At 36.9% G+C, this 72,089-nt stretch overlaps 5 protein-coding genes across 5 annotated transcripts; all 5 read right to left on the bottom strand.

The window, feature by feature from the left end:
- Positions 1-20,366: 20,366 nt before the first annotated feature.
- LOC125585361 (CLAVATA3/ESR (CLE)-related protein 5-like) lies at positions 20,367-21,652 on the bottom strand. The gene has a single exon (XM_048754285.1). The coding sequence runs from the start codon at positions 20,882-20,884 to the stop codon at positions 20,636-20,638; it is 249 nt and encodes an 82-aa protein (XP_048610242.1). The 5' UTR covers positions 20,885-21,652; the 3' UTR covers positions 20,367-20,635.
- A 3,833-nt stretch (positions 21,653-25,485) lies between these two features.
- Positions 25,486-27,527, bottom strand: LOC125585809. The gene is made up of 5 exons (XM_048755503.1): positions 26,716-27,527; positions 26,544-26,603; positions 26,293-26,461; positions 25,981-26,229; positions 25,486-25,836 (listed from the first exon to the last, which is right to left on the bottom strand). The coding sequence occupies exons 1-5, from the start codon at positions 27,525-27,527 to the stop codon at positions 25,486-25,488; spliced, it is 1,641 nt and encodes a 546-aa protein (XP_048611460.1).
- An 18-nt stretch (positions 27,528-27,545) lies between these two features.
- LOC125585810 lies at positions 27,546-29,239 on the bottom strand. The gene is made up of 4 exons (XM_048755504.1): positions 29,141-29,239; positions 28,553-29,026; positions 28,170-28,469; positions 27,546-28,046 (listed from the first exon to the last, which is right to left on the bottom strand). The coding sequence occupies exons 1-4, from the start codon at positions 29,237-29,239 to the stop codon at positions 27,546-27,548; spliced, it is 1,374 nt and encodes a 457-aa protein (XP_048611461.1).
- Positions 29,240-30,033: 794 nt separating this feature from the next.
- On the bottom strand, positions 30,034-30,690 carry LOC106453616 (uncharacterized protein At4g02000-like). The gene has a single exon (XM_013895845.2). It carries the CDS (start codon positions 30,688-30,690, stop codon positions 30,034-30,036), a length of 657 nt encoding a protein of 218 aa, XP_013751299.2.
- Positions 30,691-39,650: 8,960 nt separating this feature from the next.
- LOC106435845 lies at positions 39,651-40,241 on the bottom strand. Its single transcript, XM_013876771.1, has one exon. The coding sequence runs from the start codon at positions 40,239-40,241 to the stop codon at positions 39,651-39,653; it is 591 nt and encodes a 196-aa protein (XP_013732225.1).
- Positions 40,242-72,089: the final 31,848 nt, after the last annotated feature.

Raw genomic sequence — 72,089 nt, forward strand, 5'->3', positions numbered from 1 at the left:
TTAGAGGCTATATTTGTGACAAAAACTTTTTTAGTGCTATCATAGTCATTTTCTCTTTAAAATATTGGTTTGCTTAAGATTAGACATGTGAATCGGTATTAAAGGTTAGTTCGGGTTTCAATTAATTTGGTTTATAAAAATATTGCCGAATTAAACCAAATTTTATTCGGTTTGGTTTGGTATTTGGTTATGACATACAAATTGTAAGGATAGTAAATTCGTGGCCAAGATTAGGAATCATATATACACACATTACGCATATCAAGTTCTTTTCTGAGAATGCCTCGTTAAAAATCTGAATACAGTCTCTCTCTCTCTCTCTCTCTCCCTTAACCTTCGTTCTCCAATTCCTCAGATTCTTCTTTCTCCGTCGCTGAGAATAAAGGAGGACAAAGTTCTTCTCTTTTCTGAATCCCCTCTATTGTATCTAAACCCTAACCCACTCCCCTCAATTTCATTTTAAGAGTGAAAAACAACTTCCTTGCTCCTCCGGTCTAAAGAAAATGGCGACTGCAAACGCTCTCTCTTCCGCCTCCGTCCTCTGCTCTTCACGCCAGTGTATGCAGATCCAAGCGCTCCAATCACCAACTCAAGAGAATTTCGAGGCTGAGAGAGAACTCCACTTCCGCTGGTCCTTCCTTCGCACCATAGAAGAAAGCTACTTTAGGCAAAAATCGAGAATCAATTGGCTAAAAGAGGGGGATTTGAATACTGCTTACTTTCACCGTATGTGTCAGGTCCGAGCAAGCTTTAATGCCATTAGAGCCTTCATCACTCCGTCTGGATGCTTGATAACTGATCCTATGGAGATGAGCATACACGCTGTGTCGCACTTTGGATCTATGCTAGCGCCTGCAGTACTCTCTCCCTCCTTTGTCTACTCGGCTCCTTCCTGGTTTGCTGAACTCACGGGGTTTCAGCTATCTGAGTTTGAATCTCAACAGATGGTTCTTACGCCTTCTCGGGAAGAAATAAAGGCTCTGTTCTTCAAGCTCAACCCAAATAAAGTCCCTGGGCCGGATGGGTTAACCTCTGGCTTCTTTAAAGGTGCTTGGTCAGTGATTGGTGATGAGACTACAAACTCGATCCAGCAGTTCTTCTCTTCCTGTTTCCTTCCGGCTGCAGCAAACGCCACGATCCTCTCACTTGTACCTAAGTTTCCAGGAGCAAGCAAGATATCTGATTTCAGACCTATAAGTTGCCTCAATACGGTTTATAAGGTTATATCTAGATTGCTAGTCAAGAGATTAAAGCGGTTCCTGCCTAAACTAATTCTACCAAGCCAAACGGCGTTTGTCAAGGATCGGTTGCTAATGGAGAACACTACCCTTGCCGGTGAATTAATAAATGGCTACAAAGGCTCAAAGAAGATTACCATAAAGGTGGACATAGCAAAGGCGTTTGATACGCTATCCTGGGATTTCCTCTTCTCCTGCCTCTATGGTTTGGGTCTCCCTCCTCTCTTCCTCTCCTGGTTGCGAGCCTGTATATGTACTACAAGTTTCATGGTTGGGTACAATGGCATGGTGAACGGTTATTTCAAAGGGAGTAGAGGGTTACGGCAAGGGGATCCCTTATCTCCTTACCTGTTCGTAATTGCGATGAACTGTCTTTCTCATATGCTCAACAAGGCGGCCGCAGAGAATCGAGTTAAATTCCATGCTAAATGTGAGAAGGTTAAACTGACACATCTTTCCTTTGCAGATGATCTCCTGATCTTTATCAATGGTTCTATCAACTCTGTCCAGCAAGTACTTCAACTCCTTCGGGAATTTGAAAACAGATCAGGTCTTGCAGTGAGTCTTCAGAAGACATCGTTCTTTGCCTCTGGAATGGAACAAGCATAAATTGAAATGATCCAAGCTTCTACTGGCGTGTCGTGTGGGTCACTTCCATTCCGGTACCTCGGTGTCCCTTTAAACTCCAGAAAGCTTTCCATAGCTGGCTGTGATACCCTACTGCAACAAGTGAAAGCAAAATTCAATTCCTGGTCAGTAAAGACTTTATCTTTTTCAGGACGTTTGTTGCTAACAAAAACGGTGATATCGGGGATTACCACATTCTGGTGCTCTTCCTTCATACTTCCCAAAGCCTGCATAAAGAAAATAAACTCTTTATGTAGTACTTTCTTATGGAAAGGAGACACTGACTCTAGAAACTCTGCGAGGGTAGCCTGGGAAACAGTTACACTGACGAAGGAGCAAGGAGGCTTAGGAGTGAAAGACTTACTAACCTGGAACAAATCATGTTGTCTGCGGCTTATTTGGATGATATTTTTCAGACCAGACTCTGTCTGGGTGTCTTGGTTTAAAGAAGTCATTCTCAACGGATCAGTCCACAACTACTGGTCTACTAAACCAAGTAGCACCTACTCTTGGCTAGTGAACAAACTGTTGAAGTTGAAAAGTGTTGTATATCCTATGATTCGTCTCCAACTGCAGAATGGGAAAATGGCACGATTCTGGCATGATAACTGGAGTCCGTTTGGCTGCCTCTATGACTATCTAGGCGCTTCTGCAACAAGGCTTGGAATACCTATAAATGCGACAGTGGCCTCGCTATTAAGGGATGGCGCTTGGAGGCTACCACCTGCAAGATCAGAACATCAGTTGAACTTACACTCTTTCTTAACCACTATCCAATTAACTGATGTAAATGATGCATACTATTGGGAAATTGAAGGTACACCAATGTTGAGATATGAAACTGGAAGGATTTACCACTACCTGAGGGGCAATATCGAAGCCGTTCAGTGGGCATCAGCGGTTTGGTCTCCTAGAAGCATCCCGAGGCAATCATTTCATGCTTGGTTAGTAGTACTTGATCGCACTCCAACCCGTGATCGTCTCATCAGTTGGGGTCTCCAAGTAAGCCACCTATGTCTCCTCTGTAATGCTAACTCTGAATCAAGGGATCACTTATACATGGACTGCCCGTTTAGTTTCGATCTCTGGACTTTGATCGCCACTAAATGTCAACTCCTGCCCCTTCAAAACTGGTACGCTCTCATAAATCAAATGACTTCTTTGCCTCCTCCACGGTCAAAGAAGCTCCTCTGTCTCCTTGCGTGGAAAGCTGTGATGTATTGGTTATGGAGGGAACGAAACGAGAGGCTCCATGCAAATACTTTCAGAACCATCGACTCTCTTCTCAAAACCATTGATCGCCAAATCAGGAATCATATTCAAAGCTTCCGTGAATCAAATCCTGCTCTCTCCTCGAAGATGATTCAACTCTGGTTCTCGTAAATCTTCTCCGGTGAAATCAACTGCAACTCTCCTCCATCTGATCGCTTCGGAACCTTCCCGTATCTGATCGTTTCTGAACCTTCCCGTCTCTTCCTCTCCAGTTGGGCCTGCTACTCTCAAATGGGCTTCTATCTTCACTTTATGGGTTTCAATTATGGTTCTTCTTTTGTACTGGGCAAGGCCCTCATAACAATGGTCTCTGACCTGTAAACATTTTGTTTCCTTTTTTATTAATGAAAGCCTTTGTTTCAAAAAAAAAAAAAAATCTGAATACATACTGGTTTTGACATGCTGATAAGAAAGAGAATCCATGACAGTATAAATTGTTTTGATACAATTCTGTGTCAAACCTTATATTTAAATGATGTTATAAAAAGAGTTATAAGCTAACATATGTATACAAATAATGGTTAATGTGTTTCAAACTATTTTACCTACACACAAATTTGACGTAATGACTTCTTTTAACAAGTAAAGAAAAATAAATGTACATCCATTTTTCTATAAATAAATCAACTAATAATATCATTTGATGTAACAATCTTGTATTGTTAATACCTAAATGAATAGATACGTGACGAATTATGGAGTGACAATAGTTCTGTACAGAACAAAGTTTCTAGTAGGCGTTATCGAAGAAAAAGTAGGACAAGTGCTTGTATTTGACTCCATAAAAAAAAAAAAGCTGATGCTTGGCTTGGCTTGGCATGGACGTTCTGATCTCCAACTCCTGGTATTGGTGGACTCACACCGCGGGAATCCAGCCTTATGATCACATTAGTTAACGCTAAACCCTTTCTCTTTCTTTCTATTTTGCCATTTTTCTTCAAACGTTTTATATATGTGCTTGTTGTTAAATGTTCAATAATGGTTGGCAGGTGGGATTATACGAGGGAAGGAAACAAATTGTACAAAGACATGAACAGGCTTTCTAGCCTTTTACAAAGGACTATAAACATGGGCTGGGTTAACCGTAACGTTGACCCTTCACACACTCAAGTCTTCTTTCAAGGTGCTTCTCCTGTCCACTACTAGTAAGCTTTCTATATTCTCCATCTCCCTCCGTCCAAAAGTAACGGACTCTTACATCGAAAGCCGATAAATATTTGACATATACATTTTCGAAACATTAGTTGTATTGTAAATCAGTGGGAAGAGAGTGGAACGAGCCACTGAATTCATGCAAGGGCCAAGCCCAGTTGTTCATGGGACAAAGATATCCAGGAGGATTGCCCTTAGGTTGGGTTGTGGTGAACAAAGTGTTGAGGCGAATCAAGAAATCCGTCCGTATCTTCTTGATATCACAACATCTCGGAGTGTCGCAAGGACGCACACCCAAGTCTCTACAATGGTATGTATTCCCAAGGCCCAAGGGTCTCGATTGTAGCCATTGGTGTCTCCTGACACTTGGAACCTGCTTCTCTACTTCATAGTTTCTTTTTACATAGCTTCAACCGGTAACCATTAAAGAAATACGAAGATTAAAAAGAAAAAAAAATGAAAAACAATAAAATAAAAAGAACAAAGTATCTATTACTTACGTTTTTTCTCCAAATTTGATAAGAAATAAATGTAGTTTATTATTCTTTAAATGTAAATGAATGTTAAGGAATTAGAAATAACAAATATTCTTTGTAAATAGTGTAAATTGTTGGTAATGACAAGAAATTCACTATTTACACTCATTCACTCACCATTTAAAATTTGTTTTTTTCTACCATTCTATAATTTTGACATTCTTCCCTTTTTATTTTTAATGTAATTAAAATTTATATTAGTTACACTATATACGGGAATAATTTCTCCACATATTGTTGTATTATTTTCTTTTATTTTCTAACCCAGTATAACGTGCGTATATACACTTTAAAGCCTTCAACATAAGGCAAAACTTATGTGAATGTTGTGTATTCAAGACCAATACTTCACGCATTAATTATCCAAACATTTTTGAAAACTCCAACAAATTTTACAAGGCCACAAAGAGGAGCGGGGGAGGAAGATTGGATTCAGAAGAAAAGTGAAAATGGTGGAAGATATCGCTAAGAGATGGAAGGAATTGAGCGGCAATAGCAAATGGAAAGACCTGCTTGATCCTCTTGACTTGGATCTACGCCGTTACATCCTCCACTACGGCCACATGGTTGAAGTCGGGTACATCACCTTCAATTATGGCCGCCGGTCCAAATACGTAGGAGATAGCTGCTACACCAAGGAAGAGCTATTTGCTCGTACCGGTTACCTTAAAGACAACCCTTTCAGGTGAAAACTTATCTACTTGTATCATACGGCTTGAGGAATTTTGGTTAAATTTATATTCCTATACCTCTATATAAAAAATGTCCCAGGTACGAGGTGACTAAGTTCATATATGGAACATCGTCGATAAAGTTACCAGAATGTTTCATGATCAACTCATGGTCAAGGGAAGCATGGAACAAAGAGTCTAACTGGTTAGGTTATGTCGCGGTGGCTACAGACGAGTGCAAGGAGTTGTTAGGGAGAAGAGACATTGTTGTAGCATGGCGAGGGACTATTCAACTGTATGAGTGGGCTAACGATTTTGATTTCCCACTTGAATCAGCTATCTCGGTTTTCCCTCGAGCTGACCCGAGTGACCCACCTCGCATTGCCAGTGGTTGGCTGTCTCTTTATACAACCGCTGATCCACGCTCACGTTTTGACAAAACCAGTGCACGAGAACAGGTCTCTCAAAAAAAACATGTCTCTTATACTAACCTCACATAGGACTTTAGGAGCGTTTCATTAAACTTTGGTTCTGTTTTGGTTTTGATTTAAATACTAATTATCATCGCTGGTTTCATTATATAATCTTGAAAAATATAAATAAAATATGTATTTTTGGTTTATTACTTGTATTCCCATTGGTTTGATTTTCAGGTTCAAGGAGAGCTCAAAAGGTTACTCGAATTGTACAAACATGAAGAAGTTAGCATCACCTTAACAGGCCATAGCTTGGGAGCAGTTCTCTCAATTCTGTCAGCCACAGACTTTCTCCATAACGAATGGCCAAAGACCACACCAAGGCTTGAAGACAGGCTCTCTTGTGTCACGGTTTTCGCTTTCGGAAGCCCCCGCGTCGGTGACCGCAACTTCAAAACACTCGTGGAGTCTCTAAAAAAACTCAACATCTTGAGAGTAGCAAATGTCCCTGATCTCATCCCGCATTACCCGCTGTTCAGGTTCACAGATGTTGGGGAGGAGCTCCATATCAACACATTGAAAGCAGAGTACCTGAAACGGTCTCTAAGCCTAGCGCATTTCCATAACCTCAAGGCGTACTTGCAAGGCGTGGAGGGGACGCAACACAATCAATCGGAACTCAAGCTGGAGCAGCTGGTTAAAAATGGTTTAGATGCTCTTGAAGATAAGTACTTAGTCCCTGGGGATTCGTGGGTTCTTGAGAACAAAGGGATGGATAAAACTCATGACGGGACATGGATTCTCAATTGCGATATGGCAAAGGAGGACGAAAACGAAGAAGAAGACAAATGTGAATTACCATGGATATAATAACTATAAAAAAATGCTACTTATATTTCAAAACAAAAACATTAAAATCTGAGGTGCCAAATCTTGGAATTTTCAATACATTTAAGCAACAAAAAGATAGAATTTGTGACTAGGGAAGTGGATTATTAATGTACACGGAAGAAGAAGAAGATCAACAAGGTATCGGTTATGTGAAGTGAACCACTCCATAACATGAAATGTTCTTTTGATCAACGTCTCTAATGCGATCTCCACTTGTATAGTCACGCATAAGCAACAAGGACATATGCATGATAACAACAATCTGCGTAAACAGGATCACCAGAATTAGAAGCAAATTGATGAATCTATACACGCAAGAGATCGAATTTCAAATTTCAAATATAAAGAAATCGTGAAATCTATTAAACTTAGGTTTATCATGGACCATGACAAAATGAATTGATAATTAATAGGTTGGTTATAAATGTTTATATATTAATTCAATAGTTCTTCCTAGAGTTTTCATTCATCATCTTCTAAAGAATGACAAGTATCGGGCCCATTTTCTGAATGAGTAATAGCCTCCAATATTTTTTCTCATGAGTCAATCATATCTTCCAATTATTTTCTCATAAAAAAAAAATATATATATACATATATATATATATAAATATTTTCAAATGACCACATGTCCACATCACGTTTGTACTTTGTACAAAGAATATTTCACTAGTGCGAGTAGTTTTTGTTGTCGTCAATAGCATGCATTATACCTGTTATTTAAACTGAAAGTTTTTACGTCCAAAGTCGGTTTTATTGAATCCAGACATACCTTCTTTTGAGAATTTTTTTCCTGCAAATGTATCTACTTATATTCTTTTTTTTTGGGTGCAACATCAAAATAAATGTTCTATGGTTTCGTGTGTCTGCCGCTTCTTCCCAGTCAAAGTAGTTGGGTTTCGGAGTTCCGATTCACGGCCGCAGTGGTGCTAGCATCAGGGTGGGTGCTGTGGTTGCTGTGTGTTTGTGTGCTGTGCAGGTTCTGAGTCTAGGCGGGCCGTCTATGACCACGTCCCGATTCTCTTCCGGTGAACGCTCCAGCTATGCCCGCCTTGCCGTCGCCGCTCTTGTTCTCGTATGTCAGCTGCTTTGTTGCTGTTGGTGTTCCTTTCTCTCCGGCTTGCCAGGTTGCGTTCCGGTTCTCCCCCGTGGTGTATATTTGGTGAGGCTTCTTGGAGCTAGCTCCGGTTCTCGGCGTTGGCACGAGTCGGTGGTCTCATTGGAGTGATGGGCCACCGAGGGAGACTCGTGTGGAGTCTTTGTCATCCCAGCATCGATCTTGGACTCTTTGGTTCGGTTCGGTCGGCAAACCTTCGGTCCATTTTGTAGCTTTGGAAGGGCAGTTTCAGGATGTGGCTCTCTCCGCTCCCGTTTTCTGATGTCGCTCGCATTACTTCTGAAGTCGAGCTGAATAGGCGTAACTTCAAGTGCTCTTTGGCAAACCAGTGGGCGCGTTTGAATTTATGGGATTTGTGTGGTTCGAAGCTCTAGGATTTCAGTTTCTTGCTCTTCCGGTGGTCGTTGCGAGAGCTGAAGTCCAGCGACTAGGATCAAAGCTGCACGAGACAGAATCAATCATTTGGAGTAGCGCTGCGGGCAAGCCGATTTCTACCAAGGCGTGGTCTGATGTATCATCAAAGGTTCTTTCTCCTGCGGCAATGTTTGCTTGGTCTAGTTTCTGCTTCCATATTCTATTTTACCCTATTTTAATTCATTGTCTGAAGCTTTTGTAGTTGCTTGTTTCTTTTCCCTTGTTGCTACTTAGATTTCATTTTTATTCTGCTACTAGTTTCCTATGTATTTCTGTCACAAATTTAAAAATTTGGTATAAAATTTAACATTTACACAAAAAAGAGAAAAAAAAGAAGGGTGGCTAATATGAGGATGTCAAGTCTAGAATTAATGAGACACTTACATAAGGAGACACAATGTGTGTTTGTTTCTCGGTGAGAGACACAATGTGACTTTGGCACACTTTCCTTCCACTTTATCCTGCCAGCTGTCCTTTATTGGCCAGAACAGCCCCTGGTTGTTGTAACAAGATTGTTTCCTTTTTATTAGTCATGTTGCTTCCTTTGTAACTAAGTTACGGTTCAATTGTAATAAATGTAAAGGTATTATGGATACAGCTATTGGGTTTCTGGTGGGAGAATCAAACGGACAAGATTTAAAGTTTATAAATAAAAGAGATCCAAAGGTTGTGGATATTATAGTGTCTTAAGCTGGGGGTTGGTCTAATTAAGAAGGATACGACGTTGTTGCATTAAGTAGGGTAAAGCCATTAATTTCCTCCAAGAGTTGTTTCTCTCTTTCGATTTTCAGATCTGAGGGAGAGGACTAAGGTGAAAGAGGAAGTGAGACCTACTGTGTCTCTTTCTCCAAACAGTGTCGCGAATCAGACATATCAGCGGTTAGTTTCTCTGTATTTAACTTCGTCTTCGAAAGCGGTGTCCTGGGTTTATATGGTTATGATTTAATGGTTGCTTATGTTGAAATTGTGTTTTGTGTTATTTTTGGTGTGATAAGCAGATGGATGAGATGTGTTTGGTGATATGCGGTGGTTGGGTATGTGGTTCAGACGATAAATGGGAATTCGTGGTGGACAAGAAAATAATGGCTAGGATGGTAGCTGTTGAAGTGGGAATGTCCATCGAAGAGCTAGAACGTCTAGTGCTTGCTGAGTGCCGTGTTGTGGAATTGGAGTATGGTGTTTCGTTGTCTTACTGGCCACCGGATAGTTTGGAGCTTGCAACCGGGATTAAAACACCACCTGTAGTGCTGACGAGCGATGGAGTGTTGAAGTATTTTTTCACGCATATGAAGGTGAAAGGGTCAATGAATTTGTTTGCTACGTTTGAAAGCTTAGGAGGAGATGTTTTTGAAGCCTCCGAAAGTAAGAGCGTTGGTTTTGATACACCCGTAATGAATAAGAAGCATGGTGGTAGCCTTTTTGGTAGAAAGGGGGAAAACGTGTCGAGTGTAGGGTCTAAAACTTTTCCAAAAATTAACTTCATCAATGACGACGATGTTGAGCTGGTGGAGGAGGTGGAGATGTTTGAAGAAAGAATGAAGTCTGAGAGTATGGCCACAGGGGTAGATGATGTTGGTGGTTGCAGCGAAGGTATTGATGGTGATTATGTTGGTCCCGAAGAGATAGATGAGAGGGATGTTAGGCTAAGAGGATATGACTATCAATTCTGGGAACCACTAATTGCTGGTGATTTGGGTGGATCAAATGCTGTGGAGGTCATATTCAACGATAAAGATGACCCTTGTTTGGTTAAGATGGAAGCGGCTAGACGAGCCCACAGTTCTGACGGTAAAAATGGGGAGCATGGTCAGTCGTCCCGTGGATGGGGGAACGGTGATGATGAAGCAGAGGTACCCATGGATGATTTATCGTGGATGGGAAGAACTAGGGTTGGTGGTTGTGAATCACGTGAACATGATAATGGTGGACGCGACGGAGGTAAACGAAAGTTAAGCGACGTGGACGATGAAGAGTTTGACATTCCTCCTTTATATGATGACACAGAGTACGAAGCTGCTGAGATACCCGGGCTCGATATCGAAGAGGCAGATGGTGTGGTGCATGTTGGAAAAGTGTATGGTAGCAAGGTTGATTGTCAAATCGCTTTGGCTATTTATGCCATCAAGAATCAGATCAGATTCACACAGACGCGTACGAAAGTTGACTCGTTTGTTTGCGAGTGTCCCGAAGAGAAGTGCGATTGGCGAGTTACAGCACATGAGATACGCGGTACTGGGTACTATGAAATTCGAAAAGCCCAGCTTGTTCATTCTTGCCCAATAGAGAGTCGGAATGGTTACATGAAGAGAGGAACAGCCCGAGTAATTGCGGCTGTGTACAAGGCCAAATTTAAGGAGCCAAGTAAAGGCCCTAAAGTGGGAGAATTGCATAGGCTTGTTCTGGAAGATCTGAGGATATCAGCTTCTTACATGAAATGTTATAGAGCAAAGCAGCAAGCCATCTTTGATTTAAGGGGACCAGATGATGACTCTTATACGAAGCTGGCAGAGTATTTGTATATGCTGAAATTAGCAAATCCAGGTACAATAGCTGATATAGAGTCAGAGGTTGACAAGGGTGGAGCGGAGCGATTTGTGTACATGTTCTTGTCATTTGGTGCTTCTATAAGAGGTTTCAAGAAGCTGAGGCTGGTATTGGTGGTTGATGGCACACACCTCAGTGGTAAGTACAAAAGTGTTTTGTTAACAGCTAGTGGACAGGATGGAAATTTCCAAGTGTTTCCATTGGCATTTGCTGTTGTGGATGCCGAGGATGTGGATGCGTGGACCTGGTTTTTTCAGAAGCTTGAAAGGATTGTGGCTGATTCTCCAAATGTCACCATTATTTCAGATAGAGCAACTAGTATTGCATCGGCAGTGAGTCGTGTGTATCCACAGGCACATCACGGGTACTGCATTGTTCATTTAGCGAGGAATGTGAATGCTAGGTATTCATGCAAGGGGCTTGCAAGGATGGTGACAGCGGCAGCCTGTGCTCACAGGATGCGTGACTACAAAAACTACTGTGACAAGATTAAGGCGGCTAACACTGATTGCACTATCTACTTGGGTAAGATTGGGACAGCGCACTGGACGCGGACATACTTTAAAGGCGAGCGGTACAACATAATGACAAGTAACATCGCTGAGCAGCTGAACAATGCTTTGGTGGAAGGCAGATCATCCCCAATAGTTGAGTTGGTTATGTTTATACAAGAGATAATGACCCGGTGGTTTAGTGCTCGTAGGAAGAAGTCTGAGAGGCATAGGGGGTTGATGACTGTTGAGGTGGATAGGGTAATGACAAAAAGCATGGCACTAATCAGTGGCAGCAAAATAAATTCAGTTTCTAGTTGGAGCAGTCAGGTTGTAGGGAAGTATGGAGGTTATGACAGTGTAATTTTAAATCAGAAAAAATGTTCCTGTAAGTACTTTGACCACATGAAGATACCATGTGGTCATGCAATGCTGGCTGCTGACAACCTTGGGGTGCCTTACGCTACACTAGTTGGGCACTGGTACAAGACAGAGGCTTGGAGAGAAACGTACGCCGGGGTGATCAGTCCAATTGGCGATCCAAGGGATGAGGATGTTGCTGAAGAGGTGAGGAATATGGTTTTGATGCCACCGGTGACGAAGAGACCAGCAGGAAGGCGGAAGACAAAACGCTTCCTATCAACAGGAGAGATCCCTGTAAGTTGTTTCTTAAGCCGTATAATCATGTTTTGAGCCCCCCCCCCCTCTGTGAATATAAACTTAGGTGTGGACATTTGTGGCAGGGACCAAATAAGAAGGCGATACCGAACAGGTGTGGAAGATGCAGGGGGACAGGGCATAACAGGACAAACTGTACGGTTCCGCTGAAATGAGTGGGAAAGGAGGCCTTAGGACGCTTTCGGGGTGATGAAGCCTTTGGGTGAAGTGGTTTTTTTTTGGTTTGATGTAAGAGTGAGTGGAGTTTGAGAACAAACGATTGACAATTGTTTTTCTGTTGTTGGATGCTATTTATGATGTTTGATTGGCGAGGAATTGTATGTTTTTTTCTCACGGAATGTGATGTTCGGATTTGGATGATGTGTTTGCGGTGAGATTAGTTATTATTGTTGTTCAGCTTGTTGACATATTATGCTGAAATTGGAACATAGATTTTTGACCACCAGTTTGCTATATGGCTGAAGTTGATACTGTGGAGAAGCTAGCCAACGACTTGATAACCACGCAGCTATATAAGTGTATACGCCAACTGCGAGTGACTAGTACCAAGAAATATTGAATTTTTTATTTGTTTAGGGTTTAGGGAATGGAGTATAGGGTATAGAGTTTTGGAATAGTTTAGTTAAGCCGCAAATTTTAAGCTTGTGGAAGGCTGGTGTGTGGTTGGTTTGTGGGGATGCTAATACATAGTCATGTATAAATAAATATAAGAGACTCGGTATAATGAAAGGCAAAGGGTTTTGTGGTAGGCAGCAGTTCTGAATTTGGTGATGTCTGTGAGGATGGTGAAACCGTTTTTCGTGGCTGTGGATTCATTGTTGTGGATGGTAAAAACCGGATGTGCTGGATGACTTCTTATGTATGTGGTTGTGTGGGGGTGGATGATATGGTTGTGGTCTACGCACATAATTATTTTGTTTGGGAAATTTGCAATTTTTTTTTTTGCTAAAGAGAGGATGCTTTTGTTAAGAAAAGCAATAAAGATACATACTTGCATGGTGGAAGTGATACATTGTTCTCTACTAGATGATTGAAATAAGTGAAAACACAGGATCTACGCATTAGATCTAATACTCTCTAGGACATCAAGAATCTCACTGATATCTGTCTTGAGGTCGAGAACATCTTGTTTAAGTTGGGCCAAGTCTTGTTCGAGCATAGCTTGTCTATCTGCCAACAGTCCCAACTCTTCCGAGTTGGCTTCGTCAACCCACTTGAAAAGGTGTCCTGGACCGGATGTTGTCCCGTAGCGAAAGAACCTTCGCCCTGGGTTTTCTTGGGTTCTGGATGTGAGAACAATGGTCTGAGACCCACAATGGCACTGCCTGGGTATTCCTTATACATTTTCCATTCGTTGGAGATTAATGTGTTTGTAGATCTGAGAAGAGGTATTGTGAGTTAGAGATATTATGAGGAGAGATCTACTTTTGTTATTCTTTTTTTATCAATGTGCTGGTGGGTCCTGTATTAGATAACGCTAGACAGGGGGTTTGAGTTCGTGCACATATAGCAGTGGTTGGTAGTAAAAGTGTGTTGGTGTGTAGGGATCAGTGGACAGTCACGTGTGGTTAGAAGAGGAATGGTAAGAAATGAGAAATACGTAGACTTCATAAGTTGATTAGCTAGCATTAGAGTTTTAGTTGGTAGTTTACATAACAAGTCCTAGCCGAGGTGCAATAGAAAAGAGAAACACAAAACAAGTAGCAGCAGCCGATAGGGGCACAATAGTAGTACAAAAAAGGATAAGGTGCCTCCTGAACAAAAGAAACGTCCTAGTAGTGAGAAGACTACCCAGTTGTAGTAGACTGGTAAGCTGGTATGACGATGGTTTTGTACGCATCCATTGCGTAGATCCTGTGGAACTGGTCAACCATGGCATCTGTGATCCCTGACATGTGTGAATATGGATTCTCGTGGGGGTGCATTTCCATGAACTTCACACAAACGGGGCCGCAGTCACCAGACCTAATGTTTTTGTAGGTGCTGGGGATTCGCTCCCATGTAAAAGGTGAAAGGCCGCGAGCGTTGTTCTTTGCCACATAGCGAACAAGGTAGGGTAGCATCTGAAGAATGGGCTTCATGAAATTCAGTACCTCCCCATCGTCGTACATGGTGGGTTGTGAGTCCATCACTTCAACATGTCCAATGGCGAGGTTGATAGCTAGACCAACCCAATGCTTGTCTGCCCATATCATAGAAGTGTAGACCGTGTGGACTTCTTTCATCCAAGTTAGACGAGGGGCCATGATCAGTTTTGTTAGTCGAGTGTCCCAACGAAGCCTATCTTTTCTAACCGCGGCTTGGAATTGACGATCTTTGGACAGCATCAACGAAGTCAATTCAGGCGTTGTGAACGCAGAATTGTGCATAAGAAGTACGCTCTTGTGACGTTCTCCAAGGACGTGCATTAGTACGATCATGTGCTGGAGACAAAATGGGAGACATGGTTATATAGTGATAGAACAAATTGAAGAGGTACATACATAATATTAATCACAAAAGTAGGGGCTCACAAGTGTGTTTGTCCATTGTTGGGGGGTGGCTAGCTGGAGAAGGAAGTAGTTGTTGAAATCGAGCTTTGAAGGTGTAACGTGGAAGCTGGCAGGCGGGATCAATACAACATAAGGTGTATCAGTAAAGTAGGAGAAGGTATTTAGAGAGGACTGATGTGTGGGAGTACTTACACATTTCTGGCCGCTTTTAGTGTTTTTGAAAAGAGGTTCCAGAGGTCGACAGGCGGAGATGTGATGAGAAGATAATGTGGAAAATCAGGGCGGTTGAGTGCTTTGTGTAATGCAATTTCCTGTGCAGACAGTGAGTGTGCTCTCTTTTTTTTTGCCGGCGAGGAGTCACTAAGCTCGCAAACCTCTTTCTCCGCCGTTTGGACCTGCGAAAAATGAGGTCGAGTGATCATTTCTTTGTTTGAGTACAGATTTCGCTATCAAAACTTTTTAAATAAGCAGAGGATTATGGTAAAGAGTGGAGGCAATACATTAACTTCTGCAACAATCTTTCGTACTTTAGTGTCCGGGGAGCCGGAGTCGGTATCTTCTTTATCCACTTCCTATTTTTTGCCATCCTGCAACCATTATAGAAGTGAGTGAGCAAACCAATATAGAAGGTAGTGGGTTGAGGATGTGAAAACACAGTTACCTTGCCGGTTTGGTGGTTGGGAGTAGACAGGAACGTATTGGTGGACCCTTTTAGCGCTGCGAAAGCATTGGGTGACGAGGAGTGTGGAGAGAACGCTTGTGGGGACACAGCAGGCTTGGTAGGGGTTGAGTTGGGTGTCGTCGTGCCGGCAGGCTTGAAGGGGGCACTGATGGTAGCGGGATCAGATCCTGACATGACCTCTAGTGAGGTTGGTTTTTCAAGAGGGGTAGCGTCAAACTGGGGTAAAATTGCTATTTGAGCGTAGTGTTGTGAAGGGCTTCCTTGAATCAGGTTAAATGCGTCAGCGGGGGGCTTGTGGGTGGGAGGGCTGGATGGTGTAGAGACATGGATTGGTGGGGAGTGGGTGGGCGAGTTAGAATCAGATGATTTGTGTTCTAGTGTTTGGTGGTTGGGAGTTATGTGGTGAGGAGTTTTGTGTTCAGGAGTTTGGGGGGCGGGTGAGTGGTGGTCAGTAGAGTGGCGGTCAGAAGAGAGTAGAGTCGATTCAGAGGGGATGGCAGTTTGGTGGTTGACGTTTGGGTGATCGGCTGAAGAGGGGTGGAGAGGTGATTGTTGGTGCGGGGTTTGGTGAGATGAGAGTGTTGTGGGGATCTTGGAATGGTCGTCTGGTGACTGGTGGTCATGTGAGTGTTGGTCTGGTGAGCGGTGGTCAGGAGAATGGTGGTCAGGAGAGCGATGGTCATGAGAGTGGTGGTCAGAATAGTGGTGGTTAGGAGAATGGTGGTCAGGCGAGCGGTGGTCATGAGAGTGGTGGTCAGAAGAGTGGTGGTTAGGAGAGGGATGAGGTAAACCACAATGTGGGGGTGTTTGGGTGTTGGGGGTTTGGTGGTCGTCTGTGGTGGATGCTAAGCAAGTAAGTGATTTGTGGTTATGCGTGTCGTGGTCAGCAGGTGGTTGATGATCTTGTGATTGGTGGTCAGTTTGTTGGTGGGTGGGAGAGGGGTGATGAGGAGAACGTAGAGAGTCTTCATGTTGGTGGAGCTGGTATTGACTGAGAATGGGAGATTGGGACCCCACTAAGCAGTCATCCGTCTTCTTTTCCTGAAAAGAAAATTGTAACCAGAGGGTATGAATAAACTCACATTGTGTCTCTTTAGTGGCATTTTCTAAAAATATAGCAGTTTGAAAGTTGTTGTTCTGCCGAATAAATTGTTACCTGAATGTTCTGTGGGGTTTGAGATGTGCTCTTCCGCCGATGCTTGACAAGGCGCTGTGAAAGTGAAACACCAGTTGTGCTCCTTTTCCGCTTGCGATTTAGAAGGTGGTTCACACAAGTCTTGAGACGCTCGTTGGTGGCTCCCAGAGTTGCGACGGTGGCTTCCAAAGAGGAGACTTGATCTTCCAATACTGGAATTTTTGCTTCCAATGAAATTACTCTGGCTTCTAACAAGTCGTTGGTAGGAACGGGGGTTTAGGACGAGGCAGCAAACAAGCGGGTGATGCGCCTTTGGGATGTGGTAGATGCTCTTTTCTTAGAGCATTTCCTGGGTTTGAGTTTTGACTCTTTTCTTTTCCTGGGAACAGTATGCTTCTTGTGTGGAGGTTGTTGTGGTGGCGGAGTAACTATGAATACAGGTTCCGAGCAGTCTCCTCCAGGCCACATAGATTTAGTGAATAGATGGTTGTTGGCTATCAGCTGCTCCATGTATCCCACCTTCTCATCAGCCTCTACGTTAGGCCAAACACCCCACCCAGGTTGTGGACCGCGGACGGTTGGGATAATTGGTGTCACGAGGAGCTGCAGAATACACACAAACATAAGAACTCTGGACTAGTGAAACAGACAATTTATGTTCTTATGTCACAAATCAAGAGATATACTTACAGAGGGGTTAACTTCAACTTGTAAAACCGAGTCAAGTTCAATCGAAGGATGGCTAGGCAGATTAGGCTCGGTAAGCTCCATTATTGTCAGCTCGTTAGGAGGAGCAGGGATCTTCGACTGCAGCATTGGTATAGCTCTGAAAGCGAGTAGCTGCAGTGCTAATGGGAATCCGGTGAGACAGAATGATGATTGTTTGAGTTTTTGGACAAGCATACCAACGCGGTCTTCGACTAGCTTGCCTTTCTCGAACTTTGGTGGTTTCATACACCGTACAGTGTGGAGGAAAGAGTCACGGCCCCAGGGAAATTCGAGGAAAGCATCTACGTCCCCTAACATCTGGACGTACCTAAGCGTGGGGCGGTGTATCTGTTGGGAGGCAATCAACACTCCATCCACGATAATGATAAGGGCGAGCCGGAATCGCCTCTCGTCATCCATTTCTTCGTCATTCTCAAGCTCGTCTTCTAAGTCAACGATGGTGATGTTGTTGTACTTGCCAATTATCTCCTTCCACATCGGGTCTTTGTGTGCGCCCTTCTGCTTGTTTGAACCCTTCTGGTTGTGATCGGGTGCTTCGTACGCCTCTGGAAATGCTCCACAATTAAGACCAGTTATGGTCCCAAACTCTTCAAGACTGAATCTCAGGGGGTCTTTACCAAACACTGTCCACATCGTGTGTTCTTGGTTGCAGAGCAACTGACGAGAGAGGAGACCGTGTATAAGCTTGCACGAAACAGGGCACTGTCGAGCGGGGATATCAAAAAGCTTTCCAAACGGAGACTCTCTGATCCATGTAAACACCGGAGAACCCCGAAGAACATGGCGGAGGAAAGCTAGGATGTTCGGCCTTGAGTAGACATTCAGACGGCGACGTGGGAATCTATCAGTAGCGAAGAGTCTCACGGGGAGACGGTGGTCTACGGCGTCCTCTGCAGAATCTGAAAAAGCAAAAAATTTTAACAGTGGCTGTCGGTGGAAGATGAAGAAACAACGGCGGCGGTGACATAGTACAAAACGTAACTCACCTTCCATGGCGGGGGTTTCTCAATCGACGGTGGCGGGGTTTTCTCAATGGACGATGGCGGGGTTTTCTCAAGCGACGGTGGCGGGGACTTCTCAATCGACGATGGCGGGGTTTTTTCAATCGACGGTGGCGGGGGTTTCTAAATCGATGATGGCGGGGGTTTCTCAATCGCCGGAGAGTTTCTGATTTTTAGAAAGTTGATTAGGGTTTCTGAAGTTTCTAGATCTACAAGAAGTCGGGGGAAAGATAAACTTTGTCTCTTGGAATCTACAAAATGAAAGTGAAAAATCTATTATTTATTTTATTGTTACTAGTTAGGAAAACCAAGAACCAATTATTCTGGTTAGAGAATTCATAAAACTCATTTTCACTAAGAGTTGAGGGTTAAGCTAGACATTGCACAAAGGAAAAGTGTCTACAATGACTAAAGTGTCTTAAAGTGTAATTCATAAGATGAATTGTGTCCGTGGGCGTAAATCTTTCATAATTAATAAATAAATACATTCAAATGATGTCAACAGTACATATATACATAGACATATGCGTGCGCGGCGAGAATAATCTTTTTGTTGGTGAATATGTTTTTTTTGTGTGCTAAATTTGTTGGTGATCATATGTGAATTTGTCAAGTTGATAGTTTACAACTGAACAGTGCCGGTCCGGACTATACTGGAACCTAAAGTGGACCTCCAAAATTTTGCCCCTTAACTATAATTAAAAAATATACAATATTTTAAGCATGTAACCAAAGTAGTACCAAATATTATTAAAACTGTATTTTTGTTTAACAAAAAAAAACATTATTTGCTACTTATCTTATATATTTGGTGTATTGAAAGATAAGCAATGCTATTCTAAAGATCACTTGTTATTATTTATATTAGTTCACTTGATTAATTTTAAATTTTGTTTCTTGATAACTTTTTCTACTAATTCTGAAAATAGAAAATAATATTTATAAAATAGAGCAAAACATATTATAGAGTCACTTCAACGTCAATATTTCAATTTGTAAATTTGAGAAGCATAATAGAGTTTCATTGAATATTAAAATTCTATGATAATTTTATGTGTTTGAATTTCAAAAGTTTTCAAATTTACAAAAATAAGAAAGAAGAAATGATAAAAAGGCATAATAGAAGATGCATGCATATTGTTAATACGAATAATTTCTAATTCAAGTTAATTATTATAATATCTTTTGTTAATACATGTATTCTAGAAAATATTAGCCGAAAGAGATAGAAAAGAAAAACTAGAAAAATAAAATTGTCTTTAATAAAGTAAAAAGATTAGTTAGATTTGTTTTAATTAAATTTATTATCTAATAATATAGCATTTACTACAACATATAAGAAAAGAAACTAGAACTATTGGAAATGGTAATAAAATCGTCCATATCTTTGATGAATAGCAAAAAAAGAATAAAAATATTAATAAAGAAGAAGGCAATATCATTCGAAACGGCTACCTGTTGGTCGGGAGAAGAAGGTCTAGGACCAGTAGACTAAAGTGACGCCTCCGGATAATTGGCGCCCCTAATAAATATATATTTTGACGCCTAAAGCCCTTGCTTTATGGGCTTTAGCCCAGGGCCAGCCCTGCAACTGAACCTCTGAAAATGTCTACCACTACTGTAGTTTATGCCGGTGAAATGCAGTTTTGTTTTTCTCTTTTTGAACCCACCGGTGAATTACAGTTTGTTTTTTTAACACCGTTAGTCTTGTTTATTATCACTCACTTTACATATATAATTCGTAGTTGATGACAACATTTCTTAAGCAAACATGCGATCTTCTAACCTTAAAGTATGTATTCTCCAATTAAATTTCACAATAGCTAAATGAATAAATCCGCTACATATTCGCTCTGTAGCGGATTTTTTTTACAAGACCAGCTCGGGTTGGCTCTGTCTCGTTGAGAAAATGTTAGATAATAGGATCTAGCTAATAGCATACACAAACAGTTGGTTACAACATGCTCTTATTCTTTTCTAAAGTGATATAAATAAAATATAAATGATTTCTTGGAGTATATCTTGAATCTTGATATCACAAATATATCATTCATGTAAGTTTACAAAAATATTGGATTTCACCGGTTCTTACGATTTTTTTAATTAATTTATGAATTTAAGTGAACATGCCATCATACTTATCAAAAAAAAAAGAAGCGAACATGCCATAACATTACAAAAAATCATTTTGATCATATGTATTTCCAAGTGCTAATTTTACTCATTATACTTAACTAGCCTACCTTTATTTTTCCCCCATAGACGAAAAGTAAAACTCTCACAGAAAACACCGGGGTATATTATTTATAGCCAATTGCTGTTACATAAAAGGTAACCCATTGGAGACACACGAAAACATACATAGTAAAAGTTTGATGTATAGATAAAGAGGTACAAGGATACCAAAACCTTGATACAACAAAATTGTACGTAAGATTTATGAGGAAAAAAAAGAAAGCATAATAGCGATATTCAAATGACTTGCATGGATCAGTCACAATTATTTGTGCTTGGACTTCGGGTGAAGTGTACATATTCGTAAGGGCCATTCAGTGATGATGTTGCGGGTCAGGTCCTCCCGGTGAAACCCTGTCCGAATTCACTAGAAATCTCCTCTCGTTATGACCTTTGAACTTGGAGAGATCAAACCCGAGCTCCCGTAGCAGAGCATGACTATCCATAGTGCCCATGTTTGCAACTCGATCATCATGGAGGATTCGAGCGTGAGTACTAAAGATTGGTGATGCAAATATGATTAAGAGTATGATAAGAGTTTTCTTAAGAATTAAATTCGCCATAACAGGTGATTAAGGAGAAAAGGTAAATTGTGGAGTTTGCGAGAGATCGAGAAAGAGATATGCAAAATGAGATGAAGTTGAGAGAGTATGATGATTTATGTGCAATGAGACTTTTCTATTTATAGATAATTAGAGACAAAATATGACGAACATGTTAAGGATTGAATAGGTTGGGTCAGTGGAGAGAACATGATGGGATCCACAACAAAATGAAAGCCAAATCTGAGTCACATTTTTGTATTATAAAACTCATGCACGGACACACAAAAGCACTAATTACGATACAGGTTATTCAACTGACCCAACGATCGAACTTCTCAGGTGAACATCTATATTTCAGGGACCATTAGGAATTTACTTTACATGTATGGTTGATTAAGGATCTAAAAAGTTCGACATAAGTTTTTTTTTGCCAAATATGTGAATGTCATTTTATAATGATGCTAGTTGTAAAAGATTACGAAATGTTAGAACTAGTTAGAGTCAACCAAAGCAAAAAAGAATAAAAACAAGGTTGAGTCTAAGGGATTTTTTGACCAAAGTGCAATGTAGACTGAGCCTCATACGCATGCCCGAGCCACGCGCATTAGGTGATCAAAAGCTTTGTTTTCTTATGTCCAAGGATAGCATCACGGATGAATCGATCCAACTGCTTGAAAATTTCTTCTGGTGACAGAGCAGTGCCATTGTGTAGTCTTCTATTTCGCTCTGCCCACAAACTATTGAGGTTTACTATAGTATAATATAAAATGTCAACTAGCCCAGATTCTTATGCGAGACTACTCCATGTTATAGCCCTATATGCTTTAGACTATATATAGATATATATTTTCCAAACCATTAATTTGGTTTTGCTATTTATTGTTGATTTTCGTCAACGGTTTCCACAACCGTCAAATTTTCTAATGTTACACAAACAGCATCTTGTATGTAAAAGATGTTTTTAGTAGCAATTATAGTAATGTTAAAGTATTTATTAATACAGAATTCAGCTTAAATTAAAAGTAAAACATATATGCGATTATGCAAATAAGTTTATTTCTTACAACATTACACATTATAATTATACTTTCAATCTATGTGATATACGACTATTTCGAGATGGATTAAATATACTGGCAAAGAAAAAACAAACTATAAACATGTCAGAAGGTTATAATTTTAGAAAGTAAATTATTTTCACGAATATCTTCAATTTGTTAAGTTGCATATTTATAAGTTATTCCCGACTGCAACATTTGAATAGCACATCTTTTCAGTTTTGAGTTCTTAGGGTTTTGTCAATTTCAATAAACTAATGGCCATCTCCAACGGGGATATGAGATAGAGTTCCTAACAAATAAAAAAATTTCAAAAATGAAAAAGCTAGAAAGAAGTTAACAATCGATCCTTAAAACATATCCTGCAAGGACATTTTGGAAACTTTTATGTATATGTGTCACTATATGAATGGTTTATTTTCCTAAAAGTAATTAATTTTTTAATGTAAAATTAGACTTTATTAAAATAATAATAATTCAGTGGTAAGAACCTAAAAAGTAGAAACTAATCGTTAAGGCTGCTCTATCTATAATTTCTTTTTAACATAATATCTATAATTTTGTTACATAAAATATTGAAAATAAATTAAGTTATCATGACGTACGCCTTCTCCCAAAAGGTAGATAAAATGGGTATACAATTTGTGCGTAAGGTTGCACTTTAGTTTTTCTCCTACGTACTCATTAAGTTTTGAGTTTTGACTATAATTTGATCCCTCTCCATATATATTTGGTGGAATGAATATTTGTAAGCGCTGATAAGTTCTCATAATAGAGACTACAAGCCGAGAAAAGTAATGGAAAAGGGAGAGGAAGAAACATTTCTTCTGACGGACCACGTCGAAAAGAATACGAGTGAGACACTATGGGGCGGTCTTGTTTTTCTTTTAGTAAAAATCGCCGACAAGTTATCCATAACCCATTTGATCTTTCTGTTCCTGTCCAACGCATATATGTGGATGTCTTTCCTTGCACGTTACATCAATGTAATCTTGTACATATTGATATATTTCAGTGGGTAATTTGTTAATTAACTTATTTATTGAGTCTACTAACTTTTTGACAAAAATGAGTCTAATAACTTAGAAACGACAAATACTTTTCAACGTCATGATTTCGAGTCTCATCAATGGAGAAAAGTTACCAAGTAACACCACTTATTTGATCTCATTTTCATGTGCCGAAAATTTCTGGTCGTCGCTCAATATAATCTTCAAAAATAAATAAAACGCTGAAATTTTTGTTAGTGACAATTACGTTTACAACATTCAACGAAAAACTAATAGTCTTAGATAAGAACATTATCGTTCCCCGACTTGAATAAACAGAAACAATCAATCGCCATTCGAAAGTTATCGCCTAGTGGTAGTTGATGAAGAAAATCCAATACGCTTCCCGCAGGTTCGATTCGCGTTGGCCATCCGGACCTTTCCTGCTAATTCCTGGGAAGGAAATTACGTGGCTGTTGCGGACCTCGTGGGATTAGTCGGTTGATCTCGATCGCCGGATTTCCACGGTTAACCAAAAAAAAAAAAAAAAAAAGTTGTCAATGTTACATAGTATATAATAATTGAAGGTCATAAGGTCGACAAATAGGCAACCTTTCTCTCTCTTTAGTTCCCATCGTCTTCAACCTTCCTTCCTCTGCTTTTCTACTGTTGACCGGCGCGTGGCGGCTCTCTTAGCGCCGGCGTCGGTCCTAATCAGTTTCATTTCGTCTCTTTTCCATGTTTGGTTCTTCGGGTTGTGGCTGTGTCTTATTCTGTGAGGAGAGTTGCTTTTCCCAAATCGATTTCAAAGTCAGATCTAGAATGGGTTTTGAAGATAAAAATTCCTGATCTGCAGATTAACGGTGTGGCTTTGTCAATAAAGCTTTTGTCTTTGTTTTTCCAAACTAGTTCCTGGTAGATTGGTCGATTTTGCAGTTCTCCTTTGCTGTTGGTATGGTTTCTTTTGGTTCCCATGGTTGGGATTTGCTGCCTGTATGTTGGGCTTTAGTTTCCCGAGATATCCATGTTTCTGCCGGCTTAGGTAACTGGGGTTGTTCAGTTTGTATCAGATCGATCTTTATCTCTAATAATATCCGTTTGAGTTTTTTTGGGTTTGTGATGTCGGTGTTGTTCTGATGGAGGAGCTCTCGTCTGAAGACGATTGATGCTCTCCGGTGGTATTTGGAGATGTTTGTGTGAAGCCTTCTTCTTGGTGGTGGTGATCAATGGTAGCGGAGATGATCTCGTATTTGCGATCGATCTCTCCGATGATAGAATCTCTGTGTTGAAGGCGACTGTTGTGAAGTTGATATGGAGCTGTCGAGCTCGGGTTGTCTCGGTGGATCGATCGATGGATGTTTCACCGGGGGGTTTAGCTGGTTGCAGGGGTCTCGTTGTGGTTCGAGCCGGTGGCTCACGGGAACGACGGTGACCCTTTCGTTAGTGTATTCTAGTGTTTCCGACGTGGGCTTGAGGCCTTTGTTTGATGTTTCTGTTGCCTTTTGGATGGGCTTTGTAATCTGGACTTGGCCCTTTAATAAATAATATAACTCTTGATGGAAAAAAAAAAAAAGGTCGACAAATAGGCATTGCCCACATGGGATATTAGTCGGACCGACTTATATCCACATGCTCAGTAGGTCCAAGCAAAGGTTATCCATTTTCACTTTTATTCGGTTATAAACATTATATATCTGACAAAGATAAAGTAACCAACGGCGACAAAAGTATGGATTTTTGTAAGGGTTATGTGACAATAGAATAATCCGAGAAGAATTATGTCAATATTTAGTCACATAATTTAATTAAGATGGTGGCTGGAGAAAGGCCACCTATATAACTGCGTGACTAGATTACAAGTCAGTAAGTTTGATACTCATATTCGGTTTGACTATTCTCATAGGTACCACTAGAGGTAGAGATTAAAGGCTCTTAGATAATAATATCCTTGGACTATTTTCTCTTTTTGTATACTATATAGAGATGTTAAAACCCGGTTTACCCGGTGATAGGAAACCTATATAAAAATTAAGTTCTTTTAGCATCTATTGTTTTTATTCTATTCATATTTGGATTAGTTGCATATGAGATATCAGCCAATTCATAGCCTTAGTCAAAAGTCGGCGAATACAAAAACAAAAATATTAGTCACACAGCAAATAATATAAGCCAGCATCAGATTTTTTATTTTTTTTTCCTCTAAATTTTTCATTGAAATAACCAAAGCTCTGGATCAAACATACAAACATACCTCCCTAAAAAGAGTATAAACTTATAACAACAACACCTCAAAACATTAAGAACACCATCTAGGAAAGCCCTTGGCAATATAAGACTGAAACCAAACATCTTTTAAAACACTAATAGCTATAGTCCGGGTTCCCCTATTCGCATCAAACGACTCAGTCTCCACCCGCCATAACAAAAAATTCCTGAGAATATATCTAATTTCCACAACTTTAGACCTGAATGAAGACCAAACTTTGGGTCTGTTAATTGTATTAACAAAACACCCCCCTTCAAAAGAAAAGTGGACTCTCAGACACCTATGACTAACCATGCTTTCAACAGCCTAGACCAAACCTAGGTACTGAGCATGATCTTTTGAATCAATCTGAGCAAAAGATCGGCGACTATGAAGGAGAACATCTCCTCTTGCGTCCCTCAAAACACACGCAGCACCAGCAATTTTCTTTTTCTTCCCCCACACCACCCCAACATTACATTTTAACACATCTCTTGGGAGAGCTTTCCATTCAGCCGCTTCCATAAAAGTAGGCTCCCTATGAGCCCCGAAGCATCTTCCATCCATATCCTGTGCAACATACCATAAATCAGCTTCCTCAGAAGCTTTACTACAAATCTGATCACTAGGGAAAAGAGCACCTTCAAACAGCAGAGCATTTCTGTTTTTCCATAGATACTATAACATCCATGGAATTTTTTTTGTAGCTTGTAACAACTCTTTCCGTTTTTTCCAATTAATCAAGAGATAGCCGATGTTGGCAAAGACGGAACCATCATCAAAACCTCCTTTTGGAACAGGAAAACCAGAAAGCGCCCATACCTGTCTTGCAAAAGTACACTGAAACAAAACATGGTTCACTGATTCTCCATCTGCTCCACACGTTTGGCAAACAAGATCAGATTTCAAGCCTCTATCCTGCAGACGATCGAAAACAGCAATTGCTCCTGAAAGAGCTTTCCATATAAAACCTTTAATCTTAGATGGAGTAAGAAGTTTCCAAACATCTTCCTTGAGAGGATTAATTGATGGGCAAGCAGACTGCTCTCCAATCAATTCCTTGTGACGATTCTGAAAAGCCAATTCATACCCTGTTTAAACAGAATAAAGCCCACTTCTAGTATGACGCCACACCCAAGAATCTTTCTCCAAGGACACAGGTTGATTTCTTCTCAAGATCGCTATGTCACCAGGAACAAAGATCTCTTCCATTATTCTTTCATCCCATCTTCCCGTTTGATGGTTAATCACATCTGCCACTTTTAGATTCACATTAAAGAGTCTCCGTCTTCTTAACGGGGGTCTGCATAAACCAGCCACATCTTCCAACCAAGGTTCCGACCACACATTAATGGTCTATCCATTTCCAACCAAATGCTTCATACCTTGCTTTAAGAGGTTCCTGCCAAAGATGATGCTTCTCCAAGCATACGACGGTCTGCGTCCTAAACAAGCATTGATGCAGTTGTTGTTCTCAAAATATTTACCACGCATTACACGAGACATCAAACAATCATCATCATTAATTATCCTCCACGCCTGTTTAGCTAACAACACCTGATTAAAGCACTCAAGGTCTCTGAACCCCATTCCCCCTGCTCCTTAGGCAGACACAATTTATCCCAACTCAACCAGTGTATCTTTCTCTTATGCTCCTCTGAAAACCACCAGAAATTCGCCATGGCGCTATGAAGACTTGCTATAAGGGTTTTGGGAAGTTTAAAAACCGACATAGCAGCCATAGGAAGAGCAGAGGCGACAGCCTTAATCAATACCTCTTTGCCTCCTTGGTATAGGGTTCTCGCATGCCAACCAGAGATTTTCTTACACAGCCGTTCTTTAATATATGAGAAATGCTTGACTTTAGAACCTTTTAAAACTTCTGGCAGGCCTAAGTACTTTGCTTCTCCTCCCTCTTTTTTGATCCCCAAACATTCTTTGACCTTGATTTTGGCTTCCTTCTTTACTATTTTCCCAAAAATGATAGAGGATTTGGCATGATTGATCACCTGTCCTGTGGCCTTTCCATAATGGTTTAGGATCGACAATAACTCCAAGCTTTCGACCTCGTTTGCCTTGCACGAAAATAGAGAATCATCTGCAAACAGCAGATGATTTATCGAAGGTCCATGAACACCAAACTTCATTCCCATAATACGCCCCTCACGTTCTGCTCTGGACATAAGATGAACGAGGCCTTCCGTACATAAGACAAACAGGAAAGGGGACAAAGGATCGCCTTGACGGAGTCCCCTTTGAGGTGTAATCATTCCATGAGGTTGATCATTAATCAAAACCGAATACGTCACCGATGAAACACACTTCATAACCCAGGAAATCCATCTTTGATCAAACCCCAAGGCACACATTAACGATCTCAAATATCCCTACTCCACACGATCATAAGCTTTTGACATATCTAACTTTACAACCATCTGCTCTGAAGCTATATTAAAATCAATCCCCAAAGAGTGAACCAGTTCATGCGCAATCGTAATGTTATCAGTCATAAGTCTCTTCGTGACAAAAGCTGATTGAGACGGAGAAATGATCTCCTTAAGCCACGGTTGCAGTCGTCTGACCAGTATCTTCGATATCGTCTTATACCCCACCGAACAAAGACTTATTGGTCTTAAATCAGATACCGCCTGAGGATTAGGTATCTTTGGGATCAAGCAAAGGTGGGTATAGTTCCATTCTCTTGGGAGAATGCCATGCTTAAAGAACAATTGAACCTCTTTAACAAACTGATCTTCAATAATGTCCCAAAACCTCTGGAAGAAAAGTGCAGACATACCATCAGGCCCTGGAGCTTTCGATGGATTGATTGAAAAGACAGCCTCCTTAACTTCCAAAGCAGATACATCCTTAACGAGATCCAAATTCATCTGCAAAGAGACTTTAGGACACATATCATGGAACCAAATATCGAAAGGATAAGGATTTGACGATCGGAATAACTGATGATAGAATTCCACTGCAACCTACCCTTTAGCTGCTTCCGAGAATACCTCTACCCCTTCAGCATTGATCAATTTGACAATGAAGTTTCTTGCTCTAGAAGATCTAACCAAATTATGGAAGAACGAAGTATTTCTGTCCCCTCCATTTAGCCACTTATCTTTACTCCTCTGCCACCAAAACATTTCTTCATCTCTCTGCGCTTTAACCAATTCCCTCTTAAAATAATGAATAGAAGCTGTGGAAGGTTGAAGCACAGATTGTTCCCGTTCTAAGGCAATCTGAGCCTGAGCTATCCTATCCCTTGAATTGATGTTTGCATTGCGCTTCAATCCACTAAGGGATATCTTCTACAGGATTTCAACCTAAAAGAGGCAGACGCATTACCAGAAGCGCATGCAAAATCCCACGCATTAGCCACATTATCTCTAACCCCATCAACCTCCAAAAGTCTTTTATCATATTTAAAGCTTCCTCTGTAAGAATCTTGAGATTCGATAAGGTGAATGAGCACTGGCCGATGATCAGACCCTCTTTTATCCATGAAAGTCTGATTAGCACAAGGAAATTTCCTGAACCAGGCTTTATTCCCAAAACATCGATCAAGTCTTGAATGAACCCAAGAATCATATCTCTTGCCACCCCAAGTGAAACCATCTCCATGCGCCTGAATCTCCTCCAAATCACATGCCTTTATCATTTGATTAAAAGGATCAAAAGAGTCATCAGATCTCCAAACACCTCCAATCTTTTCTCCATTGTGCAGAATATCATTGAAATCCCCAAAGACACACCAAGTATCTTTCCCATTTACACCCAACCTGGTAAGTCTTTCCCATAAATCTCCTCTGCTATACACACTAGACGGCCCATATACACACGAAGCATAAAAGGAAACATCCCCAAACTGCATTATGGTATCCAAAAAGTTTTTATTTACATGAAGAAACTTAATTTTCACAGATTTCTTCCAAAAAACTGCTAAACCCCCCGCATGACCCACTGGCTCCACCGTAAAAACCTGATCATACCCGAGCCAAACTTGCAAATCTACCAAAACATTTCTACACTGCATTGTCTCCATCAGAAAAAGCACCTCTGGAGAATGTTTTTGACGCATTTCCCTAAGGCGAGGAATCGTCAGGTCCTGAGGCTGCCCCAGTCCTTGACAATTCCAGCTAATTATGCTCATCAGGACTTCGGCGATCCCTCACTCGGGATCACCTTTGACTCTTTATGCCGAGCAGCATTCTGAATCTCCATCTCATCTCAAGAAATCTTTCTCTTGTTTCCAGTCTTCTGAGCTCCTTATCCCTTTCTGTAAAGCTCTTGAAGGATGCCAGAGTTAGCCCTTTGTTGCTCTTGTCTCTTTCTGATGTAAGGCCTTCTTCTCTGCTTTGAAGAGTTGTGAGAAACCCGGGATGGTTTGTTACCCGAAGGTCCCGCACCATATTCCGTAGGATTTCTTCCAACACAGAAAGATAGGTCCTTAGGCTCCTCAAGTCTTAATCCCAATGTCAACCCTTGAGCAGAGCATACCATGGCCTTCATCTTACCAAACCTATCATACTCATCAGACAAACGCGGCTTCTCTTGATATTGAAATGAACTCCCAACCCTATTAGCAGCAATAGCAGAAGCCATAAGTTTCTCTTTCTTCCTTCCTTCATGAACATTTGAATCCAGAGGTTCATTAAGGTCAAGGTCAAAAACAGGTCATTTTCCTATATCAATCTACGAAGTAAAGATAGGCTTGGATTCCAAACGCAGCATCGTCTTTTGAACTAAAGGATCTTTCTCCGCTTCATCAACTGATGATCGAATCCTCTTAATTCTTATTAACCTATCATGATCTGTTGCCATAAGCATATACCTCCTCATCTCCTCTAGCACATCATCAGATATCTTCCTCCTTCATGTGGCTTTGCAAGCATCCACCTGATCTTCTCTTAGAATCCCATACAAAGGATCATCCTTTCCAATTATAGGTTCCGAGAAGCTCAATTCACCAAGTCTCCTCTGTCTTCTGTCCAAAGCCACTTCTTTCCTCTGTTTTACCAGAAGCGGGCAAACATCTTTCTCATGATTAAGTCTTTGACACTCATAGCACCGTTTCTGTATCCTTTCGTAATTGAAGTAAACAATCGAAGATCCTCCTTCCTGGAGATTCACCACTTTAGATTTCCTCAAAGGTCTCGACACATCAAATCTAATTTGAACACGAACATAATCCCTTACTTGAGGCCTCTCCGGATCAAAAACCACCACCTTCACTTCACCAGTTAAATCCCCCAAAGCCGTAATCGCTTCCTTCGTATAGTAATTTAACGGCATATTTCGAATTTGTACCCAAATAGGAATAAACTGGAGAAAATCAACGGGAGGCTTCTCAACCCATCGATCAATCGCAAGCGCCCAATCATTGAAAGTGTGCACTCTTTTCTCCAGTACATCCACCAAATCATGCTCATGATCGAAGATGAACTGAAAGCGTTTCTTAGATAGCGCCACACCCCTCACTTTTCCTTCCTTCTGCCATTTCCTAGGCATGTTATATATTAAGGCCGACATCTTTTGGCAATCAGGATTCAAAATCCTTCCAATCAGGCTCCGCGAGTTCCTTTATGTTGACTTGAACTGAGGAAGATCAGGCATATTAAAGGGCTCGTCTTCTTCCTCCAAAGAGAGCGCCATCATCGCTTTATCCATAGCGTAAGACATCTTAATTTTTGAAAGTACGATCTAGGAATTATTCTTCACCGCTTAGAATAAGAACAAACCCTAACTTTCTTTGAAGATTGAACCGAAAAACTTATTGAAAGATAAGAAAGTTGGAATACGTGTCACCGGAAAGACTAACAGCTGTGCTCCACTCAACGAAATAAGGGATTTCGAGAGAGAGAATTCTAGGCCCAAAAAAGGGAATCTATCTAAGACTATAAGCCAGCATCAGATAATCCTCCTGAACCAACAACCAACGTATAGGAAAATAGAAAACAAAGAGTCAGCCTCCAACTCAAACATAGGATGATAGTTTGCCTTGGTTTTCTTAAAGGTCAGCAAGATCCCCTGTGGTATCGGACTAAAACAGTTGGGATTCACTTGAGTTTCAATATACTACAGTAGGCCTGTTCTTTTTACCGGTAGCTGACGCAGCGTTCAGCATCTCAAAATTTACACATTATCAAATCGGAAAAATAAATGGTGAAGAAACAAACGAGCTGCCATTGCTATTACTTTTTACAAGGGCCGCCGGTGTTTTCCGTGACGCTATGTAAAACAACGATAGTTAACCGAGAACTGCGTGACCTGCGTCTGATTTTAATGGTGGAAAGTACAGTTGCCAGCAGTGTTCTCCACATACTTAGGCAAGAAATCAGTTATAATTTTGGTCATTCACCCGCTGTGTCACTAAAAAGAACAGGCCTAGTATTGTGATTGCCTAGTATTGTGATAGGATGTAAAACCTATAAACCTGATTTGTTTTTAGCTGAAAATAGTGGATATAAGACAGGGAGATTCCTACTTACGAATGAGTTTATAGGATTACCCTATTATGATCTAGGAACCATTTACTGGCTAAAATGTATTACTAAGTAAAATATATTATTACTATATTTGATTCTGAATGCAGTTTTATACTTTTGCAAATCTTGATAATGTGTAGCTTATATGAAAATGCAAAATAATTTCTAAAAATACAAAATTTGAAAACTATAAAATCATTTTATCTGAAATATAAAATATAATTTATGCAGGGAAAAGATAAAATTATATTTTCAAAAAAGTGTGAAATACAAAAATATTTCATCGGAAAGAAAACACGTAATGATATATTTTCAAAATATTAAATTTTATTTATAAAGAAAATGCAGATACATGTTTAATTTTATTGGGTAAAATGTAGAAATAAGTTTTGACGCAAAATTTAAGGAAATACAAAATAATATTTTGGCTGAAAATGCAAAATCATATTTTAGCATGAAAAATGTACGTGTGGATTGTGTGGTTTATAAGAGGATGCTTCAGTTTAAGATGGGCAATGGAGAGCATGCTGCAGCAATCGACCTGTCAGAGATTTGTGACAGATTACAAGGACTTGATAGCAATGATAACAGATCCACAAGCTTGGCCAAACTTCTCAACTGAGCTGGAGGTCATTCAAATTCTCCAGATGTGTTTTCCAGACTTCAAGATCAGCTACTTCCCAATGGCGCAAAATGAATAGCTGATATGCTAGCTAGGAATGCCAGTTCTTTTCATAGATCTCTTTGCTTTGTTGGTTGTTCTGTTCCGGTCTAGTTATCCAGACAACCTAAAGTTTGAGTAATAGAATAGACGTTTGTTGGAAAAAAAAAGATGCTTCAGTTATCTATATTGGGAGAAATAATTCCACATAGAAAAACTACCAACATTTATTTGGAAAATTTATAAGGATATTTTTCAATTTTATATATGCGTCAGTGTCAAAATCAAAGAATAAACGCAAATGTGATTTAACATATTTTTTAACAATGTTTCTAAAATAATACATAGAGGATCTCTGTATGATTTCTAGAATAGAATTTAGTATATTAAACCAATTTTGGTTAGGTAATGTTCGTTTGCTCATCCAGGTGATCTATCTGGGTGAAGATGTAAATCGATATTCGTTTTGTACATTATAATGCTACATCCAGATGGATCACCCAGCTGAATTTTTAAAAACTCATCTCAAATTCCCACTCAAATGAAAGTGAGTCTTGATGGTGTATTTGAATGTAGATGCATCTAGTTCAGTCCAAAATGATAAATGACAAAATAATTTTTAAAATCAAAATATTATTTTCAAACTAAAAATCCTATATTTTCCATATTCATTTTTACTCCAGAACCGAAAAATGCATTTTCTCGCCAAAACTGAAAAACACATTTTTCCGCTAAAACCGCAAAATAGGTTTTTCCATAAAAAGCCTAAAAACACGCATTTCCATAAAAATACAATTTTCCACCAAACCGGTAAAACCACACTTTCGGCCAAAACAGTAAAAACACACTTTCCCGCCAAAAACATAAAACCACACAAAAACCGAAAAACATACTTTTCCCCCAAAACCGTAAAAATACACTTTGTCGCCAAAAATGCATTTTCCCAACAAAACTGAAGAAAACATTTTCCCGCCAAAACCAGAAAACGAAATTTCTCGCCAAACCCTGAAAAAACATTTCCCGACAAATACGCATTTTTCCGCCAAAACCGCAAAAACGCATTTTTCCGCCAAAACCGGAAAATGCACTTTTACACCAAAACCAGAAAAACGCATTTTCCCGTCAAAACTGGAAAAATGCATTTTCCCGCCAAAACTGGATAACACATTTTTTCCGCACCAAAGCTGGAAAACGCATTTTTCCGCCAAAAACACATAAATACATGTTTCCCCTAAAACCAGAAAAACGCATTTTCCCGCAAAAAACACATGTTCCCGCCAAAACCGCAAAACGCATTTTTCCGCTAAAACCACAAAAACATACTTTTTCGTCAAATGACATTTTTCCGTAAAAACTGCAAAAATATTTTTCGCCAAAAACGCAAAAATGCATTTTCCCGCCAAAAACCGCGAAATGAAAACATTTTCCGTCTAACTCGCAAAATCATTTTTTTCCGCCAAAACCGCAAAAACTCAATATTCCTGCCAAAACCGCAAAAACCATATTTTTCCGCCAAAACCACAAAAACACACTTTTTTTTGTCAAAACACATTTTTCTGCAAAAACCGCAAAAATTATTTTCCGCCAAAACCGTAAAAATGCTATTTTGCCGCCAAAATTTTTAAAAATATATATTTTAATCATTTCATTAACAAGTTCACCTAGATGCAGATGCATGTTAAAAAATAAAAAACAGATGAACATAGTTACATTCAGATGATTCTTTTGGACGCATAGACAAAATGAAGAAACAAACAACATCCAGGCGGAGTGTCTGGATAAGGCATCTAGTTTGACCATCTGGGTGCATCTTCCAAATGTACAAACGAACAGAACAGGACCTTAATAGATTGTATATATGATATAGTTAAACATGAATGCATTCAATAGATGTGAAACTTTGTATTTTGAAACAATATATTAATTTGGATATTTGTTGTTCCAAAAAAGAAAATAATATATATATATATATATATATATATATATATATATTAATTTGTATACAGAAAAGAAGTAATTGTTCATATTCAAGGTATTATAGTTTGCATTTGGACCTATATATATATATATTTTTTTTACGCTGATTGTATACCAAAGGAGAAACAGAGTACTACAATCTCCCAAAAGCACACACACCTCCATAACAAGAGGATTGGGATTGAAGAATAGAAAGAAAATAAAAAAAATGACAAGCACCAGTAGGTGATTCTAAGCTAATCTTCAAGAAGAAATAAAACCCAAGAGGCTCCAAGCTGGATGATTTGCAGCTGAGATGATAAGTTGCAGAGACATAAGCAACAAGATAACGGTTTGGTTAATTGAAGTGTAATTTTCGTGAAACTTTACAATTTATTATGTGTTTGATAGACAGACTTAAGATAATTTTCGAATGCTTCTTTTTTTCTAGATAACTCCTTCACGCTAAAGAGTTAGATATCTTGAGTTGCTGTCACGATCAGTCTTGTTCACTCGTTGAATTGGACTTGTTGTTTAAACTAGCCCTGGGACGGATCCGGATATCCGAGAAGTTTAGGGTATCCGGATCCGGATCCGTTGATTTAATATCCGGATCCGGATTCGTGGTTTCCGGATATCCGGGTTTCGGATATCCGTTTCGATATTCTATTATCCGCGGATATCCGGATCCGGATCCGTCAAAATAATTAAAAATAATTTTTTTAACAAAAAATACTATTTTTTTAATATAATACATAAATTAAATATTTATAAATATATTTATATATGTTTATAATATTGTAAAAACTAAAATATAATATTATAAGATTAATTCATGTATAAATATTAATATATGAAATATAAATATTGATAAAATTTACAAATTTAATGTATTTTAAAAATACGGATCTGGATCCGGATATCCGGACCTAAAAATTAAGATATTCGGATCTGGATTCGCTTTGCACGGATCCAAGATTTTACTATCCGGATTTGGATCCGGACACCCCGGATATCCTATTTTCGGAGCGGATCCGGAGCGAATCTCGGATCGAATCCGGATCTCGGATAATAAGTCTAAGGCCTAGTTTAAACCGTGATATTATTCTACCTCAAAATGCTTAATACATATTAGATTCGAGTTTGACCAGTTCAGTATCAACACATAGTGATTGCATAAATTATCCTTGTACAGAAGTTTATTCGTACCAAAATCTTCAGAAACTTAGTTAATATATACAACTGTGAATATAGCCTAATTGGTGACTTTCGTTAGTATAAAGTATGTAAATCACACAATATCCATATATATTTTAATAACACGAGAAAATACACAGTATCCATATGAACTCATGGACAAATATATTAGTCGTGGTATGTATGACCAGACTTCCTCTCGTCCTAGCTACTAGGGGAAACTGAAAGACAAATCTTGTATATTATATAAGGTTATATTATTGTCAAATGTTAAGCTAATTAAAATCAAAGTGAGAAGTGAGAACTAATGCTACTGGCGAAGGAAATTGATATTTGTGTGAGTCAAATTTTAAATTAGATCCACCAATCTACATATGACTTCTGAGGTTACATCTCTCTTTTGAGTTACGTCTGCTAAATTTTCTTGAAGATGTTTGTTTTTTTTTTATTTCACATTATTATATTTATATTTTATTGTGCTAAGAATAACTTTTAGTAATTAAGAAAAGAAAGGCATATGTATGAAAGTGACATTGCCCCTTCAAAAAACCTTATCTATCCCTTCCAAAACCTAGAAGGCACCTTATTTGTACTAGATTCCATTAGTGTTGAATTCTAATTAGCTACTCTCTGATAAAAACTATATATATATATATATATATATATATATATATATTATTTGTAACTAAAAAGTCGAATATATTAAATACTATACAAAAATATTTAATAAGCTAAACGATTCGTTTCGATTTGTTCTTTTTTAGTTCGCTAAAACCAGAATTTATTATAGATTCAAGTGCAAACTTATATGAGTTTTAAAGCGCAAAAGTGCCAAGCAAATTTTCTTTGGTTTAGGATTTCCTTTAGTTAACTTTGTGTACATATGATTGAATTTCTTTTGGTTAACTACACAGACACAAAGACATTTCATGCTGATCATAATTTTATATCATCAGATTTCTTATAAACCACTATCTACAATATGTTGGAATGAAAGAAATGGTCGATGTATATTGAAAATGGAGTGCTTATTTTTAGTACAACGATGTGCTAGTGGTCGGGTGGTAGCGTGGCGTTCCAGCGTCGGTAAGCGAGTTGAGTTCAAATTCGATTACACTCAGATATCCCTAACACGTGGCCACATGTGATTTAAAATTCTCTCGCCGGGAAGCGGTTTACCCTTTTTTGTTTTAGTACAAGAACACCAACAGACCAATACGAAGAGCAGAAAAAAGGTTTTCAAAATAAATATCATGGATCTCAAGACCAGCATTTTATTATAAAGAAGATCAAACTCAAAGAAATACAATCAAACGTAACATGTTGAGAGAGCGACTTCAAGACGAAAACGAAATAAGTGATAAATAAGGTTTTAGCCAGTACCAACATTATCTTAGTAGAAAAAGGCTTTTCTGATATCAGATTATTGTTTATTTTTTATTATCTTTTAAGTTATCTTAGTTTATGTTTGTTTGTTTTAGTTTTATAAGTTTATATATCCGATGTAGTAACTGAATTTTAATATATATTTTAAATTTTAATATTTAATAATTTAGACATTTTACAAAATAGTAATTACTATTAAAATTTCATATTACTAAACATAAAATATAAGACTCTTTATATACATTTATTTAGTTACAAATTTTACTGAAATAAATATTTATTTTAATGCATTATTGGATAAATCAAAAATAAAAAGTAAAAAATCTTTAAAATAATAATAATATTGGGACTATCGTATGTTATTATTTTAAAATATATATATTTTATAAAATAAAAAATATTTGATTTTTACATTAATTAAATTTTGAAATGCGAATTATATTTGACTTTATTTATGATTTGATGTATATAAAATATGTTTCATAGAATTTAAATGTGATTTTAGATATAATTTTACTAAATATCACCAAAATATATTGAAATATCATCAAAATATATTGAAATATAATCATCAAAATGAATTAAAAATATAATCTTTTGTTTGTAATTATAATTTTAATGGCCATATAATTATACAGAATTTTTGTAAAAAATATTAACTTATCGATTTGTGTCAAATTTTTATTTTGATCTATCCTAATTTAAAACCTCATAAATTTATTAGTTTATAGTGTTTATTAATTTATCGATTATTAATTTACAGAGTTTACTGTATAGTGATATACTGATATTATTTATAAACACTAAAACTAAAAATACTAATGTTAAATGTTTTAACGTACAATTAGAGGTGATCTTAGAACAGATATTTGAATACTCATATTTATTAGATTACTCAAAGACTGGACTTGTTTGTAGCAGTTGTCTGTTTTTTAAAATAGGGACAACCCGCAGTTATCACTTAATATTAAATAGATCATAAATGCATAATAGATTAAGAAAATACCTTACATCGTGCAATGACGGCGCCAAATATACTCACATCTCTCTTCTATAGCTCCAACTATATCTCTTCGAGGTTCACCAACCAATAGGATTATGTTATTTTATATTCGAAATCTTTTAAAAAAAGAAACAAAATATTTTCTCAAGCTATAAGTTATATTATATTTTTAAAATAAAAAGGTAAAAGAAATAAATTAAAAAAAAGCATTAGTTAAAAAAATATATTTTTAACGTCGTCAGCAAAATACTAAACCCTAAATCCTAGTCCCTAAATCATAAATCCTAAACCTTTGGGTAAACCCTAAATCTTTGGATAAACCCTAAACTCCAAATCAAAAACACTAAACACTCAAGGGTATAGGGTTTAGGATTTAGAGTTTAGGGTTTTAGGATTTAGTGTTTTTGATTTAGAGTTTATGATTTATCCAAGGATTTAGAGTTTGTCCAAATTTAGAGTTTATGATTTATGGTTCAAAGATTAAGATTTAGGGTTTAGTGTTTTGCTGACGACGATAAAAATATATATTTTTTTAAATTCGTTTTTCTCTAATTACGATTTTTTCTAATTTTTTTTTAACTTTTTATTTTAAAAACATAATATATCTTGACAGTATTTTATTTTTTTTCTAAAAAAAAGATCAAATTTGAAATAATAAGATTCTATTGGTTGGTCACCCCAGGAATAACTCGGAGTTTGTTGTTATTGCGTGGGTACACGTAAAGCCAATTCAGATGGCGTTAAAACAAAACTAACGGCTAAATTCTCTCTTAAGTGATGTTCATGTGACTCGAAGAATATTCAGGCGGCAAAATTTAGAGCACTTGCAATGGTGATCCCCACATTGGCAATTGTTTAATATATTTTTTTTTGTTTTTTTTTTTGTTTGAACAGTGGAGGATTCGAATCCAAAAAGCTCGTCCAATAGTGATCCCGAAGACGGAGTCCTTAGCAAGAAAATATTATTATTATTTTGTAAAAAGTTTAAAATTGAAAATTTATTAATTGCATAATTAAAATAAAAGGTACAAGGATTCAATTTAAAGATACAAGGATTAAGAGATACAAGGTTTAAATATAAAGATACTAATTATTAATCTTCATCGCCAAATTTATTCCAAATGTTTTCGATCAAATCATTCTTCAATCGTTCATGAGTTTGCCTATCACGAAGATCATTTCGGTTGGGAAATATATTATTGAGAATTGTCGGGATTTCGTTTAGTGTAGGGTTTGCGTTTAGGACCTCCGAAGTTCTGGAAGATGCTCCTTCTTCAAATTCTGAAATATCGTACCGCATTGAATAACCATCTCGTTCATCTTCAACTATCATATTGTGTGGTATGATACATGCTCTCATTATCTTCCTTATCTTCTCTTTGGCCATTGTACGAACCGGGTTTTTCACAATCGCAAACCGAGCTTGCAATACTCCAAAAGCCCGCTCGACATCTTTTCGGATTGATTCTTGAACTTGAGCAAATAACTGTTGTTTAGGACTTTGAGGGAGTGTGATACTTTGGATAAATGTTGACCATTTTGGATATATACCATCTGTGAGGTAATATGCCAACTTATACATGTGGTTGTTGACCATGTACCTCACCCTGGGAGCTCGACCTTCTAAAAGGTCATCAAACAGAGGAGATCGATCGAGGACATTAAGATCATTTAAGGTACCTGGAAGACCAAAAAATGCGTGCCAAATCCAAAGATCTTGTGAAGCTACGGCCTCTAGGACAATAGTCGATTTTCCGTGGCCACGGGCGTATTGTCCTTTCCAAGCGGTTGGACAATTTTTTCACTCCCAGTGCATACAGTCAATGCTCCCGACCATCCCAGGAAACCCTCGTTTCTCTCCCATATCGAGTAGTCGTTGAAGATCCTCTGCTGTGGGTCGTCGCAGATACTCATCTCCGAATAACTGTATTATCCCATCAGTGAAATGATGTAAACAAGAAAGTGCAGTGCTCTCACCAAGTCGGAGATATTCGTCAACCGTGTCAGCCGAATTTCCATAAGCAAGTAGACGAATTGCTGCCGTACATTTTTGTAGTGCAGTAAGACCCCACCTACCCGTTGCATCTTTTCTTTGCTGAAAGAATGGAAAGAATTGTTCAAGGCCATCGACAATACGTATGAATAATCTCTTATTCATGCGGAATCGGCGTCTGAAAGTTTGTATCGAATATATCGAATGGTCGTTGTTGAAGTAGTCATTGCTTAGCTGGTGCTGTCCTCCTTCGCGGTGTCGTTCAGTATAACTACGGGTCCTTTGCGGTATGGGTTCGGCCTCCACTATATCGTCGTAAATTTCGTCAATGAAATCTTCGATAATATCATCCAATCTCTCCTCGATTTCATCATTTTCATCAGACGAAGATGACGACATAGCTTATCCTGCTGGATAAATAATAATTTGCTTAGAAGGTTTCTTATATTTTTTTTTCTTATAAGTTAAAAATATTTAGATTTCTTCTACTTTTGAATCTTTTCTATTTTTTTTTCTTCTACTTTTAAATATTTAGATTTTTTCTACTTTTGAATCTTTTCTATTTTTTTTTCTTCTACTTTTAAATATTTAGATTTGTTCTACTTTTGAATCTTTTCTATTTTTTTTTCTTCTACTTTTAAATATTTAGATTTGTTATAACTTTTAAAAAATCAGTGTTTACTAGCAACTTTTAAAACTAAATTTTACTAAATGGTTATGATGAAACAAAAACAAGAAGCAAGTAGCGAAACCTGATTATTACAATGGTTATGGTAATAACTTTCAAAAACAAGAAAACGAAAACAAAAACAAGAAGCGAAACCTGATTATGGTTATGGTACGAGAAGCATGTTGATGAGATGGATACAAAGGATTGAGAGAAGCAAGTAGCAGAAAAATATTACAATGGTTTTCGTTCCAAAATATTACAAAGGTTTTGGTGATAAGGTTTTTGATGTTGAGGAGAAATAGATACATATCCGACTACTTATACTACAAGAAGGGAAAACCCGTGACTTATGAGCAGGAACTACATGCCAAAATGCTCTCAGTACTCTAAATCCACCCGTGACAACTCCGCATTAGCTAAGGAACAAAAGAACTCCTATCCTCCCGTGACTACCTGCAACAACACGTTTAAAAAATGGTTAGTTTAGCTGTAACAACTAAGCAAGTACACACATCACACAACAAGTACTAACTTTTCCTGCAAGTGACCTCAAACAACACACAGTACACATCATAACATTTCAGACATAAGCTTCATTTTTAGTGTTGTTTCGATCTCAGACAATGGCTCTTTCTTGGCCATCAAGCGATCAAGGAGTTTATTTCTAGACAGATTTTCCTTAAGTTCCAAAACGCCTTGTAGCTTAGACAACTCCTCATCTCGGCCACTCTTCTTCTTCTTACTGGCACCTTTCGCAGCCTTTACCCCGACTGGTCTATCCTCATCTTCTCCAACAACATTTTCTTCTGGTCCGTCAAGATCCACCACTGGCCTCCGCTTTTCCTTTCCACCATCCTTACCCATATAAGTGGAGGCCCATTTCTGCTCATGCCTGAGCTCTCTCCAGCAGTGATCGAGTGTGAACTTGGTATCGTACTTGGTGAAGAATATGTCGTAAGCAGCTTTGATCACATCATCATCATTTTGGCCGCTTCTCTGCTCCCTCAGCGCCTGGTTGTAGCAACCAGTGAATCTGGATGCTTCATGATTGATCCTAGACCACCTCTGCTTACAAGAAGTAACCTCTCGCGGTACTTCCCCAACGAGCTGAGGGCTGGCGTTGTAGTAGTCTACAATACGCTTCCAGAAAGCAACAGCTCTCTGCTCGTTGCCTACGAGAGGGTCCTTACTGGTGTTAAGCCAAGCACCAATAAGGATCCTATCCTCTTTGGGTGAATATTTCCTTCTATCTGCAAAGGTCTTAACAGACTCCTCAGGGACTTGCCTACGAGACTGACCAGGGACTTGCCTACGAGACTGACCAAGGACTTGACTAGGACACTCATGAGGGATTTGGCTAGGACACTCAGGAGGGATTTCGCTAGGAGAATCATCAGGAGCTTGAGACCCGAGCCAAAAAGGCTCGGGTGATTCAAGATCTACTGGCATTTGACTGTACAGCAGGTGTCTATAACCCGACATGGCTGTAAAAATGCTCTGTGTTACTCAAGTAGTTACACAGAGCCTTAAGTAATACATGTTCCAATTTATTATACAATAAAAGCCTATCAAATCTGAGCAGTTAGGAAGATAGGAAGCAAACTAAAAGCAATTTAACCAAACACCATTCAAAATCAGTGGCAAAAATCAGTAGCAAAATTAAATCCTATGTACTATAGCAATTTAAACGTAGAACCTTTAAAACCAATCAAATCACACGGGTTGGGAAGATATAAAGCAAATCAGTAGCATTTATTAATCTACAATACTATTTGAATTTTTTTTTACGGAATATACATTGTCAAGTGATAGAAAAGAAAAGCAGAGTACCTTTACTTTTTTGGCCATTGGACAGGTGATAGAACACTCCCCCATTGAAGCCTTTGAAGCTACTCCTGCAAACAAGTAACATTAGGCAGTCAAATGTTTTAATACAAACGCATAAACTGAATATGAAATCCAAATAAGTCGAGAACTTACCATGTAGAACCAAGATTACCAAACCTATGACCACTAGCAGGCACACCATTAGCTTAACTCGTGTGGTATCCTTTCCTGCGTCGTACACAGTCTTCTCTAGCAGCAGCAACTTCTTCTCTCTCTCTGCAACTGCTTCCTTAAGCCGTCTTATCTCCGTCTGAAAGTCCCTCATCTCCTCCATGACCGCGTCATCCCACCACTTCCAGATGTGAGTGGCTCCATCAACGACATTGTTGCAGGTGAAATACCTACGGCCTGGATCTTTTTCCGTGAGGGCTGTAGCAACAACCGGCTCACTCCCACAGTAGCAGATCGTCGGGATGCCATCATCCCCCTCAGGTTGAGGTTGGTTCTGAAACGGCTCTCCATTATCGAAGCTACTCTGAGCTTCATCGGCGTACAACTGAGCTTCAGCGTCGAGAAGTGAGGTGATGTCGATGGACGCTGATGATGAGGACGGCTGGCTATAGCTATACCTTCCCATTTTCCTTAACCTGCAAAGAAAGAGAAAAGCAAAAAGCAAAGATTAGCATTGATTTTGAAAAACAATAAGAAAGACGAACACCATTCGACACTAAATAGAGTCGCAACCCTAAATCGAATGGAAAAAATGCACAATTTACAAATCCCTAAATCGATCGAGACCCAAAAGGGTTTTCAAATCCCTAAATCGATCGAGACCCAAAAGGGTTTTCAAATCCCTAAATCGATCGAGACCCAAAAGGGTCTTCAAATCCCTAAATCGATCGAAAACTAATCGAAACCTGATTTAAACGGAAAATAATCGATTGAAACAAAACAAAATCGATTGAAACGAAAGCAAATCGATTGAAAATAAAAAATCCCCAAATCGCAGTTTTTTTTTGAACCCTAATTTTGATACGAAACGATTCCAACTCTATTGAATATAAATGGAAACACTCTAGTTCGATTAATATAGAAAAAAACGCTTCTATTTACCTTGACGATCAGACGGAGTTGAATCGCGAAGGTGGGATCCGACAATCGTCCTAGAGAGTAGAGAGGGTTTTTATTTTCTTTGCTTTCGTCGAAATGACGATTTTTTTCTCGCCAAGACCAAACACATCCGCACCTCCGTCCAGTCTATTTCCGCCACGTCGCCCACGAACCGGGTCCGTCAAGATGCAATTTACGGATCAATCCGTCAAATGGGCTGGGTTTATATTAGTTAAAAAATCCAAAAAGTGCAACGGACCGGGCTGACGGATTCGTTGTCATGCCCCGTTACAAGTGCTCTTAGTGGCCACGTCCGTATTTCACGTTTTCCTTTTATAAAATTATAAAATTTTTTAAATAAAATAATAAACTGTTATAAACCAAGTGATGATCGACCCATATCAGGCCCAAACCGTCCGGTCCATCAGCTATCCATCCGGTCCATTCACTAATGACTTAGGCGAATGAGAGTTTACATTTATCTATACTTGATGTTTATCCTTTTCCATATGTATTTAGGATAAGTACTATTTCATATTCCTATTAGTAATAAGATTTCCTTTTCTCTTATGACGATCTAAATAAGACGATCTAATACTTGTATAAATATAGACCTCTGATCATGAGTAATAATAAGCTTACACATCATCTCTTTTATAACACGTTATCAGCACGATAGCCTCTAACCCTAAGCCCCCACGAAATTCCTTAAACTCAGCCGAATATCACAAAACCCTAATTCCGGAGGAACTTCAAAGAGATCGTTCTCCCAAACCGTGAGGACCCAGACGACGAGCAATATATCAAATTGAATCTCTCGCCGAGAAGAATCAGATGCTGCAAACCACTTGTCGATCCGATCGCTGACGCGCCGTCACGCTCTGCTACAGTACGCGTCGCCGATTTGCTTTGGAAACCCAAATCCGAGCTCTCTCTCTCTTGAAGTTAGCTCTTTCTAGACGTGATAAAGTAAACCAGACGTTCTCCTTCTTCCATGTTTGTGATCCGACCAAGCAAGCAGCCCGTCCGCGACCCGACTCGAAGAACGATCAGCTCGCGGCCTCCTTCTCTCTTTGGTGGTCCAAATCTACACTCCATAAGTTTCTAAAGGTAAAACTCGAAACTTAAAAGAACCTACACAGAATTTGGTTGATTGATAAAGATCTGAACCATTAAAATTTGAAGAACCCTAATCTAGGATAATAGAAACCCTAACATATGGAACTAAGTTTTGGTCAGATTATTTTCCTGTTATGTTGATAGATCAATGGCTGTTAGGGTTGCTAGAACATTGATTGATCGGTAAGCGCATTGAAACCCTAAATCTAAATTATATGATCCGTTTCCTTTATGATGTTTTGAAAATCTGAAATATCAAAAACCTAAATTGATCCGACTGTTTTGATTGATTGATTTTGATGTATCTGAGGTTTAGGTTGCTAGATTAAAACCTTAAATTATCTTTGATGATTGTTTGAGTAAATGGAACTGTTTAGAATCGAATTTGATCTTAAAATTGTTAAATTGCTGAAAACCCTAATTTTTCTTTTTGCATAAATCGATTGATAAACAAGTTTCCATATTGTGATTAATTGTTTGAATATCGAATGAACTGATTAGGAAAACTGCTAGTTTTGATTAAAACCATAATCTATCCAGAATTGTGAATTTCTTTTTTGCTAAAAGTAGAAAATGTCTTTTTTCCTGAGATTTCCTTTTCTATTTGCTGGAAATTTTCCTTTTACTGTTAGGATTGCTAGAGAATTGCTAAAATTGACTGATTGATCTGATTTAATTCTTTTGTAAAGCTTGATATTGATAAAATCAAACCGAAAAATGGGCCTTGAAACCCTAATATGATCTGATGATACTTGCATTATTATTCTGATTGCTTGATCATACTAAATGTTTTAAGAAAAGTAAAACATAAGAATTATTGACCTGGTCTCACATTGATTAAAAATCAGCCTGAATATGATTGTTGTTATGATTGATGCTTTGATTGCATTCAGATATAAAATCCGACCTCTAGGGTTGTTGCATCACAATTTTATAAGGCCGTGTGGCCTAAAGCATCATATAGACCTCGCATACTTGTTTTTCTCGCACCATGATCGAGTAGTTAATTGTTTGGTCGAAAGACTTGTGAAACCGTATGCATTGATTTTATTGACTCGGTTGCATCTTGAACTGATTAATAATATGTTTCAGATGTCGAAATTTGAGCCTTCGGATTATGCTGCCCTAAATCTCTCTGGAGATAATTATCTAGAATGGGTAATGAACACTTCAGTTGCCCTAAAGTCTAGAGGACTCGAGAAATGTATCATTGATGGCAATAATGCAATTGAAAGTGAAAAGCATAGTGCCATAACAATTATGCGCTATCATCTCACTGAGGATCTGAGAGATCAGTACTTAAATATTGAGGATCCTTGTGACCTTTGGACAAAACTAAGTTCCAGATACTCAATGTCATTATGGCGAAAAGCCATGAATGAATAGAAGATTCTTAGGTTCCATGATTTTGAATCCGTGGACGAATATAATTCTGCTCTGATGAAAATCGCCTATAGTCTTGAACTATGTGGTGAAGTGGTAATAAATGCGGATTTACTATATAAAACCTATTCCACATTCCATCCAAAGGATCTGTTGTTATCACATAAGGCTAAGGGTTTCACCACCTATAATGACCTATTGTCATGCCTATTGGCAACTGAGCAAAGAGAGCATAAAGTTATAGATACCATTAGCAGATTTGAAAAACTTCAGAAAAGATACATTGAGCAACGAAACAGTGAGATGAGACCTCCTGAAACCAATGAGGCTAAAAATGATAAGGAGGAATCCAAGGAAGCCGTGTGGAAATATATGGATTGTGAGGCCGGCTTATTCACTGACTAAAGAAACGAGATTTCGATATTCTGATTTTATGTTTTATGTTTTGCTTTGATTTGCTTGTCATTTACAATTTTATAGCAATAATAAGAGTTTTTTTTAGTTATCATGTTTGATTTAGTTGATGATTTCTTGATTGATAAATGACAATGAAAACTTAATAAAAGGATAGTCAGTCTATTATAGACTACGGCATTGCCTAAAGGGGCACAAATTTATTCACCCAATAAAAGACCCATTGAGTTATAAAGACTTGAGCATGAATGGTTTCCACATTGAACCAATGGGCAAAGGAAACAAAAGTTCCTTTCAGATTATAAGAAAATCGCCAAAGGCCTTATAAGAAAGTGGTCAAGACTATACCTACATACTCTACTGATCTAGACTATGCCAAGGATCAGTATGATAAAGGCAAAAGCCATGGTAACCTGTATACCCACGAAATTTTATGCACTTTATGGCATGACTGGATTAGCCATCCAGGTCTTTAAAAATTGATGCACATATTGCAAAAGGCACAAAAAGTTATCCCATAAAATCTCACGTTGTGTAACATGTACATAAGGGAAACTCATTAGGCTCTATTGTCCCAAGTACCACGTGATTATAATATGTCCATGAGGGGGAGTGAGGACAAACTGTGATCCATGAACATACTACAAATCCGTGTGACATGGTCTATGACCATAGTAAGACTTGGCCGAATTCTTTATACTACAAAGGCCACTACCTAATGCTTGGGGACACAAGGATTTACATGTGTAAGGTTAATATGCATCAGGCCATATAAGTGAGCATAGATAATCATATCTCAGAATGAATACGGGTCATAAACCAGACATATACCATCCTAAGAGATTTTGAATAAACCACCACATACATATGTGCCGTCTAGGATGGAACCTCAGAAGAGGATGAGAAAAAGATTGGGAATATATGTTGGATAGGAACATGTCTTTCTCCCACGTTTTTTTAAAGACCTTGTGCCAAATATGGGTGATCAAATTATGGCCAGGTACACGGATCGCATGACTGATGAATCTGACTATCCAACATCAGGGGAAAAAAGAAATAAGCTGGTAAAAGAGAATAAGAAAAATAGAATGGTATTTACCATCATTGTCTTGGCAAGATCCTCGGACTAGAAAATATGATTTAAGACGTCCAAAGAATGTGATCAAATGATACAAAAGCTAGCAGAACTAGATGCCAGACACATTGACCCGAAAAGAAAAGAATGACTAAGTCATACAAGCTTAGCACCACGAATTTGATGTCCTAAGAGACACAATCAAGTTGCTACAGTTTCTATACAAGATAGACCAATAAGTTCCAAAAGATAAGAAACCTCGGAAAGAAATGAAAGGTGCATAAAATGATACAAATCCGAGTTCAAAGGAAACCAGTCCAGATAGAGAGATAAGGCTGGCCAGCTAAACATCTAAGGTACCAAACCATGTAGTTTGGGACGCCAAACTGCAAGGTAGTAAAGGTCCTGGATAATAAGATCTCAAATCTATTAGATCATGTCTGGAACACTATGGAACTACATAAGAGTGTTAACACCAATGATGTATTTACATATAAGAGAGCTCATAAAAGAAAGTAGCAATTGAGTTTAAAGATATAAAACGAGGATCATGAACTCACGTAAGAGTACTCACAAAGAATAAACATCAAATTAAAAGAAAATGTGAGGTTTAAAGAGTTTAAAGAAGAGATGGGCGTATTGGCCAAATATATAGAAACGACATCTGATGATATAGACCAGTGGATAAATGGGTCTTGTGTGGGAAAGAAAATCGTGAGATGTGGAACGTGACCAAGTAATCAAGAGGTCGTTCACATTACTACTTACAACATTCAAAGAATGGCTTGTTACACAAGGATACTCATAGAGACCAAAGGAACAGATTATAAGGAAATATGCTCCTATGTGGTGGATGCTACTACACACTCGAAATTGATGAAGTCTGGAAACAAAAGAAATAATGATGTAGTAAGCAGTATATTGATCACTGGATAAAGAAAATAAAGGTACCAGAAAGATGAGAAAAGAAGTTCTCAAAGAACAGCATTGTTCCTAAGCTGTTCATGGACTGAAGCAAAAGCAGCTGCATTGAATATGATAAGACTAATTAAAGTAAAACTTAGTGAAGGAGTTCGATAAATCGATAAAGAACAATCCAAATCAGTCCATATATTCTTATAAAAGAAATCCCTTGTGTTTATAATAAATCAGCACTGCAAGTAGGTCATGAGATGCCATCAAAGAAAGTGTGGACTGCGATGTTTTTCAAGTAATAAGATTATAGTATGGGACTGCGATGTAAGCACACGCCATTATGTTTATATCAGTGGATAAAAGGAAACAATAATGGTCCAAGAGAGTGACCAGAAGTATGTCTGGTCGAGGTCAAATGGATATGGCATTGCTGAAGGCAAGAAAGATCGATAACCATGTATAAAGGTCCTTGAGTGTATTTGACTGCAGATCTACAGTTTGATGAGATTATAAAACTCAGTGCAGCAATGATTATTAATGATATGACCTTAGACACTCATGGGGTATGGACAAATATAGACAAGGTCTATAACTCAACATGGATCGACCAATGAAGAAAAATCGGCTATAATGGATAAGCCATTAGCACATACGGGTGATGTATGTCCGAATGGATGAAGGCATGTCCGTGAGAAGCCAAGTGATTCGTATGTGTTTGGGTAGATGACTCAATATATATATTAAAGTGTCCACGGTATGGCAAAGCCATGTGACTAGAGGATCCGTGGGACATGAGGGGACTTGCGAGTAAAGTTTGATCGCAGATTAGAGGTCCATCCGAGTACTGGTCGAGTCCCATCCATCCGACCAGGACATAGAGTGGTCAGCTGCAAAGATGCACGTCTTGACCATGTCTTAATGAAGTTCTAGAAGATATGAGAGTTAAAAGATAACTCAAGTTACAATTCGGCAAGATCTATTCGTACATCAATGTTCAAGAAGCTCAAAGGACTACAAGTCAGGGGGAGTTCATGTGTTGTACTCTCTTTCCTTATCCATGGTTTTGTCCCACTGGATTTTCCTGGAAAAGTTTTAATGAGGCAACATTAAACATGTTACAAGCCCTGAACCGGATGTGTCGATCAAGGGGGAGTGTTATAAACCAAGTGGTGATCGATCCATATCAGGCCCAAACCGTCCGGCCCATCAGCTATCCATCCGGCCCATTCGCTAATGACTTAGGCGAATGAGAGTTTACATTTATCTATACTTGATGTTTATCCTTTTCCATATGTATTTAGGATAAGTACTATTTCCTATTCCTATTAGGAATATGATTTCCTTTTCTCTTATGACGGTCTAAATAAGACGGTCTAATACTTGTATAAATATAGACCTCTGGTCATGAGTAATAATAAGCTTACACAGCATTTCTTTTATAACATAAACTTAAATTTGACCCCAGAAAGCAATAAACAAAGATCATGGCTTTTCGCAGTGAATTTGGGGCCCACAACGGCGATGTGTCTCCGCCGGATACATTGAGGTCAAGGGACTAGTAGTTCTATAAATAAATAAAAATTGAAACCAAGTTCAATGAAGTTCACAAGTTATGTACTTCCTCCGTTCATGAAAGCAAGATGTTTTAGATTTTTTACTTATTCCATAAAGATAGATTTTCTATATGTTTAAGGTATTTTTTTATACTTTTAAGAAACATTAAATGAAAATATTTTAATTGATTAAATTTTATTGGTGAAAAGTTAATGTAAAGTGTATAATAAAGTAAAAGAAAAAATAAATTATAAATATTTATTGAATTCTTAATAAGCGTGAACACTTTAGAAAATCTTACTTTCGGGAACATAGAGAGTATTTATCAAGAAACAAAAATATGTAATTAATTTTCCTTAAACCTAGGACGCTACCATTAAAATTTGATAATTGTATATAGGGAAAATTGTTTTTGTAGAGCAAAAAAATGATAACTATGTCCCTTTATACTAATCTCATATATTTTATGTCCTATTAGACTAATTATTTTCAAAATGGCAACAATGCCCTTAAAATTGTAATTTTTAAATATAATAAATAATGGTTTCGATTAAGCGAGATCGATCAATCCGAAATTACAAGGTCGAATGGATCGATCAATCCTGATCATTATGCAGAACAAAAAAAATGCGGAGCATATACTGATCGACCTGATCTATTTCACTCGATCGACAAAGGTCGATTTCATACAGATCGACCGATCTCGAATTATAGACCGATCGATCCCGTGCCCAGGTAAGTATTCCAAATCGATTTCCTGGTTTTCTTCGGTTATATCCAGTTTGATTCCCACTTGATTTGAACCGACGAAACACAATTTCAACTCTTTAAACTCGATTTCTTTGGGATGAAACCCATAATTTCTCATCTCCTTCATGAACAAAGCGGGAGAAAATCAAAGTCTCAAGTTCATACGCCCTAACTCACTCAATTTCACACTGATTTGGAAGAAATAATGTGAAAATTTTGTGAAAATTTTGTAAACAATCAATGGAATATAGAAGACAGCGTGAGAAGAAGGTTACCACGTTTTTTTTTTGTTTTTTTTTTTTTTTTTTGTTTTTTTTTTTTAAATCGATTTGTTTTCAAAATATGAAAGTGAATATTCTCAAATATTTTGTTTCCATATTTTTAGGAACTGATTTCTTATTCGTAGAATACAACTAATCTGTAAAAATCGGTTTCTACATGTTTTTAGAATTATAGTAATGTGTAGATTTTGATTTCTAAATGTTTTAGATTTAATTTAGATTTACAGTAAATCTGTAAGTCGGTTTCTACGTGTTTAGATTTTGATTTCTAAAGATTTTAGATAGGTAGGTTATGCGTAGAATGTGTATTCTAAATATTTTTAGAATACTCATATTTACGTAGTTCACGTATTCTAAATATTGTAGATTCAATGAAAAAAGTGGATTTCGTTTTCTATTTCATTGAATGTCATTTCTACTTTATTTAGAACAAAATCTGAAAATTATGATTTAAACATTTTTAGAACTGAAAAAAATACCACTAAGTTCATATATATATTTTATCAATAGTTACTATTTTTCTAATTTTTTTTGTTTGTAACACTATTTATTAAATTTATTTCAAAAATATTAAAGGATATTATAGGCAAAATGACACAAAATAGATATTAGTCTAAAAGGACATAGTTATCATTTTTTTGCCGTAAGAAAACAATTTTGCCTTGTATATATAACCGAGAAATTCCACATCAAAATCCACACTAATTCAAAAGATATATATACACATAACATAACAAGAGCATGTAATATAACATATGTAATGTTATGCAATACAACTAAGCATGCAATCAGGCCCTTTCTCAAAAAAAAAAAAAAACTATGCATGCAATCGACACAAAAATGCATAACGCAAAAGCTATTTTGTAAATTGATGCGTACAAATGCTTGATACTCACTTTGATCTGTTATTTGTTTTGTCTTTGTTGCGTAAAACCAAGTACATTAAAAACACTATAAATCAACACGTTATAAATAGAGATGGCAAACAGGTTGTCCTGTCTCTTTCCGAACCGCATCATGATTGTTTCAAGCGGATCACGACGGATAAGATCTGTGAGGACCGCGGTCTTCAGAATGGCTTCCCAAATCCGTCCCGCTATATGTACAAGCATTTTCGGATTGGCTAGCGGGACATATGATAATACACGTAATATAACGCTCCAGGACATGACTCAGGTCGTCGATTGAACTGTACATGATTGTGGGAACCGAAATTTGCTCAGTCGATTTCCGTTTAAATTAGGAAACTAGGAAAACCCTAGTTTCCCAGAGGTCCCGGATCTCTGTGAGGCCAACGACAAGTGACCAAATAGATGCGGAAAATATGAAAAGATAACAAAACAAATTTAGAGAAAACAGTAGATCTTATTTCGAATCCCTGTAAGAGCGTTACGATCATTACAAGAGATTATTTAAGCTTTGGCCGCAAAGGCTGTCAGCGAGTTACCTAGTTCTGGTGACCTAAAACCTTAAACCTAGTTGAGTCGCAGCTCGATAACAAAAGACGAAAAAGATACAAAAAAGGTTTTTGATTGATTTCAGACTGAACCTTATTAAAGGCTGCCTACGTACCCCTTCCGAGGATCAAGCCGAACGTAGTTCAATTGATAGAGCTGGACAAGAGATCGAACTGCCTGGGCGAGTTCGTTTAGTAATTGAGTGCCAGTCATCGAAACCGAAATTGTCGAGAATAAAGCCTAAAGTTTCTAAGTGCAGAGAATTCTGAGTCTAAAAGATTTCCCCTCCATGCCTCTCGCCCCAATGCTACGGGAAACCGACCACTAGTTACAAAGTATCAGCAGCGAATTCTCCGTAAAGATAGAGGCACCTATAAAAAAGATCAGAATCAAGCAGTCGGGCTATCACCTCTTCTTATTCCTAGGACTCCTTATATACTCCTCCAGGGTTAGTTTATAAATTTCCCATTCTACCCTTAAGCCGTCATAGCTCAAAAATGGAGATATTCCAATTTTCCCGATCTTCGTGATTATCTTCGGAAACTTCACATTTATCCGCGGAAACTTGACATTTATCTTGCCTTACGAACCAAGCATAAACCATCATAAGGCTTATGGGTTTTCAGTTAAGAAATCGTAAGTGGGCTTCGAGTTGCGTTTTAGGTCTCTTTGGGCAGTCTTTGACTCGAAACGTTTATTACGGTTTCTTTGATAAAAAAGCTTCCCGCGGTTTTTGTCATAAAGTTTGACTGATGACTTCGAGTGATGAGAAACAAAGAATGGTTTAGCAATGGCCTACAAAGAATGGATTCGTGTCGTATCGACGTTTTGGGAAAGTTCGGTCGCTACATAGCGATCGAGCCGTGTACGTGCTCGGTCGCTACGTAGCGACCGAGCCGTGTTCGTGCTCGGTCGCTACGTAGCAACAGAGCTTGGCTTGAGCTCGGTCGCTACGTGTGCGTGCTTGGTCGCTACATAGCGACCGAGCTTGGCTTGAGCTTGGTCGCTACGTAGCGACCGAGCTTGGCTTGAGCTCGGTCGCTACGTAGCGACCGAGCCGTGTGCATGCTTGGTCGCTACGTAGCGACCGAGCCGTGTGCATGCTTGGTCACTACGTAGCGACCGAGCTTGGCTTGAGCACATAGCGACCGAGCCATGTGCGTGCTCGGTCGCTACGTAGCGACCGAGCTTGGCTTGTGCATGGTCCGATGGCCATACTTGAGCTTGTCCGTGGCCGATTTGGATACGTGTCTGTTGCCTTCGGACAATCGGTATTTTGTGGTTCGATTGAGATTAGAACAAGATTTTACCGCATAGCTCTTTATAAAGATTCTTTTTACGAAGAGTACCTTTCGTAAAAAATGTTCATGCTGATTTTTACGGAGATTTGAATGTTAACTTCGTCGTGACCGTTTTTGACCCCAACAGTTAGCCCCCTAGCCTGTTAGAATCGTGGATCGTTGATGAGATTTTAGCGTGCGGTTAGGCGAGTTAGGCAAGATAGGCATGTTGGATGAAGTTCGTATCCGAAGATTCGTAGGCAACCATTGACGAAGAAAACTTATGCATATAAAGAAAAGGTTTTTTTTTTTTTTATTGTGGCTGCGCCTTATGAAGGCTGCCTACGTACCCTTGTCGAAGGGATCAAGCCTTTCGTAGTTCGTTATGGAGTTAAGATTCTTACGATCTGTTTTCCAATGAGACATTTACGGTTTAATATGTGTCATGTAGAGATTACCATGCATGTTGCTGTTGATGGTATTTTATATCGGACCTTTGTCGGCCTTGAAACTACCCTTGTTGGCTGTTTGCTTTGGCCAAGTGTGGCCGTATTTATGTTTTCGGGACTGAAAGCGTCTGGCTTCGAATCCCAGCTGCTTTGCGACTTTTTTAATAAATTTTGTTTCGCGTTTTAAAAACATGTTTGTATTCGTTCGATTGTAGAGGGAAGAGTATGAGTTGTCATCTCATATCTAACTCTTTGTAGATCGTTATATTCACTGTTAATTTTAGATGAGAATGTACGAAAATTTTGCTTTTCGGAACTTCATGAACATTGGAATACAAGTGAAGAGACATATTTTGGGATCTCGTATCTTTTGATATCATGCCTAAAGATGTTAGATACCAGTGTGCTGGGTTTAGGGCAAGACCTAGGCTTACTTATGGCTTTAGGAGGTGCGATGACTAATTCGGCTTACGTATCCCATTACAGTTTCAACCTGATTTCATACCGATTTAAAGTCCGTGATAGGTTCTCGGCTTATACGACTTGTATGGTTGGAATCGAGCATCTCTCCAAGGACAATTTCTAAGTCTCATGGAAGTACTGACCAAAATTTTGGATTTATTTTATAGCGCTATTGCCATTGTGTCGGGTGTATGAGAGCTATCTCTACGAGATGGCTAAGTCTGTTTAGGACTGTTAAGAGATTGTTGTTATCAGCAACAAACTTATTGGTAGATATTACCGTTTTTGAATCTTCGTGAAGGATACGTGTTTTAAGAGGGTGTTAGTGCGTATGATTGTTTGCTCCTCCAAAATGGTGTTTTTATCGAGGAAGGTATTTTTGTCGAAAAATGTTTCTTCAAGCGTCTGCGACGTCTCGCAATGCTGAAGATTGGTTTCTCTTTCGTATGCCGCGTTTCGTGTTCGAAATGTTCGCGGGCTTGAAGATGTTATGCGGTATTGCAAGGGTTTAGTCTTAACCTTGTGTTTGAGAAACATTTTGGTTTGTCTATGGATGTTCGAAGCCAAAATTGTTGTTCCTGTTTGGATTTGATTTGCGATCGAGGAGTTAGGACCAATGGGTCGCATAAATTTGTCCCCGGAAAGTAGGCCTGGGTTCGCGGGTCAACCCGCCCCACACGACCCGCCAACCCGCGGATCGTTTCTTTTTTTTTAGTTAAAATTTCGACCCGTTCAACCCGCAAAAAAATAAACTAATACCCGCACCCGCCCCGCTTTATTTTGCGGGTAACCCGCGGGACCCGCGGGTTATATTTTTAATTAAAAATAATAATTATTTAATTAGTTTTTCCATAAAATAATATATTTATAAGTAATTTTATATATTATTTTTTTAAATTTAATTATTTTTTTAAAAAATTAATTATTTTTCTAAAAAAATCGAATTTTTCTTTAAAAAAAAGATTTTTTTTATTTTTTATTTTATTTTGCGGGTTGGCGGGTATCCGCAAATCAAAATCCACCAACCCGCACCCGCCCCGCAAAAAATAGTCTTAACCCGCACCCGCACCTGCGATTTGATTTTTTCAAAACGCTCGACCCTCACCCGCACCCGCGATTTGATTTTTTCAAAACGCTCGACCCGCACCCGCCCCGCGGCGGGTCAAATGGGGCGGGCCCCGCGGGTTTTGATTTAAATTCCCAGGCCTACCAGAAAGAGGCATCCTCCTATACTGTGCTTTGTGAGGTTTTGGCCTTCCGAGATTTCTTTCATGTATATTTGAGGATGTTTCGTATAGCTATAGGAGCTCTGTTACGAGTTTTTCTTACATGCCGCATTTTACGAGTAAAACACAACGGGTTTAAGTGAATCGTAATATATGGAACTTGGACGATTTTTGACAAGTTCAACCTTTCCGTTAACTGTTTGGTTGTTAGGACTGAGTTTTGTTATGACGAATTTACCGTATGATTCCCGTTTCTGGGTCATACGATAATTGTTTGTGTAATCGTTACTTGGCGTTTCAAGCCAAATTACGGATTACTGTTTAGCCGTCGAGTTATTGGAGCGGTGGTTGCTCAATTGTTTTGGCTTTGCATGAAGGCTGTGCTCAGCTTTATAGCCAATGACATTGTTGGTAAAGGATTAAACCATGGCACTTTTGTGTTAACACCAAAGCCGTGTTAGTTTACGATTTTTCCTTAAAGGGATGCCGAATTCTGGTTCGGGCTTTACGGGAAGGCGTAGTTAGCCAAGGGCCAAAGGGCGTTTGTCGAGATTGATAGACCAAGTAAGCCGGAGCTTGCATGTTTTAAGATGGCCCATGAGTGTAGAAAACGATCTTTGCTTTAGGTTTCAGTTATACGACGAATATTTCGTATAATGTTTCCTTTAGTCCTATGAAATTTGTTTCTTTTTTTATCTGAGGGAGAAGAAGCCTAAGAGTCTCGACTCAGAACCGGTGCAGAGCAGTTTCAAGGTTATTTCCTGCTCGGATATATCCGAGGGAAGTGAAACGTAGAAGTCAGCGCTCTACGATGATAGTAAATCGGATATGTCAAAGTAGCGATGTTTCCGCAGATTTTACGGGACGCGTTTCTGCTTTGATTTCGATCTTTGGTGAGATTTCTTTGGAATCACTCGTGGAGTTTTACCAAAGGTTATTTTGTTATGATCTAGGTGTGAGAAATTTTTTCGATGCTTTTCCGTGACTTACCAGATTCAACGAAAACTGAAAGCAATGCTGGTGGTTGAAAATTTTCTCGTATAATTTTTTACTTTTATACGAAACTTGTTTTATTTAAGTCGAAAGGGTCTTCCCGACTTTGGCTAATCGTCGAGTTTTAGTTTGATATTGGTACAGGTTTTCTAAACGCATGATCGCGATATGAGGTGCAGTAGAGTCCTCGAGATTATGTTCGTGATGTTTTAGATATGTTGTTGGCGTTTAGACAAATCTTAGATTGTCGTTTGCCTATTGGGACGATTTTATTGAGCCATCCGATTACCTTAGTGTTTTCTGCCTATCGCTGCGAGAATTTACTACTCCCTCCCTTTTTTTCGAGGAATAGAATGACCGACAATCCGGGTCGGTTTGAAGACGACACTAGGATTGCAACTTGGTGATTTTCAGGTTGACAACTTGGAATATGTCGGTTTTTAAGAAAGTTGCTAGGAACGAATCGATTTTAAGACGATGTGCGTGTCTCTAGTTCTTTTTTTTTTCTTTTTTTTTTGGGAAGCGAGCTAAGTATGCGCTGCAATTGTTTCTCATTTTTGCGAGAGTTTAGATCGGTTAGCAAGATCTGCCAGAGCAATTAAAGAGCAGTAGGGAAAATTGCCTATGACTTAGTTCACTTGACTATCCACCTAAGTTTTAAGTTCCCTAAAATTATATGGCAGTCTCAAAAGTGTTTTATTGCTTAGTACCTTCCTACAAAAATTACAAGTTTGATCTTGAAACAAGTGGGACATACCTTAGTGTTCTCGGAGATGCAGTTTTGTCTCTTCTCAGTTTTGCTTGCTTATTTCCCTTTCCTCTTCTCGTGTATGTTTGTCATTTTCGATATTGGTGTTTATCCTTTGAAACTTGACATTTATCTTCCAAACTTGATTGTTATCTTCTCCTTAGATACGACGTCAATTTTTATAAAAGGTTCAACGTAATCGTATAGTTGAGGCGGCTAATGGTGTTAAGTTAACTATTGCCGTTTTATACGATTAATTTGAATTCATGCGAGAAAACAAGTTTTTGCGGTTTTTTATCGTAAAGTTTCAATGGTAACTCTAATCGAGACGACACAAGAGACGTTTCGATCGAGATTCGAAGGAGAACGCAAAGATGGAGGTAAGGGCGAGTAGGAGCTAACCAAGGAGTTTAGGCGAGTCTTACTTGTTTTCATCGTAAAATCTCAACGGAAACTCTGATTGAGACAAAACGAAAAGCGTTTCGATCGGGATTCAAAAGAGAACGCAAAGGATGATCTTTTTGAGTTCTGACAGGTCGCTATGTAGCGAGTTGAAGGTCTGATAGGTCGCTATGTAGCGAGTAAGAGCAAGCCAAGAAATTAAGACGAGTCTAACTTGTTTTCGTCGTAAAATCTCAACGGAAATTCCAATTGAGACGAAACGAAAAGCGTTTCGATGAGGATTCAAAATAGAACGCAAAGGAGGATCTTTTTGAGGCCTGACAGGTCGCTATGTAGCGAGTCGAAGCAAGCCAAGAAGTTTAAACGAGTCTAACTTGTTTTCGTCGTAAAATGTCAACGGAAATTCCAATTGAGACGAAACAAAAAGCGTTTCGATGAAAATTCAAAAGAGAACGCAAAGGAGGATCTTTTTGAGGCTTGACTGGTCGCTATGTAGCGACCTGGTTTGGGCACTGGCTGGTCTAACTCGAGTTTTGATGATACGTTGATGCGTTCATTTCGTAAATGCTGCCAGTTTTTCTACGAAAGTCTCATCATAAAATATAGACTCTTTTCACTTTGCAAATGATGTTTCGTAATACATTTTCGAGTTTAATTTTACGAAAACTGTTTCGTAAAATATTGTCAAGCTTTTATGAAAGTTATTCCGCAAAATGTCATTAATTTAGTTTTACGAAAGCTGTGTAAAAAATGTTCCTGAGTTTAATTTTACGAATGATGTTTCGTAAAATGTTATATAGTTCAGATTGACGAAAGCAGTCTCGTAAAATGTTGTCAAGCTTAATTTTACGAATGTTATTCCGCAAAACTATTAAGAGTTTAATTTTACGAAAGTTGTTTCATAAACATGTTTTCGAGTTTGGATTGACGAAAGTTGTCTCGTAAAATGTTGTCAAGCTTAATTTTAAGAAAAATATTCCGCAAAACTAATATGAGTTTAATTTTACGAAAGCTGTTTCGTAAACATGTTTTCGAGTTCGGCTGTGGAAGAGCCCTTTTTCGGAAAATTAATGTTTTGCGGCTCTTTTGCAACTTTAGTTTCTGGGTTCAAGTACCATAAACTTTGGCTATGACGAGCTTAATTTTTTCGACCCAACTTAATCAGAAATTTTCTCGTTTTCTGCAGGATTGATCCGAGGAAGTTCTGAGTAATTTTTCCGTAATAAGCTCGAATTCGACGATTTATGTTACCATGGAAGCGACTCTTAAGTATTTTATGAAACCTTAGGTTTCAGAAAACGTTTTAGCAGTAAGGGAAACAATCTCCCGTTTTGCTTTGTTTCGTCTCTGTCAACCGTTTTTAGGTTTCGAATGATATTTAAGAAATCAACTTTGTTTCTCCGAAAGTTATCAAGAAGAAGTACATCCGTGGGGGTTGCGTACCCGATTTCATGTTCTTCTTCTTTCTGCGAGTAATCTAAGATTTTTCCGCGAGTAACCTATGGTTTTTCCGCAGTTTTTGGGAGAGCAAGTTTTATTTTTCCAAAAAGTTTTCGGAAAAAGTCTTTTGGTCAAACCCTAACACGCTGAGATTTCTCCAACTCGGTAATAAGAACTTTGCGGGGCTGGATAGATTTTATTGTTGCCCTTTGTGTTTAGAGGGAGAAATCGCGAGTTCGTTTTAGTGCTCTTCCTGTGGCGGAAGGTCGCGACTAAGTTTTCGATTTTGTTGAACACTAAGGCGTTTCCGTAAGTGTTGGCCACAGGAGCAGTCAGTGCTGCGAGTTTGTCTTTCATATATCCAGACATCATTTCGATCAAGCGTTTTGTGGCCATGAGTAAGAGTAATCCGTACCCCCCCCCCCCCCTCCTTCTAGCGTCAAACTGTGGGAACCGAAATTTTCACTGTCGATTTCCGTTTAAATTAGGAAACTAGGAAAACCCTAATTTCTCAGAGGTCCTAGATCTCTGCGGGGCCAACGACACGTGACCAAATAGATGCGGAAAATATGAAAAGATAACAAAACGAATTTAGAGAAAACAATAGATCTTATTTCGAATATGCGTAAGAGCGTTACGATCATTACAAGAGATTATAAAAGCTTTGGCCACAAAGGCTGTCAGCGAGTTACCTAGTTCTGGAGACCTAAAACCTTAAACCTAGCTGAGTCGCAGCTCGATAACAAAAGACGAAAAAGATACAAAAAAATATTTTTGATTGATTTCAGACTGAACCTTATTAAAGGCTGCCTACGTACCCCTTTCGAAGATCAAGCCGAACGTAGTTCAATTGATAGAGCTAGACAAGAGATCGAACTGCCTGGGCGAGTTCGTCTAGTAATTGAGTGCCAGTCATAGAAACCAAACTTGTCGAGAATAAAGCCTAAAGTTTCTAAGTGCAGAGAATTCTGAGTCTAAAAGAGTTCCCCTCCATGCCTCTCACCTAGGATTCCTTATATACTCCTCCAGGGTCTGTTTATGCTTTTTTCCTTCTACCCTTAAGCCGTCATAGCTCAAAAATGGAGATATTCTAATTTTCCCTATCTTCGTGATTATCTTCGGAAACTTCACATTTATCCGCGGAAACTTGACATTTATCTTGCCTTACGAACCAAGCATAATCCGTCATAAGGCTTATGGGTTTTCAGTTAAGAAATCGTAAGTGGGCTTCGAGTTGAATTTTAGGTCTCTTTGGGCCGTCTTTGACTCGAAACGTTTATTACGGTTTCTTCGATAAAAACAAACTTCCCGCGGTTTTTATCATAAAGTTTGACTGATGACTTCGAGTGATGTGAAACAAAGAATGGTTTATCCATGGCCTACGGGAGATAGAAATAAAGAGTAGACTAGAATTCATGAATTCGTTTCGTATCGACGTTTTGGGAAAGTTCGGTCGCTACGTAGCGATCAAGCCGTGTACGTAGCGACCGAGCCGTGTTCGTGCTCGGTCGCTACGTAGCGAACGAGCTTGGCTTGAGCTTGGTCGCTACGTAACGACCGATCCGTGTGCGTGCTTGGTCGCTACATAGCGACCGAGCCGTGTGCGTGCTCGGTCGCTACGTAGCGACGGAGCTTGGCTTGTGCGTGGTCTGATGGCCATACTTGACCTTTCCGTGGACGATTTGGATACGTGTCCGTTGCCTTCGGACACTTGGTATTTAGTGGTTCGATTGAGATTAGAACAAGATTTTACCGCAAAGCTCTTTGTAAAGATTCTTTTTACGAAGAGTAACTTTCGTAAAAAATGTTCATGCTGATTTTTACAGAGATTTGGATGTTAACTTCGTCGTGACCGTTTTTGACCCCAACATTGATTCATCAATCATTGATTTGCTTATTTGTTATTCAAAACAATAGTTGTAGTTAATTTTGTCACACTCCAAACATATTAACATACCAATTAAAGATAATTGCTGAAGATATTTTTCATTAGCTTATAATTCATAAGTTCATAACTAATTTTTTAGTTTAATGAATCCAAAAATTAAATAAAACCAAACACCAAATCAAAGCTGTCAATCACAAAGTAATTAAAAAAGAACACCAAATTAAAGCACAACCAAAGCTCAAATCGTAATAGTCGGAACTCGAATCGTTATTACCAAAGCTCCTTTCATTTACTCGGGGAGGGAGGGGGAGGGGAGGGAAGGAGAATTCACACGAATCATCTTCTTCTTCTTCTTCTCTCTCTCTCTCTCTCTCTCTCTCATTTGTCAGGTAAAATAAGAAATGAAGAAAAAATGCGGGTTCTTGTAATTCCGCATGGCCCGCTTCGACCAATCCCGAAAAAGTTCAATCCCACAACAACCCGTCTCGCGAGCCCGCTACTTTGCGGACCTAGAAAATTCCGGTACATTACCGTCCTACGATAGTTTTTTAACGGCTAGGCCCGCGGTCTAGGTCCATGATTTCCATCTCTAGCTATAAATTGATAATACGATATATTAATAGAATTTTCCATACCTAAATTGGATTAGTGTAAATTATTACAAAATTTAATATATAACTATTTTGAAAAAAAACCATATAAATAATATGATTCTAATATAAATAGCTTAACTATAAAAGTTTTACGTACATACAAATGTGAAAGCAATCCTAATTTTTTTTTCAAAAGAAAGAAAGCAATTTGAAACCTTATTCCAAATCGAAGTGTTAGTATCTCAAGCGCTCTTTAATTTTGGCCCCTACAAACTCAAGCGACCAGAAAAACCCACTACTCATTCTTGTGGGATAAATTATTGAAGCATTACAAATATGAAGCCACTTTTGTTCACTTCTCATTCATTGTCACGACTTTAAGCTGACAAAAAGAGACTTTCTAACATTTATGTAACTCGATGAGGGTCGTGATGTTTATCTTCATAGACACCAAGGGTGGAAACTTTTTTTTTTTTTGGGAAACTTTTAATAAGACATTGCGCATCACAATACCAATAAAAGACAACGCTGTTAGTTAATGTCGCATTTTTCCTTCTGCAACTCTGGTTAGGAAGTCATTTGATAACATGTGCTTCCAAATGGCATAAGAATCATTATAAAACATTTTCCTTTATCTCCGACAATGGCACTGCTTTCTCACAAACTTTATTCTTTTGTTAGTTTATTCACTTTATTCCACGAAAATGAGAACATAGAAATATATGGGAAATTGTCAAAAATACTAAATTCATAATACCATTTTTTTTTTTTTTTTAAAGGAAAAAACATTTATAACTCATAGTTAACTAATTTAAACTTAGGATTTAGAGTTGAGGATGTGATAGAATTTTTGAAATTTGGAGTGTAGAATTCTAATAAATATATACATAAATACATATATATATTTTTTAATTTTTTCCAAAAGAATTTCAAAAAGAATTTTCGAATTTAAAAAAAAAATTCGAAAAAAGTTCAAAATTTTTTCTATAAAAAGTTTGAATTTGAAAAATTAAAATTCAAAAACAAAAAAATATTATTTTTAAATTATTTTATTTTTTTCTTTATTTAAATAATTATTTATTATATATTTATATAGAGTAAGGTATAAAAGTTTTTTCTTTCTTAATAATGATTATATTTTTGAAAATGTCTCTTTATTAATGGTAAACATGAATATTGGTACCAACAAAATGGTAAACATGAAAATTTTCCAAAATATATTTTATTTGGAACTTTTTTTATAAACATGAAAATTCCCCGAAATAATGGTACCCTCAATACTTTGTTAGGTTAAATAATAATAATAATAATAATAATAATAATAATAATTGGATACGTAAAACAATCGTTCGATTTGAGAACCCACTATTTTCACAGAACTTGTCTACTGTGAATCTGTGATAACAAGAACGACCGAGTATTGAGGGTTTAGACTATGACGTTGATTTTAGTTAAACCGTTAATTAACTTCTTTGACTAAAATCGATATACTTGACTCGACTGCTTATGGCCGCCTAAAACAGCTGATGTTTACAAAGCCAAGATTAGCAACAATAGACAAAATAATCAAAACGATGCAAGAAACTATCATTCTAATCCCAACCCAAGTATTTTTCTAGTGGACCCTCACTACTTGGGCTTTCAAACTTTCTTCTCGTGGAGGTTGTTATCCAACGATTGGTGTGCAATGTATTTTGAGAGGGCAATAGCCGATGATCAATGTATCTTGAGAAGTACTAAAAATTTGACAACGATGAGCAATGTATATATTTATTATTTTCATATACAGTTACAAGAATATTATTGTCAATAATTGTAGCTTTCAAAATTTACATCTGCTCTGAAAAAACTGCGAATCCATTAGATTGATTTGACTCTACAAGTTTAACATATTTTCTACGTTCAAAATGATAAGTATTGTTGACGCTATACCAACAAAGCCGTGCGAGCGTTTATGGTTGTCCGAAACGAATTATAAAATTTCTTCAATAAAAATAATAATACATATTACAATAGAGAATAAACATATAAATAATATAACTTACAAAAATATTAATTATATAAGAAGTTTATTTTTGTAAAAAAAATATTAATCAAGTATTTATCATTCAATTTTGTAACTATTTTTAAGATAATATAAATCAAATGACTTGATATTCTTTTCATAATTGAATAAAGATAAATTTTGTAACTTCAGTTTAATAATATTTCAAAAATGCATTCAAAACTATAATGGCCAATATCTAATTACTCTAATTCTTTAACAGTTAAAAATTATCTACATTGTTTGTTTCTTAGGAAATCCATGTTTTCACAAAAAAAAAGAACTCAAAATTTTAATCCTAATTATCATAGTGTTTTCATGTATAAACTCAAGTCCTTATAATGATATTACTAGATTTTGACTCGCGCTTTCAAAGCGCGGTTTATTTTCCTTTTTTTCAATTGTCAAAATATTTAGTAAATGTCATATTTCATATATTTGTGTTTTATTTTATAAAAGACTTAAATTTTTTATCTTTTTTTATCGTGCTTCATTTTAAATGACTATTTATGTTTAAAAAATTAAACTTTATTTTTTTTAATGAATTAAGTTGGTATAACTCTGATAAATTAATTTTATTATGTGGTTAATACTTTTTATAAAAAATAATTATATACTTTTAATACAGATTTATACTTTTCAATGAAAAAATCAATTTTTTTATGAATGCTTAAATTATATTAAGAAAAGAAAAAAAATAATTAAGAATGGTTGAAAAAAAATTATTTGAATTTGGCCTCAAAGACCCAAAGGAAAAAAAAATGTGAGGATTGAATATGATTTCTTAATCGGCCCAAATGGCCCAAGAGAGATCTGATGTGGACAGTGGACTGGATCCGAAAAAATGGCCCAATATAGATGTGTTATTAATATTACTTGATTGTCTTTAATGAAACATGCAATGTTAGTAAAGAAATGGCAGGCTAAGGTAAAAAGGACAATAGGATCATTATTTAATAGTATAGATGCCTCTTAGATGATGCCTTTCATCTTTAAATATTTTTTATGCCCAAAGCCAAGGTTTCATTTTTCTGCACTGTGGCACCGCATTGTATACCAACTACATAGTTAAATCCGAGTACGAGGTTCTCAAATAAACTTTGCTAAAAAATATAAAACTTTCTTTTTTATAATAGTACGATCTCAAAGGTTTTCTGAGTCCAAAACTAACTAATCCTATAAGGTCTTCTTCCACATATACGACTAGTCCATATAAATTGCATGGCTAAATGGTCAAGGTGAATCAAATCCATACCAGAAGTTTAGGTAGAACCCTCTCTATTACCAACTAGGCCAAGACTACTTTGTTAAAGTATAAATTTTTTTACAAACCATCATTTAATACACTTAGTTATGAATATAATTTTTTCAAATAATTTCAAACTTTATTTACGAATTCAAAGAGCATAGTTAAATCTTTTATTAAATAATTTCTTTTTTTTCCTCGAAATTATATTTGCATAAACATGATGAAATATATTGTTAGGATACATAGGATCGATTCTACGCCAATGGACAACATTAACGTTCGTAGAGACCATAGACCCATGGCCGGCCCTGAGCAATGCTACGTGAAACATTTGCAACAGGCCCCAAAAATTTTTGAAAACAATTACATAGACATAAGCCCCTAAAAAATAATTTGTAGGCTCCTAAACTGTTAAAAATATTTTTTTACATAAGACATTGTCACAGATCCCCAAAATCTCCAGGCCCACGCATGGGAGACATGATAAAAACAGTTAAAACAAACCGAAAAGAATAAAGGCTTGACAAAGGATAGGTCAAGCTAAGAGCATTTCCAAAAGGACACTCTATTTTGAAGTTTCTCAAACTTTATATTTGAAGTTTCAAGGTGTTCTTCTCCAAAAGTAAAACTTCAAAACTAACTTCAAAATTATTTGTATTTTACACTATGGTCCTTATATTTGTCACAACTAATATAAATTCATAAAACTTTTATAAATAACTAACACAAATATAAAATTATTACAGCAATATTAATTAATAAAAGCTTACATTAAAATATAAAATTAGAAATAGAAATACATAATTAAATATTAAACTACAAGCAAAATACCATACTATTCCATAAAATTATTTCTGTAAGGTTCTTATATGTGATCAACTAATGCATTTCGAAGTAACAAATGACTCTCTTTATTTTTAATTTGTAGATTATGAGCTAAAAATTGTTGAAAATGGAAGACACGGAAGGTAATAATATCACGTCACGTCCTATTGGATCGAAGAAAGCAAAATTCAAAAGGAAGACAACCGAAGGTAATAATATGGCCGCTGATACTTTGATATCATCAAACGAACAAATCCTTGATCTCTTAAAAGAAAGTGCAATAAGTAGGGAAAAAAGTCATGAGATGATTGAATTACGAATGCAAAATGAAGCAAAAAGGTTAGCTTTAAAAGAAGCAAAAGAAGAAAATAAAATATTGCTAAAAGACTTAGCTTCTATCGTGATATTAATACTCGTGAGTACATTCATTCTGAACAAGAAAGAATCGTACGAAAAGACGCCAAGAACAACAACAACAACCATCTTCGGTTACACAAAATTTGTTTGGACAATATTTTAAAGGTTTTGAAGCTTCGAGATCAAATTTACCAGATTATTAGTGATTTTGTAATATTTAAATTTCTATAATAATTATGTCTTCATGTTCCTTTTTAAAAGGTTTTTATTAAGTTTGTTTTGTAATATTCTTGTTGTATAATTTTACTTTTGAAATAATATAAAGCTTGTTTTAAAAAATTTATTTAATTTTATGTGTAAAACATAAATTTATTAAACTAAATTTGAAGATTAATGAGATATAAAACAAATTTAAAGATTAAAATGAGAAATGAGAAATGAGAAATGAGAAAATACTTAAGAATCATAGATAGAATGTGCAATTGTAAGGACCAAAATGCAAATAAAAAGATGAAACTTAAGTAATGACACTCTATATTTGAAGCTTCACTAATAAAAACTTAAAATTTAAAGTTTTGAATTTCCTTTTTGAAGAGCAAAAAACTTCATATTTGAAATAATAGAGTGTCTTTCGGAGATGATCTAAGAATCAAATAAAACCCGAGATTACAAACCCGCATCAAACCACGTACGCATAAGAATAACATCGAACTTCTCACTTCTCCCTTGTCCTAGCATGTCATTAAGCCAGCAAAGCCATGAGTGTCATCCAATCTAATTCACACTGATTGCTTAATGAACCCAAGACATTATTAAGTTCATAGGAGAAATAAATCAGGAATTACGATTCCAAAAGAACTTCGGGATCAAAGATCCCCAAAAAAAGGCTAAAACAAGCGCACCAAAGTCCACTATCTCGAGACCCTTACTAGTTACTGCAAACCTGAGATTACTGATACAGGATCGGCGAAATAACGAACCGAGAAAAAATAGTCGGAGATGAGGAGAAGCCTTTGGAACATCTTAATAAAACTACTCCCTATGGCTATTTAGTGATAAGTAGCCTACATCTAGAATTCAAAGGGACAGTAATATATAAAAGGTTATGAGTCTTATGACCAATATCCACTTTCACCAATTAGTTTTATGATAGAAATTTATAATAAACCTGATCAGAGTTCATATCCTAAATACTCTAAACTTCTAATTAATATAATCCAATTAATATAACCCTTTCGATCGGGTATAAAGGTTGTGCTTAACCCTTCCGGACGGATATAAAGTTCATATTAAACTCGCTCGATTATAAATGTTCTAAAGTTCTGAGATTTTTGGCCGATAAGAATCATCATCTCGAAAAGGGGTATTAGAGATAAGTATCACACATCGGAAATTTAAAGAGACTTTAAATAATATATAAAAAGTTAGGACCAATACACTTATCACAAATTGGCTTTAAGTTGGAAGATCTTAATAAACATGAATCTAACAATCATCTAGGAGGGACGCATGCCAAATCCAAACTTGAAACAACTAGGGAAGAGAGGCGAAGCTACAATAACACAGCAACTCCAAACCAAACAAAGTAGAGAAAATCATCGGCATAACGAGAAACACAAGCTTGAAGATGCAAAAGACCACACCACCTCAAAGAAAACACCTCCGAAACAGAAGTAAAAACTATTACACTACCACGATGGACCAATCCACATGAATATAATTAGCTGGGCTTCGGCCTGGACACTTCTCATGTTTAATCAAAAAACAAAAGGATTCATATTGCTTTGACAAAAAGAGTAAACGTGTTATCCACGCGTCAAAAAAAAAAAAATGCCTCGCATATCTTCAAGCCTATCTCTTAACTCACGATCGGGACTTGTCGATTCAATAAGTCCTTTTAAGATCTACCAGATCTCGATCCGCACATCCGAGTGATTATTTTTATTTTTATACACATAATTATTTATTTTATATGGTTAACTATAATATTTAACATATTACAAATTGTTTAATATAACATTTTAAAACACAACAATTTTGTAGTTAACATGCAGTAACTTAATTTATATGTTTTGAATTTTCAGTGATAGCATATATTAAATCATGTGATATTAAATTCTAAATTGAAAAATCTTATTGATTAAGGATCAGAAATTTAATTAAAAATTATTATATTAAATTAGTATCATAAATTTAGCAAAATATTGTACATGACATTAGTTATAATTAAAAAATTAATTAGATATTTTAAAAGTTTGTTTTAGTTAAAATGAAATATATATTTAATTTTCAAATAAACACGCAATTAAATTTTTGTTGAAGTGAAAAATGAAATATACATTTATTTTAAACAAATACGAAATTGATTAAATATTTAAAAGCTTTATTTTAATGAAAAATAAAATATATTTTATATTGTAAAAAGGATATGAAAAGATTTTTATTCAGATACAATTTGAGAGAAAATATAGGAATATCTATTTGATTTGTTTGTTATAGAATATTCAAATAACTGAAATATTTATACAAAAAATAATTTAAACAACTTTCTAAGGGTGGTCCAAATTAAAAAAAAAATCACATATGAATTAAGTCATGACTTCTATTTTAATAGTATAGATTTTTTGTTTCTTCTCCTATTAATCATTTTTTTATCAGTGAATATAAAGTTGGTGGATCCACTTTTTCTTTAAGTTTTATACGCTTGAAATGTTTTTTAAGAAAAGAATTAGTTTTAAATTTCTCTTTTATATAACTAATTTTGTTATATAATGATTTTATATTTAAATTTAAATTCAGTTTAGTCTGTAGAACTATTTCTAGAGAACAATTACTATGTACCGAAAAATTATAATTAACTTAAAATTAATGATAAATAATGTTGTGTGCATTTTAATAAAGAGAGAATCCGTACAAACATTTAAGTCACACAAAATTATAAATAAACTAAAATTTTAAGTCAATTACTAAAATTACAAAAATAGAAATCTTTATTCCAAGCTAAAAGATTTTTTTTGACAAAGTATTCCAAAGAAACTTAGTCTATTAGATATGTGGTTATTTTCAACGTATTTTCACAACCCATCTCAAAATTTAATATACTTTTTTTTTTCAATTTAATCATCTTTGATTTCTTCTGGACATTTTCCGTGTATACCCCCTCGCCATTATGTTGTTTGTAACATCTTCCTCTTCTCGCTCTTGATAATTGGTATCCTCTTTTGGCCGGTGGGGGCGGAAATTTTTCAATTTAGAAAAAAAAAAGATGAAAACTATCACTTTCAAAAGCTTCAACAAAACTTTTTCAAAAATAAATAATGTTCAAAAAATACAAAAAAAAATAGTACAAAATAATAACTTGCAGCATTTGATATGATGCGTTGCTAGAAATTGTAATTTTGAGATGAAAATTTGTCTTATACTAACGTGCAAAAACAAACAAAAATGTTAGGCTGTTAGGTGCGCGATAGATTTAATGCAGAAATAAAAGCAAAAGCTAATAATGTCAGAAAAATGACATTAAATCATCATCTTGGATCACGAGATCTCTCATTTGTTCCTTTCACTTATTTTTCTGTATATCCGTATCTTGGTTATGCATTGTTGTTTACTTTACTTTCACCAATTTGATTTATTTATTATCCCCATGTTTTAGGATTTTTTCGTTACAAACAGTATTTTCATTCTATTTTCACTATTCATTGTCAGAGATTGAAATATTCTTTTTTTGAAAAATCAAACATTTAGAAAAATATTGACGACTGAATCATCAAAATTAAAATATAATTCATATGAATAAGTTGTTAACTTAGCTATTATTGTACAACTACTAGCAAGTTCCTTAATAACAATCCAAAGTTGCTTTTCTTTCTAACAACATATAAACCAAACTTCTTGCGATAAACATTTGATATATCAAGAATATTCTTTTTTTTTTTTAAATAAAACTGGTGTTAAATTATGTTATTCAATTGACTATGCAAAAAAAAACTGTTCTATAAACTTTATAAAAATTCATGGTAATTAATTTCAATAATATATTGTTGAATTGTTCCCACATAGAATATATGTTCCAATAGACCAAAATATTGTTGGCGAAGTTTTATTTTTTAGTGGTAAAATGTTGGCAAAGCTTTGTTGTCAATGCCGGTTTTGATGAAAATGACTATCACTAATACTAAGTTTTGGAAAAAATATTATGATCTATTGCATACTTCTCTACATGGGTCTATGTATCACATGATACCAAAGTTGTAGCTTAAAATCATTTAAAATACTTATAAAAACTAAGGCCTTCTTCACATATCAACTTCTTTGAAAAACTGGTGGAATTTATGGCATGAAGTTTAATTATTCCCAAAGAGATATAGGGGCCTGAGGCGAGATAATATTTCTTTGATTACATAATTTTATGAGTATTATATTTAAAATGAAATTATTCAAAACAACTTATTTTTGCCACATGGATTAAAAATTAGAAAATAAAAAGTAATACACAAAGTATAGAATGTAAAATTTTTGATTACTTTATATTGGTTCATTGAAAGTTTTCACCAAATGATCATAGTATATAAAATGAGATGGAAAATATTAAATTAGTAACATAAAAATGAAGGTTAAAATTGTTTATTAAAATGATGATACTTTTAAGAATATTTAAGTTTCTAAAACTAATTTACTATATAAGATGTTTACATATTTTTACATTTACTTATATTCAATGAAAATGATACAAAATATGTATAACTAGATAATAATAGATAAGACCTTAAAAATCAACAAAATTGCATCAAATTTTATTTCTGTGATTTTTTCAGAAAATCATCCTAATTTTCATGGGCTAGAACTTAGAAATTGATGACTTTAAAAAATAATTAAAGTTTCTAGGAATTTAGTTAAAACAGATTATAACAAAAATGGTTTCAAACAAAAACTGAATCTCAAATCTGGTAAAACTCTAACTAATTATATTTACTAAATACAAAAAAAAAGAAATTAGGGACTCCAAAATTTTGACATTATAAAGGGACCCTAGACAAATGCCTTTTTCACTTCGAGGTGGGCACGGCTCTGTTCATAGTGTGAATGAATAATACGCATACATTTCAATGCTATATCTATATTTGTGGCAACATAAAGTCACTGCTAAAATATGTGAATTTCAATAACATTTACTTAAAATGTTTACATGAGTTCTTAGACCATAACATTGGAGAAGCATATCTACGAAATGAGATGTAGAACAATAGAAAGATTAAACTGTTGTCAGATGTACTACGTACATAGATCAGTAAAGCGTGAAAATGCTGAAAAAATATCCAAATTATAATCGTCAAGAGAAAAGAAAGCACTGCATGTACTGTCTTTTATCGACCACAACATATATATATATATCCCCTATATAGTAAGTGAGGATCTTTTAAAAAGTTATAACCCGAATTTTGTAAAAATTAAAAAAAAACTCATCATATGTGGCACTTGTGTATGCCTTCTAAATCTTATTTTAAAGAATTCTAGAGCACTTTATATAAACTATAGTCTAAAAATTATACACTCTAGTAAAATAATATTTCGCAGGCTATAGTTGGTCGCATATATCAAATCTTTATTGTTTCACAGGCTTTCCTTTAATAAAACCTAAGAAATTACCTAATGTGACTAAAATATATATATATCAATTAATGATTTTAAACAATAAAGATTTGATAACATTTTGTATACTTTTTATCATTTTTA

The sequence above is a fragment of the Brassica napus genome, chromosome C4, assembly GCF_020379485.1.
Source record: "Brassica napus cultivar Da-Ae chromosome C4, Da-Ae, whole genome shotgun sequence".
Lineage (NCBI taxonomy): Eukaryota > Viridiplantae > Streptophyta > Magnoliopsida > Brassicales > Brassicaceae > Brassica > Brassica napus.

Bases quoted from the DNA above. Each gene is read 5' to 3' on its own strand.
- LOC125585361 (XM_048754285.1), bottom strand. From the start codon at position 20,884: ATGGCGAATTTAATTCTTAAGAAAACTCTTATCATACTCTTAATCATA.
- LOC106435845 (XM_013876771.1), bottom strand. From the start codon at position 40,241: ATGTCGTCATCTTCGTCTGATGAAAATGATGAAATCGAGGAGAGATTG.
- LOC106453616 (XM_013895845.2), bottom strand. From the start codon at position 30,690: ATGTCGGCCTTAATATATAACATGCCTAGGAAATGGCAGAAGGAAGGA.
- LOC125585809 (XM_048755503.1), bottom strand. From the start codon at position 27,527: ATGTGTGCCTTGGGGTTTGATCAAAGATGGATTTCCTGGGTTATGAAG. The intron at 26,462-26,543 runs GTATGAAGCATT...TGGTTTATGCAG, and splicing joins CAGGAACCTCTTAAAGCAAG to ACCCCCGTTAAGAAGACGGA. The intron at 25,837-25,980 runs GTATGGGCGCTT...TGGATGTTATAG, and splicing joins AGTGTACTTTTGCAAGACAG to TATCTATGGAAAAACAGAAA.
- LOC125585810 (XM_048755504.1), bottom strand. From the start codon at position 29,239: ATGCGTCAAAAACATTCTCCAGAGGTGCTTTTTCTGATGGAGACAATG. The intron at 29,027-29,140 runs GTTTTTACGGTG...ACCATAATGCAG, and splicing joins TTTGGCTCGGGTATGATCAG to TTTGGGGATGTTTCCTTTTA. The intron at 28,047-28,169 runs GTATTCTCGGAA...GTCTCTTTGCAG, and splicing joins TCAATGCTGAAGGGGTAGAG to ATGAATTTGGATCTCGTTAA.